The 60,948-nt window shown below is 46.8% G+C and overlaps 1 protein-coding gene and 1 non-coding gene across 2 annotated transcripts; both read right to left on the reverse strand.

Moving 5' to 3' along the window:
* Window positions 1–22,467: 22,467 nt before the first annotated feature.
* On the reverse strand, window positions 22,468–25,538 carry HSBP1 (heat shock factor binding protein 1). The gene is made up of 4 exons (XM_071567710.1): window positions 25,453–25,538; window positions 24,699–24,765; window positions 24,094–24,213; window positions 22,468–22,727 (listed from the first exon to the last, which is right to left on the reverse strand). Exons 1-3 carry the CDS (start codon window positions 25,495–25,497, stop codon window positions 24,095–24,097), a joined length of 231 nt encoding a protein of 76 aa, XP_071423811.1. The 5' UTR covers window positions 25,498–25,538; the 3' UTR covers window positions 22,468–22,727; window position 24,094.
* Window positions 25,539–42,326: 16,788 nt separating this feature from the next.
* TRNASTOP-UCA (transfer RNA opal suppressor (anticodon UCA)) lies at window positions 42,327–42,413 on the reverse strand. The gene has a single exon. It is a non-coding gene; the product is annotated as a tRNA-Sec (tRNA).
* Window positions 42,414–60,948: the final 18,535 nt, after the last annotated feature.

Consider the following 60,948-nt stretch of genomic DNA (forward strand, 5'->3'; position numbering starts at 1 on the left):
ACTCAGACCCGGACAGTGCAGCCTTCAGAGTGTTGCTGTAAAAGTCTGTAAAAAAGACTCTGAGCACGTTAGTGTAGGGTTAGATAAAAAGTAAAGGTCCTTTAATATCCCAGGCCTACAGCCCACAGGAATACAGGATGACATGCATGTGGCCCAGTTCTTGTTTCCATGGCTTTTATAATAAGATCCCTTCAATCATTGCTTTACACATTTCTCAGTTCAGCTCTGGTCCAACCCCTGGACCAACCCCTGGAATTGGGTCTGGGGTTGTCAGGACCCTCTGTCTTCATCAGCTCCTCTTCCTCAGGCACACAAAGGTCCTTTGGAGTTCATCCAGTTCTGACTTCTGGGTCACTCTGACCTGTGTTTATGTCTTGTTCTGTGGGCCTTCTGATATCCTTCAGCTCTACCTTGGAAAGGAGTCTAAACAAGATTAATTAACTAAAGGAATTTGAGCTCCCTGTTCTGGGACAGGGGTAGTGATAGAAAGGCATTAAACTTAAACTGTTAGAAATATTAACCCTCTAAAAATCTACAACTACTGTGTTCCTAAAATCTACAAAATGTGAAAATCAGAACAAAAACCCTTCCAGCATCAAGAGGGATCATTAAGAAGATTCCCTGAGCCCTGGGCATTTTGGAATGATCTTGAGTTTGTTTTTACTGTAATTGCATAGAAAAATTTTCTCTCTGAGTCTTACCTGGAGCAGCCTCAGAGTCTCCTCAGTCATTCCCTTGGCAGTGAATGTCCCTTTCCTGGCACTTGTGCAGCCTCCAGGTGTGTCCTCTGCCCATGGGGGTGCCCCTAAAATGTCACAGGGACACAACACTTGGGTTGGGTTCAGCTGCAGCACCAGAGCTGGGCTGGCACTGCCTCGGGTTGGCAAAGTAGGGCACTGCAGGGCTCTGGGTGCCCAGTCCACCCAACCCTGCCAGCAAAGGGACAGAAATCCAATGAATTCCAAGGTCTTGGGAAAACCTTTTGGGGCTGCCGTTCTCCCTCATCTCCCTGCAAGAAGGAAAGTCTTTAACTTTTTTAATTGCTTCCATTTTTTTTCTCCTTGATGCTGACATTTCTTCCCCAAGTGACTCCAATTGTAGTTCATTTATCTTTTTTTTTTCCCTTTCCCAAGCCCATGTGACTTTGTTTTCCTTAATTTTATTTAATTGATTATAACTAATTGACTCGTAGTTTAGGGAATAGGGGTCTCTGAGCCTGGTCTTAATTTATTTTTAGTGAAGTTTTTCCTTCCAGTCTTGAGCTACAAGGTTATTTTTTAATAAAAAAAGCTCTGCTGAATGGAGAGATGTCCTACCACAGAGCCAGACTCTGGAAACTGGAAACTCTCCTCAATATCCATTGTCTTCTGTCTCCTTTTGATTTCACTGCCCCTTGGATGGAAGCACAACTAGGGCTCCTCTGAGAGAAGCCTTTAATTTCTATCTACATAAGCATTTCTTTCCTTTTCCTCCTGCAGAGTGCACATATTGGATTGAGATCTAGGAACAAGTTTGCTCCAGTGCTTCACCTCCACAGCACAATGGTTGCTTTGCTCTTTTAAAAGGGAAGCAAACCAGATTTCCTTGGCAGTGAAAATAACTTCAGTTCAATCTCTGTTCTGTAGAGAATTATATTGATTTTCTTACGTAAAACACTTGGAGTTCCTCGAGAGAAAATATTGTTTATTTAGGAGATGCACTGAAAAATAAAACACTGGCTAAATAATCCTGATTTCTGAGGTCCCACAATGCAGCTGGTGCCTTTCCTGATTCCTTGGGATAATCCTCCTCCTCTGCAGGGAATGGGCAGAGCTGGTGCCCTCTGCACAGACCATCCCAGGAAAACCAAGGGAACTGTTGGATATGGTCAATATGTTTAATGATTTCCCTTCCCCACACAATTTCTGCTGTATTTTCTGCCCTGGGTTTCAGAGGATGACTCCAAGCAGTCCCTCGATTCTGATTAGATCTTGATCAAACTTCCAACCAAATTGTTTATTTTTTACTATTTTGTGTATAAACTCAGAGGGTGAGGGGCATTTCTTGGGGTTGTTTCCATCACTCCTGTGCCCTCCTCTCTGCTCCTCTGTGAATTCAGAACTGCAGGAAAGCCAAAGGGATCTTAAAGAAAATTCTCTTTGTTTTCCATCCAGACGTTGTGCTTTACCCAAGAGCACCATCTCCTGGATGGCACAGCTCTCCATTTCTGGGAGCTGAGCTGAATTCTGCTTGAAGGGGAAGGTGGCTGAGGGGAAATTGAAGCTTGTAGACCTGCTCCTGGTGGGCAAGTCACTGTCATTTTCTATTTAACAAAGGCCAAAGCTCCCTCTGAAGTGTTTCCACTTGCTTTTTCAGGCATGGCTTTCTGAGTGTTCACCAGGGGCAGAGCTGGGGAGGGTCTTCACAATTCCTTGCATTTCTTGGCTGGCCTTGGATTCTTCTCTTCATGGTCCTGCTATTCATGGTATTCTCGCAGTGAGTTCCCACTCCTGGGCTCTTATTTAGGTGCTCTGGCTTAATTTCTTTCTTGGGGGCAGTTTCTGGCCAGAAGAATCTGTGTATCTTCACCAAAAGGCAAGTTCTTGTGAAGCACTCTGACCACCTGAAGAAGAAATTCTCTTAAGGATCTCATTTTAGTCTGTTGTGAGATTATAACATTGACTTGGAGAAATTTGTGGATGGAACTGATGCTGGTTCAGGTGAAGAGAAACCTTATGAAAAGCCTGTCTTTAAAAGCTGAGTGCATTTAAGCACAATTTCCAGAAGAATCTCTTCAGAATCACCTAAACCAGGTGGAAACAGGGAAATCTTTAATTATGAAAAGGGCCCAAATTAAAAGAACAAAATTTAAATTCATTTCAGTTCAGAGATGATTTTTTTACAGGCACTAATTGAAACTTTTTTCTGTTGTTCCATCACCATCTGAAAAATAAAGCCACAGCTGGGAGTTCATCACAAAAGTCCTGTCACTTGGCTGGTGTCTTGGACAGACAAAGTGCAGGGGTGTCTCAGTCACATCCTGGCTAAAAAAACAAACACAACCAATCACTGCAGTGAAAAGTGCAGGGTGGAGATACTTTGTTTTTCCTATTTCATGAGGTTTTGCTATTTCATGAGTCATTTAAACCAGGGGAGATTTTCCTTACCAGGAGAAACTTCAGCACTGTGAGGGTGGTTAAGCATGGAAGGTGTTTCCTTGGGGGTGCTGAGTCTTTATCCTTAGAGGCTTCCACGAACAGATTAGAGAAATGTCTGTCAAGAACAGTTGTGTAGCTGAGGCTGCCTCAGGCAGGAGGATGGACTGGGTGACCTTTGAGGCCCTTTGCCAGCCCTTTGTGATGATTAATCCTCGCAGGGAGGGCAGATACTCTGCACAACACTTGATCTGAGCTCGGGTGCACACATCAGTTATCAGTGCCAAACAAACACCCTGGCTGAACATCACTCATCAATTTGGCTTCAAGTGTCTGTGTTGCAGCAAGGGAAGCTGTTGTTCTTTGAGTGGAAAAGCCCGAAGGGTGAGGTGGTTGAACTCCCCAGGATGATCTCGAGTATAAGTGGATGGTGTTGACCTCTCCTTCAGAATTGTGGTGGGTTCTGCTAAACCCTCTGTTCCATGTGACCTTCTCATTTTCTCCAAAAGTTGATCAACTCATATTTATGGCAGTAAAATCTTTCCTCACCTCGTGCTGCTGTTCCCAGTGCAGGCACTGCATGTTGTACTGACAAGGCTCAGGAAGACTGAGCTTTCCAGGGCATGTGTCCCCTTAGGTACAACCAGAGGATTCAGCCTGACAGGCCCTCGGGGCAGCTTGTTTGAAGTCTTTGGGCACTATTACAAGCACAGCATCATAGAATGGATTGGGTTGGAAAAGACCTCCCAGATCATCAAGTCCAACGCTTGGTCCAACTCCAGTTCCTTTACCAGATCATGGCACTCAGTGCCACGGCCAAGCTCAGTTTCAAAACCTCCAGGGATGGGGAATCCACCCCCTCTCTGGGCAGCCCATTCCAATGCCTGAGCACTCTCTCTGCAAAGAATTTCTTTCTGCTCTCCAACTTCAATTTCCCCTGGCAGAGCTTGAGCCCATCGTGCCCCCTTGTCCTATTGCTGAGTGCCTGGGAGAAGAGACCAACCCCCACCTGGCCAGAACTTCCCTTCAGGTCACATGGGAAGAGAGAAAATGGAGAATTCCTTTTGGGAACACTTGGAGACCTCCATTGCTGCAGTTCTCACTCCCCATTGCTGTGCCTGGCACAGCTAAAGGGACAGAATGACGAGATCTTGTCCCAGGAATCTCATCAGAAAACACCCACTGAAGTGTTTGCAAAGGGTTTGTTTCAAAGCACGCCCGTTTCCATCTCACTCTTGCTGAAGATGTGCCCACCACGCACCTGAATGAAGGCAATGAGGGTGTAATTCATCCATCCTCCTCTTTTGTGGTTCCCCCTGATAAACCAGAGTCTCACTGCCATGAGTCTGGCAGAACAGAGATCGAGTTTAACACAGAAACCCTGCTCAGCAAAGCTCCCCTTGGGTCCTACACACCATAAATCAGGTCAGGTATTCAAAGGGGATGGAAATCTTAAGCTCTACCACATAGGATTTGTGTTATGCTCTTGTCAGACACTATTTATGCCTCTGTTGAAAAGTTTCTTGCAGATTAAAGTTACTGGAATTGTTACAACCATTTTCTGGGTCTATTTTTGAGCTGCATAATGTACTTCTCAATAGCCTTTGATTACAGCAGAGATTGGGGGTTTATTTGAAGAACATGTCCATGTGTGAATGTGCTGCATGAGCTGCAAATCTACTGTTTCCACCAGATCCAGGGTTTTTCTTCCTTGCTTTTTAAGCCAGTTGTGTCTGGTCCCTGAGTTGCAGCTCAGTGTGACACCACCTGGTAGTTCTGTGCTGCTCCTGGACCTGTGTGAAAGCCAGGAGCAGAAATTTAAAATCGTGATGGTTTGGTTTATTTTAGCAAATACCCCTTTGAGACATTGAAGTTGCAGGGAAAATTTTCCTGAGAAACCTCCTGACATGCCTGTCCAGTGCTCAGCAGCAGCTCTGCAGATCCAGCCCCTACTCAGCATTACAGGTAAGTGGGAAAAAATGAAGATAATTCAAATTTGCAGCATTTGGGTCTGAAGGTTGAGCAGCCACCAGCAGGAGTGCCTGGGCTTAGATCATGGGAGGAGCAGCACCTCAGATTCATAATGGTTAAAATATATTTACTTAAATGTATTTAATGTTACTTAAATTCATATTTGGATCCTTAACATCTCAGAAGCCCTGGAGATATTTGGAGATAAATTTAGCCTGCAACAGACCCCTGAAGTGTTTGAAAATTGTTCCCTCATCTGGAAATATCTTTCCCTACTCATTTTTCTTCAAGGTGAAAGGGCTTTGGAGGAATATGGAGCTACTGGTAAAGGAGAGGAACAGCAAGGATTCTGTCTGACTATCATAGCCTGGAGGTCTGAGGAAATGAAGTCATGACATGAAGTACTTTGGTGTCTGTCTGTGAGAAGTTAAATTATCCCTTGAGGCAGAACAGTGGAGGACCATGGGTGAAGTTGTGTCCTCTCAGATCTGCTCTCTGTGGTGGTGTCAGGAAACCTCCGGGGCAGGAGGAGTGGGGGTGAGGGGCTGTTTGCACTGTTTGTGGCACTGTGAGCAGAACTGGAGGGACTGTGCCCTCCCTCAGCGCCACCAGCAGGGCAGCTCCACCCTTGGCTGCACAGACAGGACCTTTCCTGAGTGCTACATCTGCATTCCTCCACAAAGCTTCTCTCCATATGAGTTTTGAATGTGCAATTACATGACAAACATACTTGTGTTGCTCTTGATGAGAGTGTTTACAAGACCAGCATTTGCAAGGCTTTTAAACCCAAGATTATTTAGTCTTCTAATTTTAGAGCTGTTTCTTTCTCTCTTTTATGCAAACCTGGTGCTACCAACTGGAAGTTGGCTTCAGCTTCAACTTCCAGAATTTAGAACTGTACGAAATTAGATTTTTTTAGATAAGGAATTATTCTTTATGTTCCTCTGTTTTGCCTTTCATGCATATTCTGGACTGTGGGCTCCCACTAACAGTGGGCACATTACAGATTAAAGCTCCTCACAAGGTTCCAGCTTCCACCTGAAGGACATATAGGGAGATACAAACCTTAAGTAAAGGTTCCAATCAGCAAAGTAATAAAACACACAAGTGTTTATGTGACTGATGCCCTGTGACAAGTTTCAGTGCCTGCAGAGCTCAGGCTCTGCCACTCACAGAGGTGCTGGCACTGTGGAATGGGGAGTTCTGGTCATCCCCGAGAACCACCAAGCCCTGGCAGTTCTGGGGCTGTGTCCAGGTGTGGGACAGGGAGCTGAACCTCCATGTGGGAGCTGCTGCCAGGATTGTCCTGCTCTATTTCTGGGCCTCCTGACCTGCAGAACCTGGGGAGGGGTTAAAGGCTGGATGCAGAATGTCAGACCTTTGCTCTGTGCTTGTCCTTTTGCCGAGGCAGGTTTAGAGCTGGAGGAAGTTGTCACCTCCTTGTGCTGGAGAAATACACCTTGTGAAGGCACAGCTGCTCTGGGAGGATCCTCTTGCTCTCCTTCTCTCACCAGATCAGTCTCTCTCAGATCTTGTTTTAAGTGAGTTTTATTACTCCAGACAGATCCCAGCTAAGGCCATTGGTCTGAAGCTTTTCACACCAGATCAATAATTAGTCGATCAATTCATGAAGGCCATTAACATTCACACACCTCCCACTGAGGTTGTTGCAACCAAACCTATTCCAAGTAACCTTTTCTCCTTCTTGTTTTCTCTTCTACTCTACCTTGTTGCAAAAACCCCTGTCTATACCAGCAGCCTCTTCCATTCCACAGGGAATGCTGAGGATGTCTCTTGTGACCGACCCACTAATGAGATGAACATGCCAACCCTGAATTCTGCTTGAAGGTCAGAAGGGATTTTGGCCAGAGGGATTGATTTCCTAGCAGTGCTGGTCATGCCCCTGGATTGTGACCCTCACAGTAGGAGGCCAGCAGGGACCCACCTGGGGATCTCCTCTCAGGCTTCTGTCCACTTAAACAAATGTTCCTGGTCAAGACCTTCTGCTTGGGTCGGTTTTCGTCTCTTGTGGAACAAGAACATGCTGCAATCTTGAGCAGGCAAGCTCTGAACTTGAGAGAAGCTGATCATGGGAGGCACATCTTTGCTTGTGGCCAGTGCTCTGCAGTGGTGAGAACATGCTAAAGCCATCCCTGGGATTGCTGTGAGGATGTTTCCATTTCTGACCTGTGACATCTCAACACAGGAGGATCTCTGGCTCTGTTTCTTGCCTTCACTGTCCCCAGTGCCCCTCACACCACAGAAAACACACACATTGTTTTTTCCCATTTTTTTCTTCCTGCCTCCATAGTGTTCATTTCATTAACACAAACCTTGTGTGACTGTAAAGGTAAAGCAGGTGGGAACAAAAACATGTGTTTGGGTGGGTCAGTTTATCAGGAGAAATAAAGGTTTCCCATCCCTCTGTCACAGGACTGGCAATGAAATCAGCTCTTCTGACTTTGGCAGTGACCTATGGAGTGACTTTATCCAGCCAGGATCCCAATTAGCAGCAGTTTGGTCCAGTGGGATTAGCTGCAGGCTGCTCAATTCCTGTCATGTGCCTCTGAAAGGCCAGCACCAGCCTGTCCCTGCTGGGCTGGGCAGGAATGGGCACAGGAAAGGTGAACTATTCTGAATTCTATTACTTATCCCCCTGGGCTCTGCAGCCTTCCCCTGGAAAGTTGAACTTTAAATATGATAGTTATTAAGGCTTGTCCTGGCTTAAGATTTAGCTCATATAAATTCTGACAGGGACAAATGACTCTAAATTGTGACCAAATCTTTCTTCCTCCCTATTCCTTTGCCCTTCCAGGTCTGCTGCTCAAAGTGGAAACAGAATCAGGACAGCTCAGGAAGACAAACAACTGCTTTAAAACAAAGTTATCCAGATCTCTTCTTAAAGTAAGAACATACTGCAACGTGCTGTGCTGCAGCTGAGAGAAGATGGTTGTGACAGATACTTTGCTATTTTAAATTGGCTTTTAGAGCAGGTAGCCAGGGGAGGGCAGTGGAGCATGTCAAGCAGCACGCAGAGCTCAGGGGAGAAGAAGACATCGGAATTCAGTTTCCTGGGTCAAAGCTCCATCAGGTGGTACAAGCAAGTGCTGATGGAAAAGCAGGTAGACCAAGACAAACCAGTGAAGCATGTTAGAAGCAGCTGGGTGTGGGAGTTAGGACACTGGGAATTCTGCTATTGAAGGCCATGGCATTTCTCCATCTTATCCCTGGTCTGCTCCACCTCTTTATTTTCCTATCCATGCGGTCAGTGCCATGAGGGGTGACTGTGAGTCCTGCAGAGCTGGATCAGTGTAAGCTCTGCCTTCAAACCAAGTGATGTCCTCCAGCTCCTGTCAGAGGGCTGTGATGGGAAGGAAAAGCAGGGGCTCTGCAATCTGCTGCCTGCCCAGAGAGGGGGTGGATTCCCCATCCCTGGAGGTTTTTAACCTGAGCTTGGCCGTGGCACTGAGTGCCATGATCTGGTAAAGTGACTGGAGTTGGACCAAGGGTTGGACTCTATGATCTCGGAGGTCTTTTCCAACACAGTTGACTCTATGATTCTATGATTCTTGGGGCTGAGAGGTCACCAACCAATCCCCCAACCCATCCCAGCCCTTCTGGTGTGGGGAGCAGCAATGGGCAGGCAGATTTGGGCCAGTTGGGTACCCTCAGTCTGCAGCAGAGGGCACTCCCTGCTCTGGCTGTGCCTGGCAATGCCCCTCTACAGGCAGCCTGCACAGCACACTTGGCAGCTCGATTAAATTACCTGAGGAAGATGTTTCCTCTTAAACAGCTGCAGCTTTCCTGCATGCTCAAGGACTGCTCTCAAGGACTGTGTGTGCAGCCTGCCAGGGCTCTGATCTCATTGGGCATCTTGAAACGCTATCAGGAACCAACGCAACACAATTTTCCCGAGGTTGAAACAACGTGTCCTTTGCCTTGAGATAACGATGCTCTGCAGAGCTGCCTCCGTCTGCTCGTGGTCAATGGGCCCCTAAAAACCCTCGGCGATGCTGCAGAGGGAGGAGGAGAAACCCAGAGTGTCTCGTGCCAAGTGATAAAACCTTTTGCATATGGTTATACTGCTATCGTTTGCCCTTATAATGCCTTTCACAGAAGGATCTGGAGACATTTTCCAGACGTTAGTTAATTAATCTCCATAACATCCCTGTGAATTAGGTGACTTATCTCCCCTTTTACAGACGGGTGAACTGAGGCGGTAGAGGTTAAGTGTCTTCCTTGAAGTTAAACAGTGAATTAGGGGGAAATGCTGGGGGTGAAAGGAAGGGCCACAATTCTGTCTGACATCCCTTTTCTCTCCCCCAAGAAAACTGCCTCCCTCTCCACCCCGCCCTGGGTGAAAGCAAAGTGGTGAAGTTCAACTATTTCTGTGGGTGTTTGCAAAACATGAGCTCATTAGTAAGTATTTTAGTTGTAATTTAAATACATGACATGGGTTCCTGGGTATTAAGTGGAAGGTTGTACTGTGTAAAACAGTGATTTCTTATTTGAGGCCAATTAAATCCTTCTCATGGGGGAATAAAACCGAGTTTAAAGACACTAACTGCATGTGTATATTCTGCCATGAAAGCATTAACACCTCAAGCTGAAATGTATATTTTTGAAAGGCTTCCAGGTTTGGCATTATAGGCTCTCTTATCCCTGAGAGAAATTGATTTTCCTCAAATGTTCAGCAGATTTTTTTTTTCTTATACTTTTTTTTTCCTCCATCAGAAGAAAAAAACAAAAAGGCTCCACTGATTTGCTTCATATCTACGCAGATATTCTGGAAGTCTGAAAATACATGTTTTATATTTGCAACTTCTGACAAGCTGGAAAAGGAAATAGGTGTTCCATACCTGTCCCACCTGGGACTGCCTGTCCAAACCAATAAATCCAGCAGGAAGGGCAGCACTCTTGGAGAGAGCTGCAGTTATAGTTGCCACCTGCTTTTTGGCAAGTCCTGTATTTCCTGGCATAAAGCCCATTCATCTCTGAAACGCTCCAGCTGCTGCTGATCTATTCTATTTTAATAAGGTGTTTAAACCCCTCCAGCTGTTTGTGAAGAACCAGCTCCAAGGAGAAGATCCGTCTGACAGGCAGGACGGGAGCGTGGGCCTTGCAAAGGCTCCGCTGTGGCTTCAGTGGTTAATATTGACACGTGGGATTTGCCAGCTCTGCCTGGAGAACCTCCTGCCAGATGGTGAAGGGTGGAGGGAGCTGCAAGGAGAGGGACTTTCCCCTTGCTGATACCCAGGGAGGGATGGAGAGGAGGCTGCTCCACCATGGGCTGGGTGGGACAACCCTTCTGGTCCTTCACCCCACCTTTTGGGGCAGCCAGACCTGGCAAAGGTCATCAGTTCTCCTCCATAAAGGAAACAGCATCCATGGCCTCGCTCCAACCCACAACAAATTACCTTTGTTCTTCCAATTAATTTAGCCTTCTGCTTAGTGTGCAGCAAATGTATAATTAGCTCCAGAAAGACAGAACTGTTATTTCAAAAAACTGTTTGAAATATCCCAAAGAGGCATTCCAGCAGGCTTTACCCACTGTTCCTTTATCTCCATTCCCACTTTAATTACCAAGGAGCCTCCTTGTTTAATACGGGTTTATGGAGCTCTTCTTTCCTTCTCTGCTGCTATTAGAAAGTTGCTGATGTGGAAAAAAAGAGGGGAAGTGTCATGAGAAGAATCAGCCAGACTGAGTTCACTTTGAAAAATCCCTTCTCAAAGCTCAAGTGGAGGCTTGTGGAGTTTTCTTTTTAATCTGGAACACCAAAACACCGAGGGACAGGGATGAATTCTCAGCAGAGGAATGTTGAATCTGCCATTCCTTCCTCTTTTTGCCTGGAAAAATGGGAGTAGAATGATGGGTAGAACATCATCTCTCTCGAGCACATATTCTGTTATGAGAGTGGCCCAGTGCAGGTGTAAAAGTACAGCATAAATTTGCTTTCCACTGTAATCAGAAATTGTACTTGCTCCGTGTTTGTCAAGATGAAGTTTGAAATTCCAGTGACTATATTATTATTTTCATCCATAAGTGAGATAACAGTGTGATCTGTGGCTTTCTTTCCTGAATATCCTGCCCCACCATCCCTGGAGTTATGGGGGTTTAATATTCCAAAGTGTCTCCTGAGCTGGGAGGAGGAGGGAGACACCAGCCCTGCACCATCCATCCCACCTCACTCTGGTGCCAGCTGCTGGAACAGGAGATTTATTCCCTCACATTGTTGTGATTCTGCCTCATTCAAGTGAGTTGTTTCTTATTGCTGTTGGGATAATAAAAGAATATAGGAACTTTTTCTCTTTTTTTTTTTTTTTAGAGGAACACAGAGATGCTACAGATCCCCAATTTGCTTGGAAAGAAGTTTGAAATCCTCTCTGCCTATTTTTGAAGGACAAAGTGAGCCAGAAGTGCTGCTTCCTGTGTGGTCACCACCACCACCTCTTTGCTAAGCTTCTGACCGCCTTAATATTCCACTCCCCAAATTTCTGGTAAGTAAAATACCTTCTGATTGTTGCAATGCTTTTGTTCGGTTCTGCAGCCCCTTTGCACCCCCTGAAATGCTGTACCTGGACATCCACATGGGTTTATCCATCCCTGATATGTAGCCTGGGTTGGAAGGGGAAATTGGGTTGGGAGAAATTGGGTGCTCTGAGCCCACACTGCAACTCTCAGTGTGTCTTTTAGTCTGAGGCCAGAAAATCACTCCCCTTAGCAAAGAAAAGAGCTGGAAAAACAAGCACATCATGCCTTCTGTTACCTAATTATGTAACTTGTGCCTCCCTGAAGCCTGAGAAAATTATCTTTGCTGGGTGAGATGTCTCTTCATCCCCACGGATTGCCACGTGTTATCCTTGCACTTCCAGAAATCTCCTGGCACAGCCTGGAGCACAACTCCCTGCTGGGCTGGGCAGTGGCACTGAGGTGACCAGGGAGTTTAGGACAGGAAATTAATTATGCCATTATGCCCAATTTCCAGTTCACAAGAATTTCAGGAGGCAGATTATCCATCCCCATCTCCAAGCGGGTCCTGGCGCTGCCGAGCCTGGCAAGGTTGGGAAGGTCCTGCCATCTGCTCACAGCTCGCTGTGGTACCCGAGCATCAAATGACTGCAAGGAGCGGGATGTGAGCTGTGCTTTCCATCCCGAACGCGGGCCCTCCCTCCTGGCCGCATTGCAGAGGGGACAGTGCCACCTACAGCCCCCAACCAGCCTGGCAGTGGCGGTGCTGCCGGCCTCGAAAACGTGAGATGATCTGCTGCCTTTCTCCTCGTGCTCTCTGCTGACAGTTCCTTAAACCCAGCACTCCCTTCTCCTTCAGCCCCCTCTGAGCCCCCCTGTGTGCTCTGTCTGCAGCTGAGTACACTGATGACCAATAATGGACCACACCAGGACAGGCACACAAGCACTTTGGAAATCACATTATTCCAACCACTCTCATAGAATAGAATCACAGAATCATAGAATTGATTGGGTTGGAAAAGACCTCCAAGATCATCGAGTCCAACCCTTGGGCCAACTCCAGTCCCTTTACCAGATCATGGCACTCAGTGCCACGGCCAAGCTCAGTTTCAAAACCTCCAGGGATGGGGAATCCACCCCCTCTCTGGGCAGCCCATTCCAATGCCTGAGCACTCTCTCTGCAAAGAATTTCTTTCTGCTCTCCAACTTCAATTTCCCCTGGCAGAGCTTGAGCCCATCGTGCCCCCTTGTCATATTGCTGAGTGCCTGGGAGAAGAGACCAACCCCCACCTGGCCAGAACTTCCCTTCAGGCAGTTCCAGACAGTGCTGAGGTCACCTCTGAGCCTCCTCTTCTCCACGCTGAACACCCCCAGCTCCCTCAGCCTCTCCCCACAGCACTTGTGCTCCAGTCCCTTCTCCAGCCTCGTTGCTCTTCTCACTTGGGTTGGAAGAGACCTCTGAGGTCACCAAGTCCAACCCTTGATCCAATCCCACTGTGATCACCAGCCCAGGGCACTCTGTGCCCTGGGCTGGTGATCACAGTGGGGTTGGATCAAGACATGGTGGATTCTCTGTCCCTGGAGGTGTTTAAGAGGACACTCAGTGCCACCTCCGGTCCCTTCTCCAGCCTCGTTGCTCTTCTCTGGCCCCGCTCCAGCCCCTCAATCTCTTTCCTCAACTGAGGGGCCCAGAACTGAACACAACGCTCAAGGTGTGGCCTCCCCAAGGCAGAGTCCAGGGGAAGGGTCACTGCCCTGGGCCTGCTGGCCACACTATTTTTGATACAGGACAGGATCCCATTGGCCTTCTTGGCCACCTGGGCACACTGGTGGCTCCTGTTGAGCTTCCTGTCAATTAGTACTCCAAGGTCCCTTTCTGCCTCTGCTCTCCTGTATGACTTTGTGCCATTTTGAAGCCTATTTAACAGGTTTTGTAGAAAATGTTTAATCTTTAAATCTTTTAACAATTCCCATCAGTTTTGCACGTGTGCATCTCTTGAACTCTTAGAATTATTACTGTAGATGCCCCTTCCTTGAAAGCTTCACACACAGGGAATTCTGTCCTGAGAGAGGAAGGGCATTTGGAATCTACTTGTTGAGCCAAAATCCCACTGCAAATGGAGACTGATTCTTAACCCAAACACACACTGAGGTTTTCCACAGCTAATGAGTTCAGTAGTTCTGTCCTGGGGGGTTTAAAGGCTACACCAGTGATGGGAGGGGGGAAATCCATGGGGTTTGCTCTGCTGTGTAACCCAAAGGATTTGCTGTCCCACGGGCTCTGCCACTGATGCTTCCAAATGCTTCAGTGCTGCTTCTCTTCTTCCCTCCAGGCAATAAATCTGTTCCTGCTCTTTGGAATAGGAAAAATGAAGGCATTGTTCTTGCTGTGCTCAGGAGGGTCTGATTCCAGTGTGACAACTGCACATTTTAGGCTGTTGGACCATCTTGCTAAAGGCTGGAGAGGTGAGGAGGGTTTGGGTCTGGCCTAAGTGTCTCCTCACTGGTGTGATCCCTTCAGAAGCCAATCAGTTCCAGCAGCTATCCCTGAAAAGTGGGAAAAGCAAAGCAATGGCTAAAGGAGAAGATTGGTGTATTTTTCATGCAAGCCAAGCTGCAGGAGCGCTCAAAAACCTGGACTGGATTCACTCTGAAGCAAAACTTCAGCTGTATTAAACTCCTGTGATAGAAAAGTAGCCCCAGTCTGCTTTGGGAAAAAAACAACCACAACCAAACAGATTTTTGCTACATTACCTATAGAAGTATCTCCTCTTTTTAAGCAAGATTTTTGCCACTCAATGACAATTCAGTTCCATGCAGGAGAGAACAGTGAAATCTGACCAGATCACTCCATAGGAGAAGGATTTAACATTGCAACAAGGGAGATGGATTGATGTTTAAATAACAAGAGATATTTGGGTGAGGATTAAAGGATATTTAGTCATGGATTCAAATTCCTTAGTTAAATAAAATTTCTGGTGCCATTTGTGCAATAATTCTGAGCAATTACACTGTGTGTATTTAGACTGTGATAAGGCTTAACCTGTAGGGTCTCCTACCAAGTACAAGAGCCTCATCTATCATAAAAAAGTTGACCTGCTTGACCTCTTCTCACTGTTTCTGGTCTTTGACCTTGGCATGCACCATCAAAGCCCAAAGCACTGAAGGATAAACATCATCCTTGAGCTGGTCCAAGAGGATGGTCAAGAGGGAGTGGTCCAGAGCCACCAACCTCACTGAAATTCCTATCCCTGAGCATCTGTGAGAAGAGTCAAACTAAATCTGCCTGATTCCATGGCATAGTTGTGCTTTGGAGGACACTGAGACAGACCTGACTTCCCAAGGAGTTTGCTAATTTATTCCAGGATTCCAAAGACAGAACCACAGAACCCAAACCCTGTGGTGTCACCCAAACCCCATGGGGTGTCACCCAAACCCCCGTGGGGTGACCCAAACCCCCGTGGAGTGACCCAAACCCCATGGGGTGTGACCCAAACCCCGTGGTGTCACCTAAACCCCGTGGTGTCACCCAAACCCCGTGGTGGCATCCAAACCCCTGTGGTGTGACCCAAACCCCTGTGGTGTCACCCAAACCCCGTGGTGTCACCCAAACCCCGTGGTGTCAACCAAACCCTGTGGAGTGACCCAAACCCCGTGGTGTCACCCAAACCCCGTGGTGTCAACCAAACCCTGTGGAGTGACCCAAACCCCATGGTGTGACCCAAACCCTGTGGTGTCACCCAACACTGTGGCATCACCCACAACCCATGGGGTGACCCAAACCCCGTGGTGTGACCCTAACCCTGTGGTGGCACCAAACCCCATGGTGTCACCCAAACCCTGTGGAGTGACCCAAACCCCGTGGTGTCACCCAAACCCCGTGGTGTCAACCAAACCCTGTGGAGTGACCCAAACCCCATGGTGTGACCCAAACCCTGTGGTGTCACCCAACACTGTGGCATCACCCACAACCCATGGGGTGACCCAAACCCCGTGGTGTGACCCTAACCCCGTGGTGTGACCCAAACCCTGTGGTGGCACCAAACCCCATGGTGTCACCCAAACCCTGTGGTGTCACCCAACACTGTGGCATCACCCAAACCCCGTGGGGTGACTCAAACCCTGTGGTGTCACCCAAACCCTGTGGCATCACCCAAACCCCCGAGTGCTGCTCATCCCAGTGCTGTGCATGGCCAAACAAAGCCAGGGCAGAGAACAGAGCAGAGTTTGCAGACAATGCAAAGAGGAAAATGAACAACCATCTTGGCACCTTCAGGCTTGGCTGTTTGGACCCCGAGACTCCTGTGGATGGAATGTGGGGACAGACAGTGTGTTGGTAACAGTTCAGCTGGATGAGGTGGAGTGGATGCCTGACAGCTTTGGCATTCCTGGCAGGAATGCTGCACCCACACACCCTCTACATTCATCTGTCCTGGTGTTCAACAAGAACTCCTTCCAGCTCTACAACCTGGGCCTCCAGTGGGCAAAGGCAGCAGGAGAACCAGTGAGGTGGGTAAATCTGGGCACTCAGCATGGCTGAGAGAGATTTCACATTCCAATCCTGCCTTTGGGTGAGGGATTTGTTCTGCCCTATCAGCTCATACAGCATGAACAGCCTGAAATTGGAACCCAGATCAAGGGCCTGGGGGATAAATTGGGTGTGCAGCACAACCTGAAATAATCAAACCGTGCTGGAGCAGCCTCTGTGACAAGATGACTTACAGTTCTGGTGCTGCTTTTAAATGTGATTATGCATTTTAATTGTTTAACTTCAGTCTATGGAGCAGTTTCAAAGATGTTTTAAAATGACTTATGGCATGAAAAGCCTCCTGATTTTTAAACAGGCCTCAGGTTCAATGAATTTGTTTTTAATTTTGTGTGATGTGTGAAACACCAATTTTGTTCAGAGCATTCAAGGGGGTGGAGCAGGATTTTCTAAAGCACTCTGGATAGATGAGGCTACAAATGTGTAAAGACAGTAGAAATTTCCATTCTGTTTGTTGGTTTGGAACACTGGGAGAACACAGAGCTCTAAATTTCAGGGTTTGGAAGAACAGGAGTGTTCAAGGGCAGGTTGGACAGGGCTTGGAGCAGCCTGGGCTGGTGGAAGGTGGAAGGTGACCCTGCCCATGGCAGGGGTGGGATGAGAGGAGCTTTAAGGTCCCTCCCAACCCAAACCATTCTGTGTTTCTGTGACACTTCTGCCATCTGAGGCTTGGCAGGAGCAGCTCTGGGACACAAAGGGACTACAAATAAAGGTGTGAGAGGGGCTCATTTGTCTTGCTCCACTCCCTCAGCCATTTATCTCATTGTCACCTCCACGATGTGGAACTCTGTTCCCAGCTCCAGGTGGCCCAGCCAAATGCAGAACCTCAGGGATGTCCATCCCAGCAGAGCCCAAATCCCCTCCCATGGGCACGGGGCAGGGGCAGGTCAATCTGCAAACACATCCCACAAGCTCAGGAACGTGTGAAAACTGAGATCTGAACCTGCACTTTATTTTCTCTCTATCCAGAGAGCAGAAAATCATAATTTAGAGTGCCAATTGTCAGAATTCATAACCAAATTCTTGCTTAAAACCCTGGCAAGATGACTGAAACAATAACAAATGGCAGGTGGTGTCATTCTGCTTGACACCTTTTGCTGTTGCCTGTTGTTTTAGAAGTGCTCAAAATGAAATTTAACAGGAGATTAATTGTGCAGGGACCTCAATTTACTGCCTCTCTTGCTAATGAGCAACACTAACAATCAAACTCATCAATCCCCTTGAATCCCAAAGAGTGTCTTCCCTTGGGATGTGGGGAGGGAGGGTTTGGTCATGTCTGGGAACTCTGCGGAGCAATTCAAATTTCAGGGTCATATTCACTTCCACACTTGCTCAGCAGTAAAATCTTAAACTCCTGCCTTGATTTTTATTTAAAAGTGTTTCTCACCCGAGAGAAAAACAATGTTAATGTGAAGATCTTGTCCAGAATTACAGTTAAGAATGTTTAAAACCAGATCATCAATGTTGTTCCTTCTAATAAGGGTTGATGCCATTTGTAATTAATGTCTACATTTGCAGTCACGTCGATTTTTTAAGAACATGGGTCTGATTTACAATGTCCTGTGTGTCAATAGGAGGACTGGTGTCCTTTTTGGGGGTTGTTTTCCCCCCTTATATCACAGTAGCATTCATTAACACTCTCTCCCTTGTTGGAAGAAAGTGTTTTTTTAAAGATAACAACAGGACTGGGGGTCTGTCCTTGTGTTTCTCAGCATGATTTTAGGCAGGCAAACCCTCAGGTTGTTTTATCTTTGGTGACCAACCATTTGCATTAAAAACACACAGTTTTGCAGAGCCAGGAATTAATCATGCTCTTTTTTCTGGCAGGTCGAGTGATGAGCCTTGAAGTCTTTCTGGTTCTTCACAAGCAAACTTGGGACACCTCCTGGTGAACACACCCAGACTCTGCAGCACGTGGGTTTGTCTGATCTAAACTCAGGGGAATTCAGATGTGAGGATGAGATCCTTCCTTTGGACTCAGAAGGGTCCTGGGCCTTCCATCCAGAGCTGCCATATGAACAACTGCAGCTCTGAGAGTGGAGAATCACTGACCTCCATCCCTTCTGCAGCTGCTGCTCCAAACAGGGCAGAATTTCTTGGGCAAGGCTTGGGTATTGTGCAGTTTTTAAGGTGAAGAAATGTTTATATCTGCACCTACCTACAAGAACTTCATAAATAGCAATGTCAGGCCTGTAGCCAAACAACATAAAAGAGCACTTTTTATTAATATATGCACACTTTTCAGAGAGACAACTCCTGTTTAACCTTTCTGATTTCAGAGTGCTCATAAGAAGCAAAGTTTCTACTCCCATTATTTTCCTAATGACCTAATTTCATTAACTCTACCCCAGAGTCAGAGAGAAAAGGTCTCAGCGAGCTTTAGGTCTAGTCAAAGCACAGCGAGGCTTTTAAAGCTTAGGAAGTGATTTGTGTGTCCTATTAATTTTCCTAATTGTAAACAAAGCCTCGGTGTCTGGTGCAATAACCACATTGCAGCAGCATGTGGCTCATTAAGCCCTGCCATCTGAGCCCCCATTAAAGGCACCCTGATCGTTAATCTCAGCAGAGCTGCTCTCGCTGTGTGCCCACTAGAAGGCACCATCTGCTAGGAAGTTGTGAGGGAAAGGGAAGAGCTTCACTGAACAATTCCATGGGAACACCTGCAGGAAAGCTGCAGGCTCAGGTGCAGCGTTAAAGAGTCTGGACAGTGTCTCTGGCTGAAAACCACAGAGAATCCACCTTATTTTCCTGTGAAATGTATTTACAGTGTGAAGGGGTGAATCCCATGAGCTTCCAAGTTTGCAGGAAGAGCCAGGGAGTGACTTCAGCACTCCCAGGGTTTGGGAGGCAGGGGGTGAGGTCTCCTACCCATGTCCACAGTTATCTTTGGCAAACCAGTTCCCTGTGGCTCAGGGAGGGAAACTGGAGCTCACTGGGAGTGCTGAGAGAGGAAGGCTGGAGGACAGGAATCCCAGAGGACAGGAATCCCAGAGGACAGGAATCCCAGAGGACAGGAATCCCAGAGGACAGGAATCCCAGAGGACAGGAATCCCAGAGGACAGGTATCCCAGAGGACAGGAATCCCACAGGACAGACATCCAGAGGACAGGTATCCCTGAGGACAGGTATCCCAAAGGACAGGAATCCCAAAGGACAGATATCCCACAGGACAGGTATCCCAGAGGACAGATATCCCAAAGGATGGGTGTCCTACAGGACAGGTATCCCACAGGACAGGAATCCCAGACAGGTATCCCGGAGGACAGGTATCCCAGAGGACAGGTATCCCACAGGACAGGTACCCCAGAGGACAGGAATCCCACAGGACAGGTATCCCACAGGACAGGTATCCCACAGGACAGGAATCCCAAAGGACAGGTATCCCACAGGACAGGTATCCCAGAGGACAGATATCCCAAAGGATGGGTGTCCTACAGGACAGGTATCCCACAGGACAGGTATCCCGGAGGACAGGTATCCCGGAGGACAGGTATCCCGGAGGACAGGTATCCCAGAGGACAGGTATCCCACAGGACAGGTACCCCAGAGGACAGGAATCCCAGACAGGTATCCCACAGGACAGGAATCCCACAGGACAGGAATCCCACAGGACAGGTATCCCACAGGACAGGAATCCCACAGGACAGGTATCCCACAGGACATTATCCCAGCCTGCACACAAGACCAGACTCCAAAGCACTGCAGGATGAGCTCCAGGCAGCTCCTGTGGCCCAGAGCAGCAGCAGCAGCAGCAGCAGCCAGTGGTGCTGGCCAGGAGCACCTGCTTGGCCTCACCTGGGGCAAAGGAAGCTCTCCGAACTCTCCTGCAGACAGTGAGTGCCACAGTCCAGTGTGTCTCAGGCCTATCAGCAGCTCATTTAGTGCCTGCTGCAATTAGCTGAGGAGCTGTGTGTGCACTTGCTCACTGTGCTTTGCCTTTGGGGCAGAGGCTCAGTGAAAAATCCCCCTCAGGATATCACCATTCTGGATCATTTATCAGTGGGCCTGTTTCAAAACATTCCTTTATTATAAACTGTTCCTCTGTACTGAGAGAATATCATTCCTGCTACAAAAGACAGGCACTAAAACATCAGAAGAAGCAGCAGTTTCAATTTTACTGTGTAAAATACACAGGCCACACATCCCCTGGTGATCTTCAGCTTGTTTCTGGGTTCTCAGGTCTTAATTCCAGCACTCAAACCCAACCCTGCTACTAAAGCCTGGCTGTGAAATCTGTGGCTGTGGTGTCACTAACCCCTGTCACAGGAAAACATTTTATTTGCTGCTCCTGATGCAGATCTTTGGGGAAAGAGCACCTACACCTCACAGTTACCTGGAGACAGTTTGGAAACAACAGCTCTTCCCTCAGAACAGCTGGAATGGAGCTCTGGAGAGTCAGAGGGAAGAGAAGCAGGGGTTGAAGAGGATGGTGGTGATGGAAATTCAGAGTAGAGGGATGGGAGAGCAGTTGGAACAGGGAAGTGTGGAAAAAGTCCCTACTGAAACATGATTAGAATCTTTCCACTGACTGGGACAATCCAGCTGCCTCTTAAAGCTGAAATAAGTTTCCAGTCAGTTATTCTGACCCAGTGAACTCAAGGAAAGCAGAGCTAGTGCTGCTGCTGCTGCTGCTGCTCAGGGCAGAGCCCAGGCACAGTCAGGAATGGCCATTTCTGCCCCAGGTGGAACAGGGGCACAGAATTTAGGGCTGTTAAACATCATATCAAATTGTCCTCCACTTTAATACACTTTGGGCCTATATTCTAATTGCCTCCTAAAATCCAGATCTGACAGGGCATGAATCATCAGCCTTTTATTACACAGAGCACACCTGTAATTCCAGAACCACACTCTGTGCTAAAGCCCTTCTACAACTCAGAACTAAAAATAATCTCACATCTAATGATGTATTTAGGACAGATTATGCTTTCATATACATGACCTGACTATTTGTTACCACAGAACAGTTTATTAGATTTTTAAATGACATTACAAAGAACCTAAGGCTGCTATTACAAGGTATATTGATACATTTCTTATGTTCACAAAATTCCCCTGTTATTCTGAGCTTTTATTACAATTTCCCCTCAGTTTGGAAAAATGACCTGTCATTTTGCTCTCACAGCACACAGGTGATGACGTGGTGGCATTAAAAAGCAGTCTGAGGGTGGCCCAGCTGCTGAGTGTCACCAGTGCTTGCTGAAATTTGGGGCTGAAGCTGGAGGAGCAATGCAATGATTGTCAGGTAGAGCTGACATGGGTCATTTTTCTTCACAACTGACACGGTACAGATTCTCCCAAACACACTTTTCATTGTCAAAATACTCTAATGCAACCCACTGAACTCCAGGCCCATAAAGTGGGTATGATTAGAAAAGCAAACACTTCTCTAAACCCAGCATTTTGAAGAGGTGCAGCCAGTTGTTATCCCAAGAGAAGCAAGGCTTTAAAAATCTAACTGGATTCTCTCCCTTTTGCTCAGGACATCACTGCTTTGCCAGCTCACTGCTCTGTGCAAAGAGCCAGTGATTTAAACTGAAAGCCCAACACAGACAGCCTAAAAACACCACCCCTGTTCTGTCCTTCAACCACAACTACTGTTCAAAGGACACACAGACAAAGTGGAGTGTTAAAACCTTCAATCCCACAGTGAGATTGTTCCTGGCTGGTTGTCCCTTGTCTGTCCAGATGCCCCAGAAGGACACACAGACAGTTTCAAGGTGGAGTTGTTAAAAACCTTCAGTCCCACAGTGAGATTGTTCATGGTTGGTTGTCCCTTGTCTGTCCAGATGCCCCAGAAGGACACACAGACAGTTTCAAGGTGGAGTGTTCAAAACCTTCAATCCCACAGTGAGATTGTTCCTGGCTGGTTGTCTCGTCTGTCCAGATGCCCCAGAAGGACACACAGACAGTTTCAAGGTGGAGTGTTAAACTTCAATCCCACAGTGAGATTGTTCCTGGCTGGTTGTCCCTTGTCTGTCCAGAAGCCCCAGGTGTGGGTGGCAGTGGCTGCTCAGCTGTGCACAGATGGTACAACTGCACTTCTGGGTTATGTTCCACACACAGCTCAGATAAAACCAGGAGCTGGAGAGATGATTCTGCTGGTCAGTGTCTCCAAAATCACCTTATTACATGTAGGAAAAAACAACACACACTCCCCAAGCAGTGAGTGCCTGAGAACTAATGCCAAGTTTCCATCTTGTGCTTCACTCCACAGAGTCACAAAGGACAAGGCAAGGCTCCCATCTGGTGGGAGCCACAAAATGCTGAGCTACCAAACATGGAACATCTAGAAAAGTACAGGGAAGAGGAAAAAAAGTGACTTCACAAAAAAATGCACCCAGAAGTTGAGATCCATAAGATCTGTGTTTTAATAACACAACCAATTGATCCTCGTAACAAGAATTCACAAGGTGAAATTACAGTACACAAATCAAAATATAAACTACCCTACCCCACCTATACAATGTACAGTAGGAATGCAAGCTCTGTAACAATATAAAAATGCTTTTACACACAGGAGTTGCAAAAAGCCATTCTGTAATTTAAAGGACTTGTAGAAAAAAAGACAAAGTCATCTTCCATGATTCATCTTGTTATTGGCAACCTGGGGGGGAAGAGAAAACAGATCACTGAGAATTAAGAGAATCATGCTCAGCAGAATGAATTCCTGCTGTCCAACCTGCCCCAACTCCTGACAACCCTTTCCATGAATTCCTGCTGGTGTCCAACCTGCCCCAATTCCTGCTGATGTTCAACCTGCCCCAATTCCTGCTGGTGTCCAACCTGCCCCAATTCCTGACAATTCTTTCCATGAATTCCTGCTGGTGTCCAACCTGCCCCAATTCCTGCTGATGTTCAACCTGCCCCAATTCCTGCTGGTGTCCAACCTGCCCCAATTCCTGACAATTCTTTCCATGAATTCCTGCTGGTGTCCAACCTGCCCCAATTCCTGACAACTCTTTCCATGAATTCCTGTTGGAGTCCAACCTGCCCCAATAACTGCTGATGTTCAACTTCCCCCAATTCCTGACAGCCCTTTCCATGAATTCCTGCTGATGTCCAACTTGCCCCAACTCCTGACAACCCCTTCCATGAATTCCTGCTGGTGTCCAACCTGCCCCAATTCCTGACAGCCCTTTCCATGAATTCCTGCTGGGAGTCCAACCTGCCCCAATTCCTGACAGCCCTTTCCATGAATTCCTGTTCGGAGTCCAACCTGCCCCAACTCCTGACAGCCCTTTCCATGAATTCCTGCTGATGTCCAACTGGCCCTAATTCCTGCTGGTGTCCAACCTGCCCCAATTCCTGACAATTCTTTCCATGAATTCCTGCTGGTGTCCAACCTGCCCCAATTCCTGACAACCCTCTCCATGAATTCCTGCTGGTGTCCAACCTGCCCCAATTCCTGACAATTCTTTCCATGAATTCCTACTGGAGTCCCAATTCCTGCCCCAATTCCTGCTGGTGTCCAACTTGCCCCAATTCCTTACAACCCTTTCCATGAATTCCTGCTGGAATCCAAACTGCCCCAATTCCTGACAATTCTTTCCATGAATTCCTGCTGGTGTCCAACCTGCCCCAATTCCTGGCAACCCTTTCCATGAATTCCTGCTGGTGTCCCACCTGCCTCTCCCCTGGCACAGCCTGAGTCCATTTCCCTTGTGCTATCCCTTGTTCCCTGGAGCAGAATCTGACCCCTCCCTCTTGTCAGAGAGTTGCAGAGAGCCAGAAGGTCCCCCCTGAGCCTCCTTTTCCCCAGGCTGAGCCCCCCCAGCTCCCTCAGAAGTTCTCCAGACCCTTCTCCAGCCCCACTGCCCTTCCCTGGATTTGCTCTCCCTCCACACAGCCCAATTCTCTCTCTAATTCTGCTCTGCACAAATCCCACCAAACACAAACCAAAGGCAAAACTTCCATTTGCTAAAGCCAGGAATGTCAAGGGTTTGTTGAGGGCCAAGCAGGGCCTGTCTCACTTTAGCTCTTGTTGGGGGCTGGGCTCTTGTTGTCCCCCTCCAGCTCCTCCACCCCTGCCTGTGTCATGAGGTCGGCGATGTTCTTCTCCAGGTCATCGATGCGACAGCTCATGTCATCGAGGGCACAGGGGTCAAGGAAATGCCACCACCCACCAGGGGGTCAAGGAAATGCCACCACCCACCAGGGGGTCAAGGAAATGCCACCACCCACCAAGGGGTCAAGGGAATGCCACCACCCACCAAGGGGTCAAGGGAATGCCACCACCCACCAAGGGGTCAAGGAAATGCCACCACCCACCAAGGGGTCAAGGGAATGCCACCACCCACCAAGGGGTCCAGGAAATGCCACCACCCACCAAGGGGTCAAGGAAATGCCACCACCCACCAAGGGGTCAAGGAAATGCCACCACCCACCAAGGGGTCAAGGAAATGCCACCACCCACCAAGGGGTCAAGGAAATGCCACCACCCACCATGCCAGCCCTGCCTGCCTGGATTGGCACAGCCCTGCTCCAATCCCTGGGGCCACCTTAAATCCATCCTACAAACCCCACTGCCACACAGCTTCTGTGATAGCTACTGCCAGAGTTTAGAAAAAAAGGATATTTCTTCCAATTATTTGGTCAGACATGGTCTGGAATTTGTCCTGCATTTGCTGGAGCAATGTCTGCACCTGAGGGAAAATGAAAAAAATAAAATTAGAGGTTTTTCCTTTAATTAGAAGCTGTTACAGTATCTAATCTCATGTAATGAGGTAACTACGATGCCCTTTCATTGCTGAGCTTCAGCTGTGCTCCAACTCTACAGTGCAATTAAATATAAATATAAAAACTGTATGTAAATACATGCCCAGGGAGGACGCCTGAGGCTGACGGTGACTGTGACAGTGAACATGGGCACAGAACGGGCTGCCCAGGGCAGTGGGCACAGCCCCGAGGCTGTCAGGGCTCCGGGAGCGTTTGGACAACACTGAGGGACAGGAGGGGATTGTTGGGTGTCTGTGCAGGGCCCGGGGTGGGACTGGATGGTCCTGGCGGGTCCCTCCCAGCTCAGATTTCATCATTTGGAAGATCTAAAAAAAGCCCGCATTTCACCAGCAGCACTAAACCCACCGCGGCTGTTCCCGCGGCCCCTCAACCCCACGATTTTCGGTGTCACAGAACCACGGGCCGCTCTGGGACGAAATGACATTAAACCCTCCCCGTTCCGTGGGCAGGGGCACCTCCCTCAGGCCCGGGCGCTCCAAGCCCGGGCCAACCTGTCGAGGGCGGGGTTCTCCCTGCCCATCCCTGGCCCCGGTCGGTGCCCCTGATGCCCCCGGATGCCCTCCAATGCCCTCCCGGTGCCCCCCGGGCCCCACCACTGCCGTCAGGTCCTGGACGCTCTTGGGGTCGGTCTCGGCCATGGTGGCTCCGCTGGGGCTTTGCCGCTTCCGGTCGCGCCGCCGCTCCCGCCGCCTCTCGCGAGAGCTGCCGCGCGCAGGGCATGCTGGGAGTTGTAGTCCTGGCCCACAGGCCCAGCTAGGGGAGGCCTGGCTGTGGTTATAGTGGGAATGAACACAGAGGTTGGTGTTCAGTGGCTGCAGGTTACGTGGCTATCGCATTAATGTGTGTTCTGTCTTCTGCTCCTTAATGGTTCTTTTGTCCTGTGCTAATTAGCCCATGCTCGGCCTTCCTCCTCTTCCTCATGTTTCGTGGGCCGTGGCCGCCATGGGCCCCTGCCAGAACTGCCTGGCACCACCCAGAGGGGATTCAGCACTGACACACCATTATCTGTATTGGGTTTTTCCTTACATTGAGAGTTCTGCCCAATGCCCTCGAGTCCCATAAGTGTGCCCACTGTCCCTGTCCCATCCCTGTCCTCACTGCTCCTGTCCCATCCCTGTCAGAATCACAGAATCACAGACTATTCTGAGTTGGAAGGACCCACAAGGATCATCGAGTCCAACCCTTAAGTCAATGGCCCACACAGGGGATTGAACCCATGACCTTGGTGTTACTACAACCAAGTTCTAACCAACTGAGCTATTGAGAGTTCTCTCAATGCCCTCAAGCCCCATAAATGTGCCCACTGCCCCCATTCCATCTCTGTCCCCATTGTCCCTGTCCAGTTCTGAGCTCTTCAGGAAGAAGAAAGACAAGGAGACATTAATTAAAGAGGGTCCAGCAGATCCCACAGAGATGATGAGGGGCCTGGAACATCTCCCTGATGAGCAGGGACTGCAGGAGCTGGGTCTGGTTGGTCTGGAGCAGACTGAGAGGGGATCTCATCAATCCATGCAAATATCTCCAGGGGGTGTCAGAGGGTGGTACCAGACTCTTTTTGGTGGTGCCCAGGACAAGGAGCAATGGCCATAAACTAAAACAGAGGAAGTTTCACCCCAACATGAGGAAGAACTTTCCACTGAGGTGCCAGAGCACTGAACAGCTGCCCAGGGAGGGTGTGGAGTCTCAAACCAAACCCACCTGGACACATTCCTGTGTCACCTGCTCTGGGTGACCCTGCCTAGGCAGAGAGTTGGACTGGAGGATCTCCAGAGGTCCCTTCCAACCCTGACTATTCTGTGATCCAGATTAAATCCATGCCCAGCCCACATTAGTGACCTAATCTTTAAGGTACCACAAAGCTCCACGGGATGGAAATGGGATAAGCTTTCCCCAAGTGTCAGTTTACAGGATTTTTAGACCCAAATTTGTAGCTTTAGTTTGTGAAGGAGCCCAAGTTTACACCCCTTGGTTATTCTGTACCCAGATAAGACCTCAAGTTAATGACAACATTGACTATGAATCTGTAAACAGAGAACCTTTAACAACCATATTGAATATGAGCCTGTAAACCAGGAGAGTTTCCCACTCCAGCAGGTGGTTCTCAAGTGTCTCCTTTCCCCTGGAAGGCGACAGATGTGCTGACAGGCTCTGCCTCATCCCCCAGCCAGGAGCAAACCTGAGCTGCAGGGCCTTTGCATTATTAATGTGCCTTTTGGAGCACTGCAGGAGTAATAAAAAAACTATTTAGTGCCAGTTTGGGGCAATTTTGTTGTCTTTTTAAAAGTAAATATGGCTCCTGGTTCTGAAAAACGCTGAGAAGTTTCCTCCCGTTCATTGGCTGTCGTGTTTAGGGCTGGTTGTTTTTGTCACTGTTATTTGGACTCAGATAAACTCTTGTTGTCATGAAAATTCCCTTTGAACAGCCCCAGACCTGTCCCTTGGTGCTACTGAGACATTTGTACCAGACTGGAAGCTCAACAGGAGCCAACAGTGTGCCCAGGTGGCCAAGAAGGCCAATGGGATCCTGTCCTGTATCAAAAATAGTGTGACCAGCAGGCCCAGGGCAGTGACCCTTCCCCTGGACTCTGCCTTGGGGAGGCCACACCTTGAGTGTTGTGTTCAGTTCTGGGCCCCTCAGTTCAGAAAGGATATTGAGGGGCTGGAGCGGGGCCAGAGAAGAGCAACGAGGCTGGAGAAGGGACTGGAGCACAAGTGCTGTGGGGAGAGGCTGAGGGAGCTGGGGGTGTTCAGCCTGGAGAAGAGGAGGCTCAGAGGTGACCTCAGCACTGTCTATAACTACCTGAAGGGAAGTTCTGGCCAGGTGGGGGTTGGTCTCTTCTCCCAGGCACTCAGCAATAGGACAAGGGGGCACGATGGGCTCAAGCTCTGCCAGGGGAAATTGAAGTTGGAGAGCAGAAAAAAATTTTTTACAGAGAGAGTGCTCAGGGATTGGAATGGGCTGCCCAGAGAGGGGGTGGATTCCCCATCCCTAGAGATTTTTAAACACAGATTGGACGTGGCACTGAGTGCCATGATCTGGTAAATGAACTAGAGTTGGACCAAGGGTTGGACTCGATGATCTTGGAGGTCTTTTCCAACCCAATCCATTCTATGATTCTATGACTGTTACAAGCTGTGGCAGGTTTGGATACGGCACTTTATGGATTCAACTGGTCCTTCTTTTAGCTCAAACATCCCAGTTCTGTGCTCCATTTTAGTGTCTGGACAAGCCCTAAATGGTTTTGATGGATCCCTTGAAACAACACTCAGCTAAACAGTCCCTGCTATGCAGGAGTCAGGTCTGAGTGAGGAAATGATTCCTCAGGCCATTAAGGTTTTAATAATTGTCAAACAGCTTCACACTTGTTCTCATAACTGCCAATTCTTTTTTTCATGTCACGATAAACCGGTTTTGTTATATTTGTTTGCTTTCTAGCACAGCATGGGTAAACAATGAGGGGAATTTTGCTGGGGTTTGTCTCCTTTTTTTGAAAGAAAATGCTCTGCAAGGAGGACTGGTGGGATTAATGACCCTTTCAGGGTGGTGCTCAGAGATTACTCAAATGAATGGAGCTGCAAAAGGCTGAATTCTCTTGCTGGCTTTTCCCTGACAAAGTCTTAATTTAAACTATACAGAGAACGAGGACCTTTACCATTTACAAAGAGCCTGTTGTTTTCCTTTAAATCAAGGGAAATGTAAAAAATACATTTAAAAACTGTTAATGAAACTTCTCTAAAATGCAGTTCCGATGCAGTTGGATCTCCTACAGCAATAGGTTATGTCAGGCTTGGGGTAAAAGCAGCACATTTTCAGTCTTCCAGAGAATTCAAAATGAACTTTGCCTTTGTGGAATCATGATAGGGATTTTAGGTCTGATCCAGTTCCTGTTTCCTTTGGTGAAATGGGATTAGAGCTCAACAACTTGAATAAAAAAGACTGTTATTTTAACAGCTTACTTTTTGTGCCAGTTAATGCCCAAATCACTTTAAGTAGTTAATGCTGTAAAATTAATTGTACATTTGTTTTCAGGCTTTCTTTCCAGTAATCCTGACCCAGGGACTGGGAAGCATCAACTGAAATCCAAGTTGAAAAAGGCACAAAACAATTTCCCAAAGGTGAGTTTTGCAAAGACAATTTTTTCTGCACTTTCTTAGCAAAACCACTTCTGTTGATCCTGGAATGGCCTCTGAGATCTGTGGTCCTGTATTGATGTCTGGTTTTAAGAGCAGTTCTGCCAGAGGACCTCGAGCCTGGTGGAATTCCAGTGCATTGGCTCAGTGGTAACAGTTCAAAGAGATGATGTTAAATCTGTGTATTCTGTGAGGCAGGAAATGGCAACTCTACTTTAATTGCTTTGACTATCAGATCATATTTGGGCTCCCTGATGACTTTCAGATAATTGTGGTTGTTTTCATACAGAGTTTGTGCTCTCAAGCCCTTACAACTCTTGTGCTCCTTCATTTGAGAGTGCTGAGTTTATGGATCTTAAGATACTCAGCACATAAAATCACAGGGGTTTTATTTTTTTATTCAAGCCAATGAAATTGTGAGAGTTAATTTTTTATATCTCAGTTACAACCTGAGTTGCTCGTGGCAGAAATTGTTGGGAAAATACAAAAATATGAGAAATAGAATTTATTTATTACTTCCAGAGGAATGACACTCCTCAGAGGATGTTAAATATACATGAGGCCAGAACATATTAAACAAAGAGCTGTGCTTAGAAAACAACTGTCAAGGGAAAAGTAAATGTTCAGTATCATGACTGGTGGATATTTAACTGGAGAAAACACAGATTGTGGAAACAGGTCAGGAATAAATGTGAAAGTGATTTGTATTAGAACAAAATTCAATTTATTTTTTTTTAGATTATTCTTCAAGCAACTAAACCAAAGCTTCATCCAATGTAAATCATGCACCAAAATGAGATATTTTCTCCTCACATACATTGACTTTTATGTCCTGCAGTGCCTGAAGACCTTCATTTTTAGAAACCTGAGGTCCATTTTCTCCTTCCATTTCAAACATTCCAGAGGGCATCTCATTAAGGTTCCCAAAAACAGCAAGCAAGATACAAGGAATCATTTTATTGTGCTAATTAAATGTAATCAATTAATTAGCAGCAACATTGGCTGGAACTCTCTGTGGCAGCAGGGGATTTGCAGAGCACTGATGTTCTTACTGGAAATTCTGGGTTTTTCTCTGGGTAGAGATGCCAGTGGAGTATTTTGTACCTCACTGGGTCTGGCTGTGGTGCAGGTGGTTTTTCTGGGTGTTTTTGGTGCAGATCCCTCTCCCTGGTCAGTGACATCCCAACTGGGAGCTCAAGCCATCAGTGAGACATGAACCCTCTGATGTGGATTCTGGAGTTTTCCTGGTGAGGCACCTTCAGAGCAGAGACAGATGGAGCTGTTTGGTGGATGGGGCTGCAGGGAGGACAACTGGCTTTTAACCCACAGGAGATATATTTATTTATCAAGAGACATTTCAGAGCTTTGTCTGCCCACACTGGGTTGATATCAGTGTTGCTGCTCAGAGCACTCAGAGTGGAGGACAAACTAACTCCTGACCCAACTCCCTGAAAACCTCTTGGGTTTGAAGATGTACCTGAACCTGTCTTTGAGCACAGAGTTTTGCTGTTAAATTTAGTTTCATTTCATTCAGTCCATGCTCCTGATTTAAGCAAAGTCTAGGCAGTAAGTGCTAAATAATGTCTGTAGTTTCTCTGAGCTGAAGGAAGTGCAACTGCACTTGGGCAGCATCAGGCTGGTTCTTTTGCAGCTTTAAACTGAAATTATAACAAAGAGAACCACTGAGTGCTGTTTTTGCAGCCTCTGCACTTCCAGGCTAATCAATCAAGCCAAGGAATTACTTGAAGGTTCACAAGGGTTTAGTAAAATGAAGTTGTTTTATAACTCATAGCCAGATAAGCCTGTCTTTACAGTTGACTTGTTAATTAGCTCTGTCTGCTCCTTTGCCAAAAGAAGGATGTGCACTCAGAGCAGCATCCTGCATGTTGCTGATTATCCAGGGCTGTCTTGTGAAGGACTGGCAGGTGCTGAGCACCTCAGGACATTGCAGGATTGAGCCATCACTTTCCTGCAGTGTCACACCAAAGGTGACAAAGACATGACCTGCAAACCCCCAGTGGTTTCCCCCAGGAAGACACTGAAGGTTGGAGAGAGTCAGGCACAAATCACACCCTGGTCAGTTGGGGTTGAAATACAAAAAGAAGCCTTGGAGATGTTTGGGCTCCAAATGAGGAAACAATATTTAATGTCAGCTGGAATGCTGGAAGAGCAAAAAATAACTTTAACTTTGAAAGAAGGTTATAACAGCAACTTCACTGAAGGGTATGGCTTATGTTGGGTCACTCTTACATAGAAATCTGTGGGGGGAATGGAAGGGTTTGGAGCTGCAAACTGCAGTGGGGAGAGGGGGAATTGTATCCAATGATTGCTGAGGCTGCAGTGCTGTAAACTGTATCCAAACCAGGACTGTAACAAAGTCATGGTAAGATCACTTAATCTTAACTAAATGAGATTAATTTGCCTTTTTTTCCGCCGAAAAATCAATAATACTGTTAATTGTGAGGGTTTTCTGAGAGCCATCAATACTGTTACTCTGCTGTCTCCTCACTCCATTCATCAGTCCTTCTGTTTAAAGAGCTCCTGCTCTAAGGGTTAGACATTTCTGTTGTCTCTTTAATACCTCTCCCTTGTTTGCTGAAGTCTCCATTTCTTCCCATAAGGAAAAAAACTGATTGTTTATTTCCCAGTTTCATTTTTTATGCACAATAATGAAATGTTCCTTCATTTTATTTCCTGCCTTCTTGTGGATGAGCAGTTTAGGTCTGTCTTTCCTTTGCAATGTTAACAATCTACCAGAATTAGCTGAACATTTAAAAGGTGACATTTCCTTGGATATTTCTCTGGTATTTCTCATTCTATGAATAGACAAAGCTGGGTGATTTGATTATAAATACTTCATGTGTGGAGGAGAATAGGTAATTATTCTGTGTCTGCTCCACTGAGAGGTTTTTTCCCTCTGTTATTGAGTTAAAAGAAGTTTGGCAAATCAGTCACGAATTTACAACTACATCTCTTAAAATGAAATTAAGCACCGTTGAAATTTTTCCTCATTGAAATTTGAAATGTTTCCTTCCAATTCCACTCTTTAAAACTCCCCAGCCAGGAGAAAGGGGATCATTTGTAAATGGACAGAGGTGCCACTTGGAAAACAAAGGGAAAACTGCAGAAGCCAGTGAGGAAGCCAGGCCAGTAAAGGGGCAATTCCATGGCTGAGCAGCCTCTCTGGATAATGGGCATTCCAAAGGCTTTGCAGAATGTGTCAGTGTGGGACACTGGAGCAGTGAAGGCCAATTCCTGCTCTGGCTGAGGCTGCTGTTCAATTCCCCTGATCACAGTTAGAGAATGCTGAGCCCTTTTGCAAACCCTCCCACTGAGGAACAAACAAAACCTGCATTTGTTTGTGCAGCACCAGGACAGGGAAGGGAAGGGTTTGTAACTGCAGCATCCAGGCTGATGTGGGTCTGCATTCAGCTGCCCAAATTACTCATTAGGGTGACTTAATTGTGCTCCAGTGCTGGGAGCACATGACAATCTGCACTTGTCTCATCTGCTGTGGGTGGGCTGTGCCATCCCCTCTTCGCAGCACACCCAGCCCTGCTTTAGCCTGGACTCCTTTAAAGGTGAGCAACCTTGAAAGGGAGGCCTGGAGTTCTCCATGTGCTGAAAGATTTTTTGACAATGCACAATAAAAAATAATTCCTCCATGGAATTGTTCCTCCATCCTTGCCCTGATTCTGAGCCACATTCCTGGCACTCCAGCAGGATGGACAAGCAATAAATACTGTTCTGTGCCTCGGATCCAGGCAGCTGGTTCCCCAGCTTTTGTGCAGAACTGCTTTACAACCTGTTTGCTTGGCACAGAGCAGTTCCCTGCTAAATTATTCACTTTGTTCTGTGGCCAGCACACTGGATGCTTGTGACATGTCAAGTGAAATCCAATCACCACATCCAATGTAAACAATCACTCAAGACTTGTCTCTTTGAGGAATGAAGCCTTTGATAATGTCACCATCTCCTCCCACTCGGTCCCTGGCACTCCTAAGGGAGGCATTAGTAGAGTGAAGACAAGATCCTCTTTATTTAGGCCACCCTTAGGCCAGCCTGGACCAGGTTGGGGTGAGATTGAGGAGGAATCAGAAAAGGAACAAGTATTCACTGACAAGAGTCCTCACCAGACACCACTGAAGTGAAATGGTCTATCCAGTAACCCTGGTGGGATCTGGGGCTCACCTGGATCCTTTTCAACAGTCAGTGGGGCAGTAAGACCCAGTGCAGCTATTTTAGTCTTATTTGGAGCAATCCCAGAGTTTGTGGAGTCTGAATTTTGATTTTTGAGTCTCCAAGCCACACTAACCATGTCTATAACCATATCAGTCCCTCAGTGGGGAAGCCTGATCTATTTTGGGGTTAAGGAATGGGCTGGAGTACAAAGGCCTCCTGTTGTGTGCTCCTGTTCTGCTCCTGTTCCCCTGCCACAGGAAGGAAAGATTTTGAGTGTAAAATGACACTGCAAAATTTAAGCCTTGAGACTTAGATCTCCTCAGGTTGTAAATGTGGTGTGGAAGCCACACATACATCATTAGCTCCACCACACAGGAAAAAACTGAGAGCACAGGGGAGATTGGATTTTTTCTTCTGCTAATACTGGGGAAAAACACTATTTGTTTTAGTCCCTTCTTTTTCTCAGGAAAAATGTGAAGTGTCTTCAGTAGAAAAAATACAGAAAATCGTTATCACAGACAAACTAGAAACGCCACTAGTGAAAAATCAGCACTTCCCTGAGCACATCAGAGCTGGCAATATGAAGTGCTGCAGGGAAAAAAAACCTGCTTTAATTATAGACAGTATCTCCTATCAGCATAACATCCCTACACTGTCTCTTTTCTGAACCTCCTCACTTCATCTGCAGGAGGGATGAAAACTTTTCCCCATTTTTCTGAGCCTGGCTGTGCCAATGCACATACCAGGGCAGACAGTGCAGGAGGGTTTGTGGAGAGATCCCAGGTGGGAGGGTTCTTCCTTTACAGGAGCTGCTTTGAGAGCAGGAGCTGGGCCCAAAGTGTGCCCCTGGTGTTGCCAGACAGAACCCTGGTACCAGACACAGCTCACCATCATCCCATGGGGTTTCAGTGTCTTGGGCCAAGGTGGCCCCCAGACCTGCACAGCAGCCCATTCCTGCCTCAGCTGGGCTGTGAATCACAGAATGGATTGGGTTGGAAAAGACCTCTGAGATCATCAAGTCCAACCCTTGGTCCAACTCCAGTCCATTTACCAGATCATGGCACTCAGTGCCACGGCCAAGCTCAGCTGAAAAACCTCCAGGGATGGGGAATCCACCCCCTCTCTGGGCAGCCCATTCCAATGCCTGAGCACTCTCTTTGCAAAGAATTCTTTTCTGGATCTCCAACTTCAATTTCCCCTGGCAGAGCTTGAGCCCATCGTGCCCCCTTGTCCTATTGCTGAGTGCCTGGGAGAAGAGACCAACCCCCACCTGGCCAGAACTTCCCTTCAGGTAGTTATAGAAACACCTTTCTTACTCCTTCCTCTTAGTTAGATCCTGGCACATTTTATGCTACCACACCTCATTATTTAGTTTCAAGCTGAGTTTCAGGTTATGCCAGTGCTGTCCTGTCTCTACCCACCATCCAACAACATCTCCTCATGTGAATTTAACAGCAAATCACTCCTAACTTACATTTTTGCCAAGACAAAGACTCTCAATGAAGAGAAGACAGTTAATGAATGGCTGTGAAAAAATGTTCCCTGATCCAGATGTCTTGTGTTTCTAAGCAAGCCTTTGCCATGGGGAGCTGTGTCTGCAGCTCCTCACGCTGCATTCAGGGTTGTCACATCTGGGACACAGGGTTATATCTGGTACATGGAATATATTATAGGGCTGGTCCCCTGCCAGGTAAGAACTGAATTTATCACCCTGATCTCTCCCTTATATCAGTAGCATGAGTGGCTACTATTGAAAAGAACTAGTTCTTTCTTTATGTTCTCCTAAAATACAAAAAGATGTTTAGAGCCTGTGACAAATGAGAGTTACACTTGTGTGCATGTGAAGAACTTACCTGTCCTTGGGTCTTAAAACACTGATTTGTTTTCAGACTGCATTGACAGTACAGGATTATTTTCAGTTCTTGGATGCCACACATTTCCCTTGGTATTGATGCCAAAGGGGTTTTTGTTCTGATTTTCACATTTTGTAGATTTTAGGAACACAGTAGTTGTAGATTTTTAGAAGGTTAATATTTCTAACAGTTTAATGCCTTTCTATCACTACCCCTGTCCCAGAACAGGGAGCTCAAATTCCTTTAGTTAATTAATCTTGTTTAGACTCCTTTCCAAGGTAAAGAGCTGAAGGATATCAGAAGGCCCACAGAACAAGACATAAACACAGGTCAGAGTGACCCAGAAGTCAACACTGGATGAGCTCCAAGAGACTTTTGTGTGCCTGAGGAAGAGGAACTGATGAAGACAGAGGGTCTTGATGACCCCAGACCCAATTCCAGGGGTTGGACCAGGGGTGGGACTGGGGCTGGACTGAGAAATGTGTAAAGCAATGATTGGAGAGATCTTATTATAAAAGCCATGGAAACAAGAACTGGGGCACATGCCTGTCATCCTGTATTCCTGTGGGCTGTAGGCCCTGTGATATTAAAGGACCTTTACTTTTTATCTGACCCTACACTAACGTGGCTCAGAGTCCTGTTTTTTGGGGGAAGGGTCATTTCTTGGCATCAGTATTCACTAGTGAGTGTTTATTTATGCAGTCAAATGCAGAACAATATACAATATCAAGCTATAAAAGTGTGTGTAGGACTCTTGGTATAATCTCCTTGCATGAATATGTAATATTTTCTGGCTCCATGCAAAAAGGTGAAGCCTGTGCCAAGCAGGACATTAAAGGATCACAGAGCCACGGCCCAGTGGGATGAAACAACCAGCAAGTTTAAGAAGAAATAAAATTAAGCTATAACCCTAATTGCAAGGCAGTAAAATTCAACTCTTTTAAGTCCAGTTACGTTGCCCTAGAAATGCTTTTGCTGTAGAACAAATCCATCAGAAGCATAACCTGAAAGGGACATTGAGATCATCTTTCATTTCCCTCCTCGAAGGCTACAGGGGCTGAAAAATGTCAAGCAGTGTATCCTTTCACAAAGTGTACGTGCTTGCCAAGGGAAGAGTTAATGAGAGCCTATAAATGTCCTGCTTTCAGATGTCAAAACACAGAATGTGGGCAGGGAAGTCAGAGAATGGAATGATGGAAACTGAGACGAGGCACATTTTGCAAATAACCTGCAACTGGAAAACAATTCCCGAAACAACGTGATAAATGTTTGTGAATCAGAGCTTGTCCATGTGTTATTTGTGCACATTTTGATGTCATTATTCAGTCAGCCCTGAGGAAAACACCATCTAAAGCTGCTGGTTATTTCCTTGCCCTTTCCATACTCATAACCATGTTGGAATGAATCTTGTACAGAGTTAGTGCCACTTTGGTCAGCACTTCCCTCCAGCTCTGCACAAGGAGTGTCTGGGGGGCACAAACAGGCTCAGAGCACCTGAAACCATCTCTGCAAATAAATAAAAGTGGATCAAAATTTGTCTTGGTAATTAATTTTCTCAAATTGATTTTAACTCATGTGCAGAGAGGCCAACAAAGAAAAGGCAGGCACCAAAGAGATGCACTTGGGGTGTTAAATGGTGGTGAAGTACTCTTAGAAATTTGGGCATTGCATTCCTACGTGCATCAATCTGAGGAATACCCCAGTTATTACATGCTAATGTCTTAAGAAAATTGGTTAAAATCCTATAAAAAAGTAAAAAAAAAATAATGGCTTGTTTCATCATTACAGTTTAGAAGTGAAGGTTCTGCTCTGGTGGCAAGGAACGTTCTTGTTTGGGTTGGTTCATCTTCAGGGATCAGAAAAAGTTGGACTGATGAGACTTACTCAGTTTTATAACTGGCATTTCTTATAACCCCAAATGTCCTCTGTGTTCACTGATGTGATTTTTGGGGAGGCAAGTGCTGGTTGTTGGGCTGGATCTGCAAAGGAGAAGGAAGAGGAAAAGCATTTCTTTCATCCTTTGAATCAAAGTCAAAGGCAACCATTGATTTCACAGAGGAAATTACTGCTCCTGTCAGGAGGAACTCTTGGGACATTCCTTCTCAAAAACTTTGCTCTAGAAGGATGAAACAGTTGCTTCATTTCACAGAGTTTCTTGTGTTTAATTTTCTGCACTGCCTTCATTTACTCAGAGTGGAGAACCCTGAGTGACTGTCCCTGGCAGACATGGAGCCTCCCTGGCTCCCTGGGAATGGGGGAGATCCCTGGGGGTGGGATCTGTCTGGGGGAGATCCCTGGGGGTGGGATCTGTCTGGGGGAGTTCCCTGCGGGTAGGATCTGTCTGGGGGAGATCCCTAGGGGTGGGATCTGTCTGGGGGAGATTCCTAGGCGTGTGATTTCTCTGGGGGAGATCACTGGGGGTGGGATCTGTCTGGGGGAGATCCCTGGGGGTGGGATCTGTCTAGGGGAGATCCCTGGGGGTGGGATCTGCCTGGGGGAGATCCCTGGGGGTGGGATCTGTCTAGGGGACATCCCTGGGGGTGGGATCTGTCTGGGGGAGATCCCTGGGGGTGGGATCTGTCTAGGGGACATCCCTGGGGGTGTGATCTGTCTGGGGGAGATCCCTGGGGGTGGGATCTGTCTGGGGGAGACCCCTGGGGGTGGGATCTGTCTGGGGGAGATCCCTCAGGGTGGAATCTGTCTGGGGAGATCCCTGGGGGTGTGATTTCTCTGGGGGGAGGTCCCTGGGGGTGGGATCTGCCTGGGGCAGAGCCGAGGCAGGAGCTGCCCAGATGGATCCAAAGCTGGATTCTGCTCACAGCAGAGTCCCTGGCTTGGCAGAGTTCTGGTGCTCAGTCAAACTGTCTGTGGCTGCATCAGTTAATTGCTTGTTCCAAAGTCACATCATGGTGCTCAAAGATCACAGTGCACTTGTTAATTGGATGCTCTGAAGAGTTCAGGAGAGCTCCATTGTGCTGGAGTAATAATACAAAAATATTTTGACACCAAAACAAGGGTAATCCATCAGGGTGGTGCCACCACTATTGATGTAGACTGAGATGGAGTTTGACTGGAAAGATGAAAGAGGAAATTAAGCATAACAGAGTGATAATAGAATGATCAATGCTGCAGACTTGGTGTGTGCAGTGAAGAGGAAGATACTTTGTCAGTGTTAGCCACAGATGTGTGAGGGAGGTGATAAGTCTTATCTGAAATACAAAGCTAAATGGGAGTCATCAATATGGCAGAGTTAACACTGGGGCTTTACTAACAAAGCAAGAAAAACAAGGAGGATGAGAAGATGTCCCAAACTTTCTCTCTCAAGAAAGCATAGACAGTTCTGGTGCTTGTCATCAAAGTCACTCTCCTCAATAATTGAATCATGTTTTTGTTTTCTATCATAGAGTGTAAAGAAGGAATTTGCTGAGAAGTCCTTTCCCTCCAGCACATGAGTAGCCTGGGTTGTGAACCAAAAACCTGCTGTCCTAAAAACTCTTTCTTGCTACTAAATTCTGCCTTCCATGGAAATAAAGTCATTGGTTTAGGACAAAGATTTTCATTCCTATGGGATACTCTGCAGGAGCCTTCACCAATAGGAAAGTTTGTGCTGAGTATCAGGTGCCTCAGAGTCCTCTGCTATGGAGCCTTTTGGTCCCCAGAGTGTCCCTGAATAGTGATCCAGGCAGGAATTCCTTTGTGTGCCACCTTGGGAATCCTGCACAGTCAGGAGGACTGGGGCCTGTGGCAGACACACTTGCAAAATTCTGGTTGTGTAATGCCATTTTGAATTTTTCATTATGTTAATAGTTCCCATAAGGGAAAAAGAGACTTCTGACTGTCTGATTGCTTATAGGATGTGGCATTTATTATTTATTCTACCTGCTTTTGGTGGTGGTTGTTGCTGCAGAGATATCCTCATCCTCCTGGGTTCCAGTGCTCTCAGAGAACATCAAGTTCCCAGGAAATCATTACAGGGATCATTAGGGATCTCCATCCATTTCCCATCCTTCCAATCAAGTAAGAGTTTCAGGGTGCCCCCAACTATTATTTTCAGCATTTTGACTTGTTGCAAAGCCTAAGCCGGGTCCTGCCCTTTGGCCACAACAACCCCCTGCATCGCTCCAGGCTGGGCACAGAGTGGCTGGAGAGCAGCCAGGCAGAGGGACCTGGGGGGACTGAGGGACAGGAAGCTCAACAGGAGCCAACAGTGTGCCCAGGTGGCCAAGAAGGCCAATGGGATCCTGGCCTGGATCCAAACTAGCGTGGCCAGCAGGCCCAGGGCAGTGACCCTTCCCCTGGACTCTGCCTTGGGGAGGCCACACCTTGAGTGTTGTGTTCAGTTCTGGGCCCCTCAGTTGAGGAAAGAGATTGAGGGGCTGGAGCGGGGCCAGAGAAGAGCAACGAGGCTGGAGAAGGGACTGGATATGGCACTGAGTGTCCTCTGAAATACCTCCAGGGACAGAGAAACCCACATGTCTTGATCCAACCCCACTGTGATCACCAGCCCAGAGCACTTTGTGATCCCAGTGGGGTTGAATCAAGGGTTGGACTTGATGATCTCAGAGGTCTCTTCCAACCCAACTGAGAAGAGAAGAGCAGCGAGGCTGGAGAAGGGACTGGAGCACAAGTGCTGTGGGGAGAGGCTGAGGGAGCTGGGGGTGTTCAGCCTGGAGAAGAGGAGGCTCAGAGGTGACCTCAGCACTGTCTGGAACTGCCTGAAGGGAAGTTCTGGCCAGGTGGGGGTTGGTCTCTTCTCCCAGGCACTCAGCAATAGGACAAGGGGGCACGATGGGCTCAAGCTCTGCCAGGGGAAATTGAAGTTGGAGAGCAGAAAAAACTTCTTTGCAGAGAGAGTGCTCAGGGATTGGAATGGGCTGCCCAGAGAGGGGGTGGATTCCCCATCCCTGGAGGGTTTGAAACTGAGCTTGGCCGTGGCACTGAGTGCCATGATCTGGTAAAGGGACTGGAGTTGGCCCAAGGGTTGGACTTGATGATCTCGGAGATCTTTTCCAACCCAATCCATTCTATGATTCTATGATTCTGTGAATTTCTGCTCTCTGGCCTCTTTTTCACAGCCAGTCAGGCTCTTATTAACAGCATCTGATCCACTCTCTGGAATGTTCTTAGCCACTTCCCTCAGTAATATCAGATTTTGAACCAGATAATGGGATTGCTTTATCCCAATCATATGATTTAAAATATCTTGTGGGGTCAGAATTTCATTATTTTAATCTTCCATTGACCATTAGATGAACTCTTGCAATTCACTGTGGCCTTTCTGCAAAATTAAATTGCTTGGCAGTGGCTTGTATCAAATCTTTTTATAACATCCTTGAACAGCCAGTAGCTTTCTAAGACACTTTTTTCTTCTAAAATTCCTTTTCCACACAGTAAACTTTTATTTCTTAGCATTGCTGGCTATTCAGATTCAAGTCATTTCCCTTTGCTTTTCATTTAATTTTAAGCTGAGGTTTAACCCATTCTCAGGAAAATCACCACTTTAAGTCTCTGTTTGACTCTGTTTGACACCCCCAACCCTGTTTATGGTTTCCATGTTGGCAGTGCCAACGCCATCCCTGGTGCATTGAAATGGGCGGTTTTGGACAAAATAGGAAGTTTGGAAGCAAAGAGGAGAGAGCTGAGTTGGGGAATAAATTGAATATGGTGGCCAATCACCAGCTCAGAGATCACCAGAGTTTTAAAGACTTGGATGAGCAGGAATTCTTCAGAGTGGAATTTTTCAGTGGATTAGGCATTCAGGGAGAAGCTCAGCCTTGAGCAAGGGCTTCTCATGGATCTCTTCACCACCAATGGCCTTCTGGGGTTCTGTTTTAATCACAGAATCATTGAATGGATTGGGTTGGAAAAGACCTCTGACATCATCAAGTCCAACCCTTGGTCCAACTCCAGTCCCTTTACCAGATCATGGCACTCAGTGCCACGGCCAAGCTCAACCTCTGTGAGTGAATATCAGTGTCCCAGTAAAGAAATAATTCCTTGCAATTCATTGCACTCAAAATTAGTGTTGTTGGGGACTTTCTTCTTTTCCCTTTACTTTTGTGAAAGGTTATTTGTGTGTATGTTCTCAAACTGGATACAACCTAAGCCCAAACTCTGGAGTGTTTTCACCAGAAATCTGGATGTGGTCAAGAACTTTATTCCATATCTGCAATTAGATATCCATATAACAAGATATTTGGTTGAGCTTTAGAGCACTGAGTACATTTGGATCCTGTTTGTTTGAGTTCATGGTTTTGCTGAACTCTTGGGTAAAAATCATCTCACAGAGCTGGTCTGAAAATCCAGCTCTCTGAACTGAGCAAGAAAGAAAGCAGAGCAGGAATCACACGGGGTAGATGACCTGCTTTAATTGAGCTGAGCCTTTGAATTATTAGTCTGGTGATTATTGGGGTTGTCTTTTTAAATCAGGTAATTTGAAATTAACTGCCTTTTCCATGTCCAGTTTGTACAGTTCGTTGTTCAGAGTTTATGGCTCGGGTTGTTATCTGGTGTTTAAATCAGCATTAAATCATCTTGATGTAATTTGAAACTCTTTCATTCTTGAATGCTACAACTGCAATGAGATTAGGAAGCAGATTAGTTAAAATGAGTTTTTCCATTGCTTAAAAAATATTACCAGTAGATAATTCAGAACTTCTCAGAAGAGAAAATAATTGAAAAGACTGGAAGGCTGAAACTAATCCATCTGCTGCTGATGCCGAAGGGGTTTTTGTTCTGATTTTCACATTTTGTAGATTTTAGGAACACAGTAGTTGTAGATTTTTAGAGGGTTAATATTTCTAACAGTCTAAGTTTAATGCCTTTCTATCTCTACCCCTGTCCCAGAACAGGGAGCTCAAATTCCTTTAGTTAATTAATCTTGTTTAGACTCCTTTCCAAGGTAAAGAGCTGAAGGATATCAGAAGGCCTACAGAATGAAACATAAACATAGGTCAGAGTGACCCAAAAGCCAGAATTGGATGAGCTCCAAGAGACCTTTGTGTGCCTGAGGAAGAAGAGCTGATGAAGACAGAGGGTCCTGACGACCCCAGACCCAATTCCAGGGGGTTGGACCAGGGGTGGGACTGGGGCTGGACTGAGTAATGTGTAAAGCAATGATTGGAGGGATCTTATTATAAAAGCCATAGAAACAAGAACTAAGACACATGCATGTCATCCTGTATTCCTGTGGGCTGTAGGCCCTGTGTTATTAAAGGACCTTTACTTTTTATCTTACCCTACACTAACGTGGCTCGAAGTCCTGTTTTTGGGGGGAAGGGTCATTCACGGCATCAGTTTGGCGCCCGAAAGGTGGAATTGAACCACTCTGTCGCTAGACAGCTACAGGTTTGAAGCCTGCACCCCAGACCACTGAGGGTCATCCGGGCAAGAAGTTTCATCCTGCGGGAATTCTCTACTGCCGGCACATTTTGGAGGGTTCCTTCAGTGACCTTTGAAACTCCTAACAACTGGGTGAGATAAAAGGAGCAGTTCCTTTGGGTATTTTTGCTAGCAAACTAAGGGAAGGTTTTTCCCTGGAACTGGGAATACGTTGGGCTGGGAGGTATAGCTGATCTGGCCAGTCAGTTTCTCAGCCTGGTGGGCAAAAGGGTGTTTTGCCTGGGTGAGGGACGGTTTGGTCCCTTGTTGCTTCGGGAAGGGCAAAGCAGAGTGCTCAGGGGTTTCATGTTAGCTGAATGCAGCTGGAAAGGAGAGGAATATCTCTCTGGGATTACATCACTCTGTCTTAGCCTGAAGCGGTAACATAGCACTTGGAGGAGTGAGCTTGCTTGGTATTCCTGAGGCCAGCAGTTCAAATCTGGGTGCTGAAAAGTTTTTCCCTTGCCTGTAACTTGTCAGCATGGGTTGTATGCAATCCATGGAAGAGGAGACTCCAGTGGAGTCCCCTCTAGCTTTGGTTTTGCAGAAATGGAAGCATCTAACAAGCCCTGAAACATCTTTGAGAAGGCAAGTGTTACGAAAAGAGAAACAGGGGGAAGAGATCAAATATACAGAGCAGGGAGGCACCGGTAGCTTTCCCGAGGTTGCTCTGGCAAGCACAGTCACAGATAAGGCAGCCCTGGAAAGGGTGGCCAGAAGGAATGTTGCAAGGACTGCAGAGAGCAGCGTGGGGCAGGAAGCAGCAGGCTCATTTCCTTCTTCCCATCAGTCGGCCCGAGCTGTACAGGGGGAGGCAGCACCCTCCCTTCCCCCTTTCCCCACCTCTGGCGTTTCCAGCTATGCAGAGGCAGAGACAAGCGAGGGAAGAGCAGCAGACACTGCCATTTCTCGGCATCCAGCTTGTCCGGTACAGAAGAACAGGGAGACCAAAGCAGAAGATAACACCAGGATTGTAGAGAACAGTCTTCTTCCTGCCTTTCCTTCCCCCATTCATAGCTGTGTGAGAGAGCAGTCAGTTTCGTGTTTTAATGAAGCAGTGGTTTGCATCTTGTCTGTTGTTGAAAAAGAGAATTTGTATCAGCACCTCTGTAGTGAAGAAAGAAAAGCAAAGATAAGCTGGAGCCAGCCTGGTGAAAAGGCTAAGGCAAAGCTGAGTTTCTGGGATGGAGCGGCTGTCTCTGAGCTCAGGGAGCTGGGCTGGGAGAAGCCAAGACAAGCATGGCTGTGGCACAGCTGCATGGATTTAAGGCTAGTCCTAGCCTGGGAGATTAACAAAAGCAATAATCTCAACTTTCTAACTTACTTTTCTTTTAAAGACCATGAAAGGTCTGTGTTCCCAAAGGGAGAGAGAGGGAATGTTTCCGTTCCCTTGAGAAAGAAAGTACCTTTGCCACCTCCTGAGGAGGCAAAGAGGAAGGTGTTTTCTCTGCGTTCCCCTATCGGAGAGGGAGCAGGGAGAGTTGCCATAGAGACCCCCTGTAAACAAATGAGTAACCAGAAGTCCAGCAGCTCCTGGGAAGAAGAAAACTCCGGAAACGGGCCGGGACCCCCAGAGCCCCCCAGGAGGCTGTCCCGGCAGACACAGGGATGCACTGAGGTTGTCCGGCGGGTACGGGGATACACTGAGGCTCCTCCCGGTGACACCGAGACAAGCGCATATGCAGCACAAGCAGAACCCCCTGGAGAAGCAAAGCTTGGCATAATAGTTGTCTCAGGACAGCCAGGAGCAGGTTCCACCAGAGCCGTGAAATTGACTTCTGCCAGCATCGCTCCACCTGGAGTGGCGAGCAGAGCCAGCAGCTGTGAGAGTGCCTGCAGGAGCGCGGTAGCCAAGCACGCAGATAGAGCGAGTGCGGGGGAGGCAGCACACACATTCCCGGGACCGGGAGATGAACAAGCAGGGCTTGCTGGCCAGGCAAACGCAGCTTTTCCTTGGGCAGCTAGAGCAGCAAAAGGTCCTGAGGGTACCAGCGGAAAAAAGGTGCTTGTAACTGAGAGTCAGCTGCAGCAAGAGCAGGATCAGTCTCGCTTGGCCGTGGGTTGGTCCTCCGTGCTGGGTTCTCCCGCTGCTGAGAACAGAGCAGGCACTGGCTTTGCTGCCCCTTCAGCAGCTGCGGTGGCAGAAAGGAGGGCGAAGGGGGCTTTAGCAGAGACCGCAGGGAAAAGCGGGAAGGGGGAGCCAGCACCGTCCCTTCCTCTATCTCTCGCCGATGCCGTTCGTGACCATGCAAAGGCAGGGACAGGCGACGTGGCCAGCTCTGCCCCTGCCCGGCAGCCAGTGTGTGCTCTGCAGAGAGGCAGGGTGGAGAGAGCCGCTTCTGACACCAAGATTGCAAAAGGCACAGGAGCAGAGAGACATGGTCTCCTTCCTGCTTTCCCTTCCCTTGTTCGTGGTGGAGAGAGAGAAAAATCAGTGCTAGTTTGCCTTTTGTCTGCGGTTGGAGAGGAGGCTTTGTGTCATCTGTATAATGGAGAGTTAAGAGCAAAGCTGGGCCAAAGTGGACCCGGAGGGAGGAAGGCATCTTCATCTTTGCCTCCTCCTGGGAAAGCAAGGAAAAGAAAGTTTTCCTTGTGCTCCCTCACTAGAGATAGAGCAGAGAATGTTGCTATTGAAACTCCTTGTAAACAAAGTATGAGTAGCTTTTGGGGAAGAAAAGGACTAGAACACTGTCCAGAACCCCCGATCCCGGGCAGTTCCACCCCCGGGACCGTAGAACTAACTCCTGTCAGCGTTGCTTCCCTTGGAGCAGCGAGTGAAGCCGGCAAAGAGCCGGGTGGGCGGCACTGCACGGCAGGCCCAGAGCCGGGGGCAACACCGGCAGCGGCTCCGGACGCCACGGTTTCCAAAGCAACAGAGGCCAGCCCAAGGGCCATCAGGGACGGGACCGTTCCCTTAAGAGCCAGCATGGCCCCGACAAAAAGGACCAAAGAAGCTGTGCTCAAAGCAATAGCAGATGCCAGCATAGACCCAGGGTCAGCACCTACAGCTGAGACCTTGCCCAGACCGACAGCGGGAGGGCCGTGGGCGACCCTTTCCTTTCTATCCCTGTCGCTAACAATCCCTACCTGCCTCGGCGAGCAAGCAGAGGATTTAAACACCTTGTCCTGGAATACAGGACTCCCCAGCAAGCAGGCAGGCAGCCTGAACATCTCGACTGCCTTGCCCAAGTGTGCAAAATTTCTAATTGCAGGAAAAGGGGGGGTGAGTTCCTCTACCCCCAAGAGCATTTCCAGCATTTTCCCTCTACCCCTGCCACCAAGACCGAAAAGGGGGGAGCAAAAGAGTGATAGTGTCACTGTGTTACAAGCTGCCTGAACAAACTCAGTTCTTTCCAACTGAGATGAATGTTAAAGCACCAATTTAAGTTTAAGGAATCTCTATCTTAAATTTAAAGACTCTATCTGTGTTTGCAATTTTCTCCTTTCCAATTTTAGAGAAGCTTCAACACCTGATACACCGAGACAGATTGGTAAAGTGAACCCAAAGCTTTCTGTGGTAGTCTCTGTGTTCTGAGTTTGCTCTGAGCTGCTCCAGCTTGTAGCATGTCTGTCTCAGCATAGCTCTGAGGCTGCTAAAAACTAGGACCAGTATCATACTGGTGCAAAATCAATAGTTGCTACCTATGTATTTTTGTCTTTATTGTGAACTAACCATCTGCTATTAGAATATGATTATTTGCAGACAACCAAGAAGTCTGTCACCACCAGACCTGAAGGACATGCCTCTCAAGAATCCAATCTGAGAGCAAAGTTGATGAAAACATCATTGTGCAAGCTTTGTGTAGAACAACTGTGTCTTCTATTTAATTGCTGTTACATGTAAGAGAAATTTCTCTAAACCTGATTTGAAAATTCTACACAGGAGTTTGTATGATTGTAACTTCAAGTTTGTTTATTTTGAGTTTGTCTCTAACGTCTTATCATCTAGTGTCTGTTACAGTGTGCGAAGCACTGAGCCTCGCAAAAGAAAAGCGAAACAAGTTCTGTGTGTCCTGTGTTACAAGACAAGAAAGTAAGCAGCTAGTCACAACGGTGCAGCTGAAGAATTAAAAAACTGATTTAGTAAACTGTCTCATGAACATTGAGTTACATCTATGCCTGCAATCTTTGAAATGAACTGGTAACATCCTAGCTGAATAGCTTGTTTAAGCCATCTAAGTGATGCTTGTACCCTATTTTAGCCTAATTAAGTGAATTTCAGTCTTGTTCTGAAAACTTTTTCATGCTCTTATGTCTCTTGGATTTCTTTCAGCAAAATGATCTTTTAGAGACCCGTATTATGGCTCACAATATGTGAAGATGCCATTGTTATTTAACATGCTAACATATACAATTTGGCAGTGAAAATGCTTTTATACACGGAGGCAAGAAGCTCCTGCACAGCTACTCCGTGAGGTGGAGAGGACTGACTGTGGTCAAGGCAGGCTGTGGCAGGATGGTCTGACCTCGATAGGGCCTGAAATACACTCAGAGGATGCAAGCACGCTGTGAGGAGCAATTAGTAGTGCCAAGATGATGTTTGGTGTTGCAGAAACTCCAGACACAGCTTGGTAGTAGAAAGCTCCTGATGGGCCCATGCATTTGTGGCTAGCAGTCAACCTCTTCATGTTATAAAAGCTGAATCTGCTTTTTGTATTGTCAAAATGCGAGAATTCTGAAATTCGAGATTCCTTTAAAAATTGCCTGGGATTTGCAAAATTGCACACTTCTAAAACTCAAATTAGCAAAATTTGTAAAGAGATATGAGAGACATAAGACATCTTACATACCCAAGCCTTGCCTATAGCTAAGGCAGAGAAACAACTGTTTCATTGATTCTTCATATTCACATAAGAAAAGTTGGTTTGCAAAATTGTTAAATGGTCTAGATTTCCTTTTACTTTGCAGAAACTCCAGAAGCCCATGAAATTGGACATTCCTGTTCCAGACTGAGAACTGTTGAAAGATGGGACACTGACATCTGCATGCTGACTAGAGTCATCTCAAGTACTGTCAACTAATTACACCAAAGTGAAAGACAGAACTGTACCCCTGTGATACAGACTCCAGGACCACTTCAAAGATTAACAACCTGATGTCATCCTAAAAGACAAAGTAAACTGCTTTCTTTGCATAGCAGGTTTCCTGGACTTACTGCAGGACAGAAGTCCTCTGCCCCTAGAACAAGGGCAACAGAGACTATTACTTTCTTAAATTACTTTTTGTATGTATTGTTTGCATTGCTACTAACCATGAATTAAGTTAAGAACTAAAATTTGTAATTGCATTTGGCTTTAGCCAAAACGCCAAAAATTGCTAAATTTGCATTATGAATTTAGCTGAAATTTAAAATCAAAACTTGCGTGTGACCCTTGTCACATATCCAAAATCCTTCAAGAACTGACTGCTGTATTTGTATTCAAATACCAGCATTTTGATGAATGAAACAAACTTTGGAAAGTCCTATGAAATTCCAGAGACCTGGAGATTCCATCTCTAAAAGTAAGTCAATGGAAAAACACTGTCATTGAAATTATCCAAAATCAGACCTCAGATGCTATTGCAACTTCAGAAAAGTCCAGAGTTTGTCTCATGTAGTACAAATCAAGTAACTCTTGCAAAGTTTCCACAAACCAACTTCATGGTTACTGAACCTAACCAACTCTTTAGTTATGTTTATCATTAGTGTTTTGCATTATAGTTAGCTGTAAGATTTAATACTATAGTTTTTGTTTATCTTTTTAGTGTAATGCTAAGTTTAAGTAGTAGAATCCAGACAAAATTTTTGAGTTTTGTCTGTTTCTAAAGGGGGGACTTGATGCCGAAGGGGTTTTTGTTCTGATTTTCACATTTTGTAGATTTTAGGAACACAGTAGTTGTAGATTTTTAGAGGGTTAATATTTCTAACAGTCTAAGTTTAATGCCTTTCTATCTCTACCCCTGTCCCAGAACAGGGAGCTCAAATTCCTTTAGTTAATTAATCTTGTTTAGACTCCTTTCCAAGGTAAAGAGCTGAAGGATATCAGAAGGCCTACAGAATGAAACATAAACATAGGTCAGAGTGACCCAAAAGCCAGAATTGGATGAGCTCCAAGAGACCTTTGTGTGCCTGAGGAAGAAGAGCTGATGAAGACAGAGGGTCCTGACGACCCCAGACCCAATTCCAGGGGGTTGGACCAGGGGTGGGACTGGGGCTGGACTGAGTAATGTGTAAAGCAATGATTGGAGGGATCTTATTATAAAAGCCATAGAAACAAGAACTAAGACACATGCATGTCATCCTGTATTCCTGTGGGCTGTAGGCCCTGTGTTATTAAAGGACCTTTACTTTTTATCTTACCCTACACTAACGTGGCTCGAAGTCCTGTTTTTGGGGGGAAGGGTCATTCACGGCATCACTGCCCAGAACAAGCAAGGGCTCCAGCTGCTTCAAGCTGCCTTTGCTTGCTGAGAACATGCCAGATGTGACAGGAATGTCTCCACATCAAGTGTTGCTCCAGAAAATGTGTTAGAGAGAGGAAAAGCAGCGAGCCCCTGTGCCATCCTGCTCTGTGCCAGGCAGAGGGGCAGCACAGCCACTGGCATCAAACAGCACCAGAGGGGTGGGATTGAGGGTTTGCAGGGCTCTGCCTTTTATTCTCTCATGATGGAACTCGTTAGGGACCTGCTGAGGTGTCCCAGTAATCCCAGTAAATCAGGATGACTGGTGGCATTGAGTGCTCTTGGGGTCTGGGCCATGAGTGCTGCATTAAATCAGAGATTGGTTTCCTTCAGGGCTGCTGAATAAGGCCCAGATTTCCAGCAGCAAAGTGTCCAAGAGAAGTGTCTGCCTCTTGAACCTGAGGATCAATTCAGGATCAACTGTTCATGTTTTTGCTTGGGTAAATCAAAAATATCTGAGCTCTTTCAGCCTTTCCAAATTGCACTTTTTCCCCTCTGTAGCTGACTGAGGCCAACTCATTTATGCACTGCAGGAGAGTTATTCCCTCTGTCCCAAGGGAAGGGAAGGAAGACTCAGGCATGTCTGGAGCCAGACAGGGATAAGGTTGCAAGGAATTGCCCTCCCCACTCCAAACACACCCCATGATCACACACCAGTGATTTGCTTTTCTGTCTCACTGTTTATGTTCAACCTGCCAGGACAATCTTCCCTCTGGAATTCAACTGAACCTCAGCCTTTGACTTCCCTCCTCTCCAGAGAGGGTTTTATCCTGACACACAAAAATCAGGCAGCTCAGACATAAATTCAGTGTCTTGAGTTCCAAACAGTGGCTTTCCAAATTGCACCTTCATTATGTAAATTAAAGCCATTTATAACCACTGAGAGTAGATAAAACACTCTTGGGCTGGGTGTGTTTGAAGCTTGAAGCCTCCAGAGGAACCAGAGCTTGTCCTGCTGCTTGGTCCTTGTGTCCATGAGCACCAACCTGCTCATCCTCCAGAGTGAAGAAGGCAGGTTTAAATTCAGAGTTTAACCATTTTAATCTGAAAGGAAATGCATGGATAGAGGAAGTTAATTTGTTTGTCATGCTCAGGCTTGTCTTAGTGTAAGACTCCTCATCAGAAATAATAAATTCATGCCCTTTTTTCCTTCTGAAATACTGGAAAGGTATAATTATATTATGATTTATTTGACAACATCAAGACCAGGACCTGAAATATTTACTCAGGTAAAATTAGAAACCCAGGAGAGTGATCAATCATTCACAACTAGAGAACTGTGATTCCTTCTATGTCCATTTAGCAGACTGAGTGCAGAATAACCACATTGGTGGGACCTCTGACAGATGCAAAGAATAAAATTCAGGCTTCTTGATTTCTAATGCCCTTGCAGTCCAAGCTTTATGAATTCTCCCAGGTGCTACAACTTTGGATGTAAACAGGAAAACTTCTTATGGAGTGTTTAATTACTTAGGAAGTATTTAATTGTATGTAGAGACAAAGGTAGACCACAAATCGGGGTGAAAAACTGCCCACCAAGGAGCTGTTGATGGATGGGGCAACAAGTTGACTTGAGACAGAACAAGCAGAATGTCTCTGAGAGAATTATCCCTATTCTCAAGCCTGAATTTTCAGGTAAATCAGTACATAGAAAATTATTTTTCATGTCTAATTTATGTGCAGTAAAAAGACCATAAAATTCTCCATAATCTGCATTTGTTTAATTTCCAGCTGTCTCAGGAAGATGAAGAATTGCCACCATAACTCCAACTCTTGATGTGGGTTTAGTTAACAAAACACTTTGTTACATCCCTCCAGAAGTCTTGACACTAATAGTCCATTTTTCAGCTTCTTTATTCAGCTGAATGGTGAGCTCAGAATAATAAAATATGATGGAATTGCTGTTGACCAAAATGATGATTTAATTAAAATTCCAGTAGCTGAGCAGGCAGGTGACAACACCTGAATCCCAGACCGAGGTCAGCTGGTGAGATGGAAGTTATTCCTGTTTAATAATTTCCTGCTGAAGAATTTGGGGGGTTGTTTTGTAGCCTGTCAAAGATGAGACAGGATTTTGTGTCATTGGTCTTGTCCCTTGGGAATGAGCTGCACAGAGGAAATCTCCCACAGCTCATTTCAGAAATCATTTGCTGAATCTGTAAGAAGTTGGGTTTGCTTATTCAGTGGAGTGATGCTGGTTTGCATCAGGTATTTCCTTGGATTTTCAACAAATCCTTCAAATACAGGGAATGGGAATAAAATTGTGGAGCTTGAGATGTGCTGTGTGTGGAAAGACTCCCAGCCCCACCTACCCCATGCAGGTGCATTTTGGCCAAAACACCCTGGAAATGATGCTGTTCACACCTTTGCTTTCAGAACAGAAGATCCACTGAAATTCTGCAAGTTGAACAGATCTCCCTTCTGACTTTGGGTCTCTTAGGAAAGTTGTGCTCCAATGGGGGAAAAAACCCCACCAAACCAACCCAAGTCTGCCATTTTATTCAGGCTACAGGAGGTTTTTTTGCTGTTTGCAAACAGCAGTGTCTGCCAAGTTCTTCCTCCCAGCTTTTCTCAGCTGCCTGCACAGAACACAACTATTGATGTGCTCATCCCTTCCTCTCCCACAGATGCTGCTCTGGCAAATCTCGCCAAATGGCCACCAAAAATGTCACTCAGGAGAAGCATTTTCCAGATTTCCCTGCCAGCATGAGCTGTGTCATCTCACTGTGGGTCAAATGGAGCTCGTCCTTGCCTCTGTCCCCTAAAAAATTCATTAGGGAGCCATAGGAGAGCTCACAATTAGCTGTGAGTGCCTTGTAGCAGATGTTAAATATTGTAACACTGATATCAGCTTTTTGCTGTGAGATCTGAAATTCTAGAAACCTTATTCATTAGAAGGGAATGGTTACTCTCATTTTAAGGGATTGGAAAGAGGAATTTAGGAGATGAGTTAGCAAGAGCTGATTAATAAAACTTCCACCCCAGCCCTCACCTGGAGTGTGCTGAGGTTTAAGCTGCTCACACCCTCTCTTGTTCATGCAGTGATGCTCCAACAGGGATCCCACTGAAAGTACAACTCCAAGAGGCCTCCCCTGGGCCACTGAACACTGATTTGATACATGTTTCTCAAGCAGAGGCACAAGGCAACATTAAATCAGGTACCTTGAGCAGGACAAGCAGGAGATGGAGAGCAGAGATATTGAGAAGAAAGAGACTGAGGGGCTGGAGAGGGGCCAGAGAAGAGCAATGAGGCTGGAGAAGGGACTGGAGCACAAGTGCTGTGGGGAGAGGCTGAGGGAGCTGGGGGTGTTTAGCCTGGAGAAGAGGAGGCTCAGAGGTGACCTCAGCACTGTCTGGAACTGCCTGAAGGGAAGTTCTGGCCAGGTGGGGGTTGGTCTCTTCTCCCAGGCACTCAGCAATAGGACAAGGGGGCACGATGGGCTCAAGCTCTGCCAGGGGAAACTGAAGTTGGAGATGAGAAAAAACTTCTTTGCAGAGAGAGTGCTCAGGCATTGGAATGGGCTGCCCAGAGAGGGGGTGGATTCCCCATCCCTGAAGATTTTTAAACGCAGATTGGCCGTGGCACTGAGTGCCATGATCTGGTAAAGGGACTGGAGTTGGACCAAGGGTTGGACTTGATGATCTTGGAGGTCTTTTCCAACCCAATCCATTCTATGATTCTATGATTATATTTAAGACTACAAATTGAGGGAATGAAGGTGAGGATTTCTGTGAGTCAGAGTCCATTTAGTGCATTTCACTCCATTCCATTCCATTCCGTTCCATTCCATTCCATTCCATTCCATTCCATTCCATTCCATTCCATTCCATTCCATTCCTTTCCTACTGGTGGGGAAAGAGAGGGAAGGACAGCCCTGATATCTCTGTGGGAAGGTGTGAGAATGTGCCATGGAATAAGGACCTTGGTCTCTTTGACTCAGCTGAGCAGAGACGGGGCAAGGACACAACTGTGTCCTGAAACTGCATCCAGAGAGGTGGTGGATTCCCCATCCCTGGAGGTTTTTAACCTGAGCTTGGCCGTGGCACTGAGTGCCATGATCTGGTAAAGGGACTGGAGTTGGACCAAGGGTTGGACTTGATGATCTCGGAGGGCTTTTCCAACCCAATCCATTCAATGATTCTGTGATTCAAAGCAGAATAGAGATAAAAGCAACAAGGACTTTTAAGCCTGTTGTAATTTGCCTAATCCTGTTGAGAGGAATGTTTCCTGTGCTTTATTTCAGATAAGTAGTTTTAACATTTTCCTCCTGCAGATTATTGCTCTGTCTGGCTCGTCAGGCAGTGCTGAGTTCCACTCTCAAGGCATGGGCAGTTTGTGCTGCAAATACTGACAAGGAATTTTAAAATCCATCAATTCAGAAAGTTGGTTCTTAACGTTTTCCAGCTGAAGGGGCTGTGCTGTGCAGACCTAATGCCCATCCCTGTGTCCTTGGCAGAGCTCCCTCCAGGCAAAAAGCACCCAGTGCCAACTGCTGGGTGCAGACATTGCCAGGGGAAAGGTGTGACCCAGAGCAGAGCAGACAGCAGGGCCTCTCAGTGCCCTCCCAGCTGCCAGGGCTGTGCCCACCGAGGTGCCCTTGGTCCTGGGAGGGGCTCCCACCCTGCTCAGAGGACTAATTATAGCAGCTCCATCTGTTTAATTGGGGCTCTGAGCAGAACATGCTGCAGAGGGAGCCTGGGGGAGAGCAAGAGCTCACTCAGGTATGAATTGCAAATGCTCTGCAGCTTCACCCTGTGCTGGATAAACCCCCCCCAGGAGCAGCAAGACTTGTGCAGTTCCTGCCATCCCTGGCCAGGCTCCTGCACTTGGAGAGGGAGTTTCCTCCTGTGCAGGAGAATAACAGAAGTGTACAAGAGATCTGCTTAATATGTGGCCTCTCTTTGTCATACAGCAGGTTACTAAACATTCCTCAGAGCTCCTGGAGATATTTGGACATTTCAAAAGATATTTCAGACCATTTTAGAGAATTTTCTGCATGAGCTGAGTGCTAAACTCCTGGATTTTTTTGTTGATAGCTGTCAAAGGTCCCTTAAACACTAAAATCTCTTTGCAATGCCAAAGCCACCTGCAAAATGTTGAATGTTGTGCAGGAGTTTCTTTGTGTCTGCATTTACCATTACAGCCTTTTTCTCCTCAAAGCCACTGATGTTCCATCAGAGTACTTGGTGAGAAGTGATGCTGGAAATGTGATAAACAACAGGAAAACCTGATGCAGACTTGGCTCTAAACTCATCATTCTTACAGAAAAAAAAGACATTATTGAAACATGTTGCTAAATAAAAGCATATCAATTCTCACAGCATTTTATCAGTGGTTTGCTGATAACTCTCCAAACTCCACAGCAATGGGATGTGTTTCCAGTTTTCCAGTGGTGTCAGACTCTGCCTACCAGTTCAGCAAGAGACTTTATAGAAAAATTTATAGAAAAATTAGTGTTAAGCTGTCAAAAAAATGAACAACACTGGTGCTTCCTGATCCTTAATTTTCTGTACCTCCAGTTTCTGGAAAATGCATTATTTTGGGAGAGGGGGATGTGAAAACTGTTAAAGAAAACTCAGCTGTTCAAGAAAACTCAGCTTACCAAGACAGCAAAGAGGAAGCAGCTTTTGAGAACCTGGGAATTGTTTTTTCCTGAAAAAGAAACAAAGCATTTTGTCCTACTTTTCCAGAGATTAGCTTTTGTTTAATCTTCCAATCTTCTGGCATCCTGAATCACTGACTACTCTAATAGCAACACACCCATAATCCTTATGAAACATGTACTGATAATTCAGCCCAAGAAAAAATTCCTGTTTTACTTTTAGCTGCCACCCAAACCCTTGGGTTAAACTTTCTGCTTTTACAGAAAATAATGAAATGTGGGGGGGTTTTTTCCTCTTTTTTTTTTTGTTTTTGTTTGTTTCCCAGTGAATTCTCTAATCAAGGTATTCACACTTATTTCAGGCATCTTCCTCATAGATGGCCAGTCCTTACTGGGTTTCATTTCATATTCTCTTAGAGCAGAGCAAAGGTCCAACCTTCCCCTTCATCAGCAAACAAGTCAGAAAAGAAAACCTGGTGATTACAGGTGGTGTTTATAACTAAAGCTCTGATCTCACTTCACAGAAATCAACAGCTTTAGTTGTCTTTGGAAGAAAAGCAGCTGTTTTGTAAAAACAAAAAAAAAAAAAAGAAAATCTGGGGATAGAAAGCATTTGCAAAATGACAATATTTTCTGTTGATAAAAGGAAAATTATATTGAGAAAGGAACAGTTTAGACAAAAATGTCATGTCAATAATTCTTTTTAAAGACATTTCTTCAGTTTTATGCTCAGTTAAAAGGTTTGTATTCCCAATTTGCCACATTTTTCTCAAAAAATAACCATGCTGGGACTCCAGGTTGCACAGCAACAATCACACAAATCCACCTTCCAGCCCAGCTCCCTGTGCAGGGACTTGCCTTCTTCTCCTTGGCCACTGGGCTTCATTTTTCCCTTTATAATTTAGAATCATAGAATAGAATCATAGAATCGATTGGGTTGGAAAAGACCTCCAAGATCATCAAGTCCAACCCTTGGGCCAACTCCAGTCCCTTTACCAGATCATGGCACTCAGTGCCACGGCCAAGCTCAGTTGAAAAACCTCCAGGGATGGGGAATCCACCCCCTCTCTGGGCAGCCCATTCCAATCCCTGAGCACTCTCTCTGCAAAGAATTTCTTTCTGCTCTCCAACTTCAATTTCCCCTGGCAGAGCTTGAGCCCCTCGTGCCCCCTTGTCCTATTGCTGAGTGCCTGGGAGAAGAGACCAACCCCCACCTGGCCAGAACTTCCCTTCAGGCAGTTCCAGACAGTGCTGAGGTCACCTCTGAGCCTCCTCTTCTCCAGGCTGAACACCCCCAGCTCCCTCAGCCTCTCCCCACAGCACTTGTGCTCCAGTCCCTTCTCCAGCCTCGTTGCTCTTCTCTGGCCCCGCTCCAGCCCCTCAAGCTCTTTCCTCAACTGAGGGGCCCAGAACTGAACACAACACTCAAGGTGTGGCCTCCCCAAGGCAGAGTCCAGGGGAAGGGTCACTGCCCTGGGCCTGCTGGCCACGCTAGTTTGGATCCAGGCCAGGATCCCATTGGCCTTCTTGGCCACCTGGGCACACTGTTGGCTCCTGTTGAGTCTCCTGTCCCTCAGTCCCCCCAGGTCCCTCTGCCTGTCCCTCTCCAGCCACTCTGTGCCCAGCCTGGAGCGCTGCAGGGGGTTGTTGTGGCCAAAGGGCAGGACCTGCACTTGGCCTTGTTGAACTTCATCCCATTGGAATCAGCCCATCTCTCCAGTCTCTCCAGATCCCTCTGCAGAGCCCTCCTGCCTTCCAGCAGGTCGACACTCCCTCCCAGCTTGGTGTCATCAGCAAATTTGCTGATGATGGACTCAATCCCCTCATCTGAATCATCAATAAAGATGTTAAACAGGACTGGACCTCCTTCAGATCTCCCCACAAGCAAATCCTTCTGAGATGTTTTAAAAGCAGAGGGCTGAGAATGAGGGCATTAAATGCAAATATGAGACCACTGAGACAAATGGCAAATATTTATAATAAATCACTCTCCCTTCTTTACCTTGGACTGTGAACTCCTCGGAGGAGACATCCAGTCTCCCTACAGGGAACACACTCAGTGTACAATTTGCTGCACAGTAAGGGATGAGTAACCCTGTGCCAGACTTTGATTTGGGCATTTCAGCAGCTTAAGGTGAAGCCAAAATCTCTAAGGCCAGATTGGGTGATCAAAATCATGTTTGCTCTCACATTGCTGACCTGAATTCTCTTTAGGGTTTGTGGTTAGATTTTTTAGTCTGGTTCACTCACGTTTGATTTCAACAGAGATTTTTCTGTAGACAAAAGGCTGAGGTCTAAAGATCAATTCCTTTTATTGTTTCTTCCCACCTGCCTTTTGTTGCTTCTTCCCCCCCAGGTTTCAGAGGGATAAGGAGGAATTTGTTTGCTTTGCTGTAAACTTACATACATTGTATTTGCATTTGCAGGTGACAAAATAATCGCCTGATTTTTTAATTATTCTGTAATTTGGTCCACTTTGTATGTTAAAAAAAGAAGTCATTTGTTTCACCAGGAGCTTTTGAGCCATTAGTTGGAGCTTCCAGCCTGGAAAGACACAGTAGCCAAGTTTATGTGCTGCTTTCAGGGTGGATTCCTTGGGAAGGAGAGCTGGTCCTGAGCCTTCTGTGCCACTGATGTCTCTGAACTGTGAAAGGAGCCCGTCTGAAGTTATGAAAAACCTGCTGACTGTTTTAATAGGAGCAAAAAAACCCCAGAGGGTGCATAACACAGAAGTATTTTGCTGCTCTGTGTCCTGGGGAACTTATTGTGTCATTTTTCCTCCCTGGGGATATCACCTGCTACATAAAGATGTATGTTTGGGTAAGTGCCAGCTAGAGCTTTTCTCTGCATGTTTTGGTTCCTTGCAAAGAGATATAGAGCCCCAACAAGGGGAAAAAAACATCTCTGGGTTAATTAACAAGGTTGGAGGTGAGGGCCAGCTGAGATCATTATAAATTGTGAGGAACAGGAGCAGTCTGGACTTCCTGGGGCATTCTGACACCTGGGCTGAGTGGTCAGCATGTGGGCTGGTAAAAGGGAAAAAAAAAACAGCCAAAAAATCTTCTTTTCTGGAGAGAATTCATGCTGGAGGAAATGAGGTGGGTTTTATCTCTTAATCTTTAAGTTAGAATTAGTTTCTCTTGTGTTATTTGCTTATTGAGGATTTCACATGTCCCTTCTGTCCTATGGGGAGAGGCTGAGGGAGCTGGGGGTGTTCAGCCTGGAGAAGAGGAGGCTCAGAGGTGACCTCAGCACTGTCTGGAACTGCCTGAAGGGAAGTTCTGGCCAGGTGGGGGTTGGTCTCTTCTCCCAGGCACTCAGCAATAGGACAAGGGGGCACGACGGGCTCAAGCTCTGCCAGGGGAAATTGAAGTTGGAGAGCAGAAAAAACTTCTTTGCAGAGAGAGTGCTCAGGCATTGGAATGGGCTGCCCAGAGAGGGGGTGGATTCACCATCCCTGGAGGTTTTGAAACTGAGCTTGGCCATGGCACTGAGTGCCATGATCTGGTAAAGGGACTGGAGTTGGACCAAGGGTTGGACTTGCTGATCTCAGAGGTCTTTTCCAACCCAATCCATTCTATGATTCTGAGCACTGGAGGAAAACATTGTGTGCAAGTTATCTCTGCTGTGAGAAGCTGAGGGGTTTAATTAACTTGGAGCTTGGATGTTCTCCAGGTGGAGGAAAAGCAAGCCTGGAGTGCAGCGTGCTGGGAGCTGTCCAACATCCTTATCTTTGTAGTGACCACAACTCGTGTTTCTCCAGATCCTGTGTGCAGCTTTTGTTCCCAGCAGGAACCCTGGGCTGAGGAATTTCCTGATGGCACTCAGGAATAGTTGGTGGTGTGTTCTGGGGTCAAACCATGCTTTGGGCAATGAGCTGTTGCCCCTACCTGTGTAAATTCATGTGCTGTGAATTAACACCAACCTGTACAGCAAAAGGCACACACTGGGGGCAGCTGATTTGCTGTGGGCTGTTTGTAATCCATGGAATTATCCATCCCTGGCTCTGGATGCTCACACTGACTTTAAATTTTGGGATTTTTTTTCCTTTTTTTTCCCCTTCCCTTAACTGTAGGATACATTCCTGCCCTCTGGGCAAACCTGAATAAAACTTAATGTTAATTTGCAATCTCCCTGCCTTCATCCTGAGCTACCCAAGGTATTTCATTATTAATTTCACAGCTCTCAGAACCTCAGGGCAGCGCAGCACCTATAAAATCTCCAGTCTAGTGAACGATGTCTGTAGTTAGCGATGAGTGCAATGGTCTGCCGAGCTTAGGAATGGGCTCAGTCAGGTTTGTGTGGTTTGTGCTGCTTTGTCATGCAAGGGAGCTCGGAGACTTTTTCTCTCATTCTGCTGGGACGATACAGAGCAAGGCTCAGGTGGAAGGAGATTACAGAGGGGATAAGTGAAGATAAAAGCACGACAAAGATCTCTGGGTGATTCTGGTGTAAAGCTGAGCATTTAGAATAGGAAAGGCCCAGTTGATCACTGAGGAAGGAACTAGAAAAGCTCAAGTTGTATTTGTTACAACAAGGAAAGTGCCTTGAGTCAACTGTAGCAAGGAGCTTAGTGTGCAGGAGGAGTCTGGCAACCTTTAACGAGCTGTACGAGGTGCTGGAGAGCAGGGAGGGTGAGAGGGCACTGAGGAGGATGAGAGGGCACCCAGGAGGAGTGAGCAGGGAGGGTGAGAGGGCACTGAGGAGGATGAGAGGGCACCCAGGAGGAGTGTGCAGGGAGGGTGAGAGGGCACTAAGGAGGATGAGAGGGCACCCAGGAGGAGCGTGCAGGGAGGGTGAGAGGGCACTGAGGAGGATGAGAGGGCACCCAGGAGGAGTGTGCAGGGAGGGTGAGAGAGCACTGAGGAGTGTGCAGGGAGGATGAGAAGGCACTGAGGAGGAGTGTGCAGGAAGGAGTGAGAGGGCACTGAGGAGGAGTGTGCAGGGAGGCTGAGAGGGGCCGGGAGGAGGAGTGGGCAGGGAGGAGGAATGTGCAGGGAGGGTGAGAGGGCACCCAGGAGGAGTGAACAGGGAGGATGAGAAGGCACCGAGGAGGAGTGAGCAGGGAGGATGAGAAGGCACTGAGGAGGGGTGAGCAACAGCTAAAGGCAGCTCTGACAATCACTGCCCTCTGTGGTTATTCCTGGTGAAAACCTCTGGGCAAGACTTTTAGAGGGGTTAGAGTAGTATTGTATCATCTATGTCTGATTTTACACTTGTGCACCTTGTCCTAGTCCAACCAACAGCACAGGTGCTGCCAGGCAGGAGGTGTGAGGTGAAGGCAGCATGAGGTAGATGTAGGACAAGGTGTGAGGGTCAGGAACTATCAGACAGAAGGTGTGAGAACCTCCAGGGCAGAGCAGGATGCACTGCAGGGCCTTAATGGAGTGTTTTGGAGGTGGGATCTTAACTGTCAGAACATTTGGAGGGCTGGAGACACTTAGTCATGCTGAATTGTCTTTGCATGATTCAAATCCTACAAAACCAAGTCTGTTAATTATAAACAGGCCGACGTTTTGGCTTGGAAAGCAACATGTAATGATAGGACAGGGAGTAATGGCTTTAAACTGAGAGAGGGTGGATTAGAACAGTTATAAGGAATAAATTCTTCACTATTGGGGGTGATGAGGCTGTGGCTGCTCCATCCCTGGAAGTGTTCCAGGCCAGATTGGACAGTGCTTGGAACAACCTGGTCTAGTGGGAGGTGTCCCTGCCCATGGCAGGGGGTGGAATGGGATAAGCTTTAAGGTCCCTTCCAACCCCAACATGCAGTGTGCTTGCTGTGGGGTTTCATAGGCTGGAGACATCTGTATGAGCCTCTGATCAGATCAAATGAACTCTGATTTGGTAGTTCAAACATTAACAAAATAGAGAGGCTGTTAAATAACAAGGAGACCAGCACAGCAACTTGACTGTGAGGGTCCTGTTTGGCCCTAGAATTGGGCTCTGCTCTGTGTGGAACAGGGCTGGGAAGCAGCCCCTGAAGAGTGAGCACATCATCTGTCTGTGTGTGCTTCACTGCCTGGATAGAGGGGAAGAGTGGGAGGAAATCCTGAGCACTGCTGTCTCAGTGTTGGCTGAGCCCCAGAGCACTGTTCCTGCACACTCAGCTGCTCCCACTCGGACATTTGGAGCATATGTTGGGAAGATGCTCCTTCAGTAATTTTCTTCAGTCAGGAAAAGTCACAGAGTGACTGTGCTGGAGGGAGGCCAGTGCAAGGTTACAGAGACACACTTCACTCCTCAGAAGTGCAGCTGCAGGTCACAGCTGGGGAGATGCTCACTTAAAAACTGCCTGCTAAGGCCCAGTGGAGTTACTGATCCTCCTCCAGCCAAGGGATAAAAATGCATTTCCCCCATGCAGCACAACAGGCCCGAGTGGAAAGGAAGAAAAAGAACACTCCATCTGTAAAAATTTGAATCGTAGAATAGAATAGAATCATAGAATAGAATTGATTGGGTTGGAAAAGACCTTCAAGATCATCGAGTCCAACCCTTG

Source organism: Pithys albifrons, chromosome 12 (genome assembly GCF_047495875.1).
Source record: "Pithys albifrons albifrons isolate INPA30051 chromosome 12, PitAlb_v1, whole genome shotgun sequence".
Classification (NCBI taxonomy): Eukaryota; Metazoa; Chordata; class Aves; order Passeriformes; family Thamnophilidae; genus Pithys; species Pithys albifrons.

Coding starts and splice junctions, on each gene's coding strand:
- HSBP1 (XM_071567710.1), bottom strand. CDS start 25,497: ATGGCCGAGACCGACCCCAAGAGCGTCCAGGACCTGACGGCAGTG. Junction 24,766..25,452: donor TCCAGGACCTGACGGCAGTG/GTGGGGCCCGGG, acceptor ATTTTCCCTCAG/GTGCAGACATTGCTCCAGCA. Junction 24,214..24,698: donor TGACCAAATAATTGGAAGAA/ATATCCTTTTTT, acceptor ACCCCTGTGCCC/TCGATGACATGAGCTGTCGC.